The 52,615-nt window shown below is 43.1% G+C and overlaps 1 protein-coding gene across 3 annotated transcripts; it reads right to left on the bottom strand.

Annotated features, from left to right (window-relative positions):
• Window positions 1–9,141: 9,141 nt before the first annotated feature.
• Window positions 9,142–41,662, bottom strand: CHRNA4 (cholinergic receptor nicotinic alpha 4 subunit). Of its 3 annotated transcripts, XM_073309051.1 has the most exons (6): window positions 41,145–41,662; window positions 39,721–39,872; window positions 33,924–33,968; window positions 33,717–33,826; window positions 18,894–20,274; window positions 9,142–9,727 (listed from the first exon to the last, which is right to left on the bottom strand). In XM_073309051.1, the coding sequence occupies exons 1-6, from the start codon at window positions 41,203–41,205 to the stop codon at window positions 9,602–9,604; spliced, it is 1,875 nt and encodes a 624-aa protein (XP_073165152.1). In that variant the 5' UTR covers window positions 41,206–41,662; the 3' UTR covers window positions 9,142–9,601. The 3 variants fall into 3 exon arrangements, with proteins under 3 accessions (XP_073165152.1, XP_073165153.1, XP_073165154.1); XM_073309052.1 differs by lacking the exon at window positions 33,924–33,968; XM_073309053.1 differs by lacking the exons at window positions 33,717–33,826; window positions 33,924–33,968; window positions 41,145–41,662 and having other exon boundaries at window positions 39,721–39,791.
• Window positions 41,663–52,615: the final 10,953 nt, after the last annotated feature.

Below are 52,615 nucleotides of genomic sequence, written 5' to 3'. Positions count from 1 at the left end.
CACTCCCAATTCAATTCGCTGTAATAGCGGCATGATCCCCATGAGACACCAGGATTTCAGCTGTGTGCACTAGGCTAAGTCACACTATCGGCCACTTTCGAAGTGCACTTAACCAAATGATAGTCTAGGAGAGCTGAGAGTTTGGGAATTCCCACCTGGTGAGCAAAGGGACCCCAAAGCTCAGAGGCATTAGTTCCTGAATCTTTGCAGTGATCCTCTTGTCTGTAACTGGACTATTGTTCCGTTTGGGAGGGTCCATGGTCTGGTATGGTACCCTGGCCTCCTAGGCTGAACGGACAGGATTGGAGCTCATGCATGCCAGCAAAGGCCCATGATCCTCCCCGTTGAAATTCAAAAGGTGCCACCTTTATCCTTTTTTAAATCCCTCCTTTAAAGCTACCTCCAATGTGATCCCTACGACTCACTCCAGCCTGGCTTCGGTTGAAAAAGTGACAAGCCGTGCCTTCTATTTTTCTGCTGCGCTCCTTCTGTTACCTGCCCAACCCCATTTGTCTGGTTTGTCCACCTGTTGCATCCTGTCTGACACCTAGTCTGTATGCTGTCTGGGGCAGGGGCCGTCATCTTTGTTGCCTGGCACCTCAGCACCGAGTAGAATGGAGCCTTGATCGGAATCCCTAGTTACTTCTGCAACACAAATACATCATCATTCCTACCAGCAAGCCTGAAGCACACTACTCCTAGGAGAAATGTGAAAGCCCCTTGAAATGGCTGTGAATTTTGGAGTGAGTTAATATTCCTTGGAGGAAATACTCACATAGGGATGATGATGTCAGCTGATAAAACTGCTCCCAGGCCATGCTACCTCTGCTGCCTAGAATAAGCCTGAAGTCTGGGACTCCACGGGCAAAGCTAGGCTTGTGATTGACTGTCAGGCGTTTCCTTCCCTTGCCCTCTGGAAAACTAGAGGAATATACATTTCTGGGGAGAGGGAAATGTACACAGATGTACTTACAACAACCAGTGCTGTTCTTAAACCTTTGCATTATGCTACATTGCCTTGAATGGAGGTGCACCTGTGTGAATGGTCTCGTGGGTAGTTTTCTATGCAGAGTCTGCCTGAAGCAACTCTCTGACTGGCTAATTAGATACGGGGAAATTATTAGCAGAGGTAGCAACATATTGCATCTGTTTTCCTGCAGGGTTTATGGAAGCAGAGTGGGTGGGTGCAGTAGTCTATTACAGGTTTATGATGTGAAACATATGACTTTAAAATCACCACATATCATAGGATTAAAGATTCATTGAACTCAGAGAGGAAAGAGATCGAAGGATTTAAATTCTCAACCACCTTCAGTATGACCTCTGATTTTGTCCATACAGTTTTGGACATGCAACTGACAGTGCCCCTAAAAAAAGTGTCTGGCCCCAACTTGCTCAGTAAAATTTGTGTGCAACGATCAGGGAGCTGCATGGCTAAGGCATTACTTGCCTTTTACTGAAGCTGTAGCCTGTGAATTGTGCAAAACAGATGATGGAGGGGATAAAAAATATGGCTTCTTGGCAAATCTAACCCTTTGTGGGGAAAGCCCTAATACAAAATGCTAATGACCAGCCTAAAAATAATTGAGAATTATATCCCCTCTCTAGGACGATCCAAAAAAACTGAAAGAAAGGATCCCATTCTCCTTCAGATGCTACTTGTTTTTAGAGTAATTACTATGGAACCATATGAAAATTCTGTATGGTCCTCCTGGTTTAATCTCTATTGAATTCCATAAGCATTTTCCTTGATGGAATCCAGCCACCTGCCTGTGGTCCCCTACTGTGTGTTTTCTGAAGCTTTGCCCGTGGTGACGCTTGCCGATGGGCTTGATAGTGGCAGTCTGCAAACAGAAACTGTCTGTGCTGATGCTGGCTGCGAGGTAGGGGCTGCTGGATCAAGTCCGGAAGCTGTCTGGCTGCCAGGCTGATATTTTACTCAGGTAATCTCGCCAGGTCCCGGAAGCCTCCCGTATTTTTAGATTGTCTCCTTCGCTCGCACGCTACGGGAACTGTGTGCAGTGAAGTTCTCTGGTAAAGGCAGAGGGCGAAACCTGGCCTGAGTGATGCGATGCTGTAACCACCTGGCTCCATGTGATCTAGGCCAGAATGGTGAATAAAGGCACTGGGTAGAGATGTGGTGATGCACCCACTCATGAGCGGGGAATTAATTACCGGGCCATGTCCTCTACCCTATGCCGGTGATGCAAAATAGCAGTAACACCAGCTTAACTGGCCAGTAGAGGACGCTCTCAAGGTGACTCTAATGCAGCTGAGGAGGGGGATTCTGCAGAAAAGGGCGGTGTCCAGAGCTTCCTAAACCCCAGCAATGCCCAGCTGCTGAAGCGGGTTTGAGTGCTCTGGCATTAGTCGGGAGTTGGACCGTGTTCAAGGCCGCCTCTCCCCTGATGCATCATCCAGATTCACTAAGGACCCTCACCAGAAGCCTCTCACCAGCAAGGTCTCTGCTGTTTTCAGGTGCCTGACTGAAGCAGCTCCATTTGATGCCACGCTTTCTGCCATGCAGTGAGAGGACGCATGCATCGCAGCTTGGAAATACTTCTCCCAAAGCCCTGGCTGTGTTGGCAGGTACATTAGAAGCATCTACTGGGCACCAGCAGGGCTGAAGAATACTGTCAACATTTACAATTGCTGGATATTCTAACAAAGGAAGGTGATGCATTGGACCATTGTATGGGAATGTGAGAAGAGTACAGAAGGAGAATGAGGCCAGTCCTTAACCCCCACCCTCCATTCTTACCCGATTTCATTCTGAATTAGCTGTCCTGTCAGCAACTGCCTACATCCCTGAGAAGGACATGGCCACTAGTCCCCACATGGGGAAAATAAACCGCTTCTACGGGTAACCCAGGCAAACAGTTTGAGTCTCGTGGCTGGATTACATCTAGAGATTTTTGAGTTTATTACTGCCTCTGAGTTAATGGTCCGAGGTCTTACAACAGTGTAGGCTCACACTTTGACATCGTAACAACAGTGCTTCTAGGTGATTTATCTGTGGGGATTGAACTAGAAAACTGTCACTTTAAGCTTAAGGGGTTTCCTGCACCTGCTTGCAAGCTAAGGGTCTCTGTAGGGAACATGCGACCTGAGTCTTCAGCAGTCAGTCTGCACAGAGCCAGCCTACAGCAAGGTGGCATGAATTGTGCCACACTGCCTTATGGAGCAGCCTGCTTTGACTCTCTCTGGTTTTGTTTTGTTTTTTGTGTGCTAGGGTTCTAGATTTTAAAAAATGAAGCAGTGTTATGTTGTAACCATCCAGTGACTTCTGTCTAACTTCTCTGTGTGTATTTTGTGAACATAACAAGGCCTTTTGGACCTAAAAGAATCAGTCACTACTGCTTGAGTTAAAGGACCAGCTCAGTAAGCTCAGAGGTAGTAGCTGATTCATAAACCTCTGTGCAGATGAACCCCACCTCACAGCAAGGAAAGGAGTGTGTATGGTCTGTCCCCGGGTGCTCTCCTAACTCTGGGTCCAGATTGAGGGATCCAAGGGTTTTCCCTTGAAATTGCAGTGTATGTGAGCCCCTGTGCTAACACACATTCACGTCTCCACCCCCCACTGCCACTCCTCCACCCTCAAAGAGCAGCATCACTTGCTTGACAAACGGAGAGGATGGTAAATCTGACTCCTGGTTTATCCAAAGGGACAACAAACTCCAAGGAGAGGCCAGCAGCAACTCACCAAGGATTCCTGCGTTATGCATTCCCCATAAACTGCAGTCGGCGTAGTGCAGCCAGGGGACAATTTCATTGCCTCACTGGCATTGGCTCAGGCTGACACAAGTTATGGAGAAAATTGTTATTCAAAGTAACTGTCCTGCTAACTAAAGTGAGGCCAAATATACAAGGAGCTGCTGTAGGGATGCTATGAGCATAAAGAACCCAACCCATAACTGGCAGAGTCACAGCACTTGGCACTTACAGAGCTTATTTCATCTTCCAAGCATTGACAAAGGAATGTGGGACTTGCCAAACTGGAACAGCCCCGTGGCCCTGCTAGCTAGTATGTTGTCTCCAACTGGAGCCGGCACCAGCTGATTCAGAGGAAGGTGCAAGTGACCCTACTGACTTAACTAATTTATTCTCACAGGACCCCAGTGAGTTACAAAAGAGCAGATGTGATACCAAAGTAAAGAGTGTTTGACGTCCCTAAGTTGACAGCTTCCCCAAGTCAACAGTAGGCATCAGTGTTAAGGTCGCATTAGGAATGAAGGGCTCCTTGTTCCCAGGCCTCTGCTTGGACCACTACTTCAGATTCACAAGCCCCTGGCACCCATTCTAAAAAGCAAATATAAAAAGTTTTGTGTGTGGTTACAGTGGAGCAGCCCTGTCATTGGTGCAGAGGACAAAGTCACCTACATGGCTTATTCAAGGCTGGTATATTTATTATTTCCCTGAGAAGCCTGAGCAGAACTTAAAAGTCCTGTCTCAGCATTTCTGGTATGAAAACCAGTGGGCGTTCTTCCAAGCCAGATTGTGTAGCAGTAGGTTTCCTTATGAGACTAGCTAAATGATGAAAATACCTAAGAGACCATTGGTCCCTTCCACAATGTCTGCCTGTTCCTTGGTGCTGCAAACAGCAATGCTGGAAGAGCATTCTAAGAACTTCCGTCTCCAAAGCGCAGTGCTTCGCAGAATGGCACATATCAATCAACTCAGTGTTTTGTACACCTGCATTTTACCTACGGCCTAATCTACCACCTCTTGGCGTGCATGAAAGATTCCAAGTGAATACAGTAGGCGCTGGATTGAGCCCTCAAAAAGCCAGGAGGTTTGAAATAAATTATGTTGGGACTGACTCAGAGCTTCGGCCAACATCAGGGAGTCCTAACCAGCTCAATTTTGGGCAGTCTTCTCCACAGCTAAGAATCTGGCCCCTGCTAGCAAGTCTGGCAAGTTACAGAAGACTGGTAAGTAGTCAAAAAGTTTAAATGGTGGTGAAGAGCCTCCACATCAGTGGCTCACTTACTCTATTTTATTTTTAATAACTGTGCCCCAAAGACAAGAAATTGCATTTCAAGACCCAGCAGTAGCCATCACGTAGTTATAACAATTTTTTCCAGTAAATTTTAAGGTCCATCCTACCTTGTTCCCAAAAAGAATAGTGTGATGACATTTTAATGTGTGATTTTCTTACTGAAGTGTTGTCCAAGTTACAGGTCTAAATTAATTACTTCGCAATTAGTCACATCTTACCAGCTAATGTATTGCAGAAGGTCCACCATGCAAAGGTAGATTGGCTGGCTGATGCACAAAATTGTCAGGACTCAGGGCTAAAAACCAATCCTGGTGTAAGACGGTGCAACTCCATTGAAGTCTGTGGAGCAACACTCACTCATACTGGGGTTGAATACGTCTCCGTAAATAGGGAGGAAGCCAGCCATTTTGTCCAGTGCAAGAATGATCCTGAAAATACATTTCCTTTTATTTTTCCAGTCTACTTTGAAGCATTGGTCTCCACCACTGCTTTTAGGAGACTATTCCAGGTTATTCCACTCTTTCCTGATAATCAACCTAAATCGATCTTAATTCCTTCCCAATATAAATAATAATGGGCTACATTCTGAAATTCCAGTGACTTCAGAGCGAGGGGAGATTGGGGAGTAAGGACATCAGGCTCCATAAATAATAAACAGCACAATTTTAAGCATATATTATGGTGTTTTACATATGCAAAGTGCTATGAAAATAAAATTAAGCATCAGGGGTCAGATTCTGCGCTGCAACCCGTAGGATGCTCAGCACAAATTGTGCAGCCCAGAGAGAGGCAAAGGTGACTTTAAGATAAAGTCCTTAAGGTCACTTGGTCCCTGATTTGTGGCTGCAAACAGAGATGTGTACAGCCAAGTGACTCCAATTTGCACCTGCAATATGGTTTGCACTCTCAGAGTTGTAGGAGCAAAACTGGAGGCGCATTTAAATGCAGAGCTGAAAGTTTGGCCCAAAATGTTTCTATTTCAAATACTTACACTGAGGCTTCTGTTGCATAAAGGTCAGATTAGTGTCAATGTGAGGCGACCAGGATTTTCCCACGTCAGTCCATCCCACTGTGACAGTGAAGCAGGGCTGCTAATTCCAAACAGAACATCTGTAGCGGGGCCAGGGAGGCAAAATGACTCCCTATGCACTTTTGTACGGCGAGGGGACACCCTACCCTTCATCTCTCGCTGAATGTCACCACTGCAACCACCATTTCATAGGCTGCCCTACCTTTTAATTTAAGCAGCAACCAGGAGGGAAAACACATTCCAAACGATAACTCTTTGGTCTCATTGAATTACTATTTTGTAATTGTATTAGTTAAGTGTGGTGCAGGTTCGTATGAAGCTGAAATCTGTAGTTGTAGATCTGGAAATCCTTGTCTAAGTTTCAATATATTCCACTTCCGGGTGAAATTCATCCCATTGGAGATGGCCAACATGAGTCCTGTGCACCACTTAAGTCCCACTCAAACCCCATTGAGTCAGTGGGATCTGGGTTTGTGGACTTGGTGTTTCCAAGCCTGTGCTTGAGTGTCCACATTGCATTGTAAACCTGGGTTTACAATTGCCGGACCTTGGTCTCCTCTCCACGCTGCACTGTGCAGACTTTCTGACTCAAGTCTGTGGCTTGACCTGCATCCACACGGCAAAATGCCAGGACTTGGACCTGAGTAACTGCAGCACTCTGGCTCTGAACCACACCCCTCGCAGCATCCTAGGACCCAGGTCCTGAGTTCTTGCTGACCCAAGTCAGACTGATTTATGTGGGATGGAAGCAGAGCTTGGTCTCACACCTGAGTCAGAGCCCAAGCTTAGTATGCAGTGTAAACATACCCTAAATGAAGTATCGGACATGCATTGTGGCTCTGCCCGTTAGTGAATTTCAACCTCTTGGTAGCACTAACTAGGGACTTGCCGAAGCAAAGTGTGATTCTTGGTCAGTTCATTTCTACTGAATGATTCTAAATAATTTTTCAGCTCACAGATCTGAGAACACACTGAATGACTTGCATCTGAGTTGAGTGTGATTTGCTTGTGGAAAAAACATGAAAGGCTGTCTCTGCATTCAGCCTCTGCATCTTTCTTTGAGTACAGTTTTCTCTGAGGTACAAACTGCAAAAAAATAGTCTATCCTTTTATTGAATTGAAAGACTTTAAGGGCTTAGGTTCTAACACTGTCAATGAGGCTTACCCATGGGGCACTTTTTTCCCACCACCTTATATAGAGTGAGAAACCCAAGGGAAAGGAGAGTGAACCTTCTCTCAGCAAAATGTGCTCCTCGTCCCCTGTAGTAGTGAATATTCTAAAAACTTCCTAGCAATGAATTGGAAAACATAGAGGTGACCATTTTTATCTGAGATGTGAATATGTTTGCACCTTTCCAGTTCCATCTCTCTCTGGCCATTCACAGACTTTACTAAGGGATAGAAAGAAAGCAAAGAGAATGTGGAAATATTTTATTTCAGGCCTTTTAGGAAGCTTCATCATTTGTTTTTTTATGAAGGAATATTGGCTAAAAGTCCTAGGGAACATTGGGAACCCTCTGGAGAAGTCACCATTGGAGTGTAGTCTCTCTATGCAACCTCCACTTCATCCTTCCCTCTCCCTCTTTCATACAGAAAGTGTTGGGGTACATTGAAAGCAAGGGGGTTATAGATCTGGCTTGGACCTGGTGAGGTTCAGGCAGGTACTCTGCGGCACCAATCTCTGCCAATGGATACCCATCCTGAATGATAACATCCCCCATCTCGCCACTGCTGAAGTGGAGCTCCCCACAGTGGTGATTAGATCACGGGGACTAGTGTTAGACCACAACATTCATTTCAAATGTGACATGAGCAAGAGTTGGAGCCAGGTCTTCAGTGGTGAAAAGGTAACCACTGTGGCAACTCATCCACCTTATTAACTGGCTTCGCTGTCAAATCACTGATCCATCCAGCCTTCACTGATCCTCCTACCCATTCAAAATATAGAAACGATCAGGCCATTGGCTGAAAAATAAGGCCATTGGCTGTTTACACCAATGAAAGTCAACATGACTCCTCAATAATGTTGCCTTTGAAGGTTGACCTGGGCCTTCTGACAGTTTGATCATAGCACTGACCAGTCTCGGTGCCTGATACTACTGTAAATCGATCCATCTTCAGAAGATGCTGTTGCTGAAATTGACATTCAACAATGGTGGCTTTTGAACCTTATCAAATGTTAATGTCTGTGCCAGAAGCAATCAAATGCATGCTCTATTGCAGCTATTGAAATAAATGTTGTATTTAAGTGCTGATAACCCACTAGGACTTGAAACTGCTGATATTGCCCGCATGCACTATAAAGGTATATTTTTAAACTACCTTCAACTTGAAACTTTGCAGGCATCCTGGTGACACCCTGAACCATCCAAGACACCATCATGTTGGATTTTCTCAAGTCTTGGAGGTTGTTAAAGTGAAGTGCATGTAGAAAGAGAACCTTAATACACAGAGGAACCAGTCACCTTCCTGTATAACACAGACCTTCAATAATATTGACTCTGTCCAGATGGACATTTACTTCTGCACATAGGCCAAACTTGTCAGAGGTGACTAATGTTTATGGGTATCCAATGTCTCAATTGGGGCATCCAGAATGGCTTTTGAGAATTCTCCCATTCCTCTACAAAGGTGATTCCAATCCAAGCCTCCATATGTGGGATCTAGATATCCTATGCAAGTGTCTGTATTTAACAACAGGTCCCTTCTCTCATTTAATACTGAAAGCCTTACTGTATAAGTGCCAAGCATCTCACGCTTTGCTGATAGACACAGAGACAGAGTCCAGCTTATAGGCCTTCTGCAGCAGCCGAAGTCTGTGATCAAGCAGATTTCCATTAAGAAAAGGAAATCAAGACCAAGGCTAATGTGGATGGATCGAAACACACTTTGAGCCAAATCATGCAGTCCTTGCTCAAGCCAAAATCTTACTCTTGCAGTTTTGCATCAGTAAAGACTTCAATGCTTGGCCCGTACACTTTGATAAGGCTGCTGCTGCTGCTGGGACTTTGGTCAGAGTAACTGTTTCCAGAGGCTCAAACCCTTTGTGGTCTGGCCATATGTGACTACAGCTGGACCCCCCGCGACGCACAGACAGTCTCTTGCCCAGGAATCCAAATTTGATACTTTATTTATTAAACAGCTCTCACAGGGACACAGAGTCCTGAACTGTTCCATCCTGACAGCGTGACCCTATTACACAGGACACACTGAAACCCCTCAAGACTAATGGGCCTAATTTGCCAGGGGCCGGTCTGTAAATAATGCTTCGGGTAGTACTGCTTTAAGGACCACGCCTGCACTCTTACATTGTAGCGTATGTGTCAATGAATGCCACCATGCTATGTATGAATTTTAATAACAATTTCCCCCTTAAAATAGATATAGAAGATGAAGATGGCTTGCCAAATAATGTAAACTTGGAAGGAGTCCCCAGCGTGCTCTGAACAATTCATGTGCAGATACATAGTAAATTATTCATAGAGACTGTCTCCAGCTCTCTCCTCTTGTCTCCTTCCAGGTGGACTAAAATCCATAGAATGGGATGCACGTTGTTCTTTCCACAGCTATTCTTAGATCATTCCTGCCAGCCAAGGGGGAAGAAAGAGACCAACGGTGCCCAGTAAGCAGACTATGATGAACATCCAAAGGAAGATTCTGTCGATCACCATTGCAACATACTTCCAGTCTTCCTTCACCTGAGAACACAGAGGCAAGGGATGTTACCAGGGCTCTTATGGTGAAAGGACAATGTCTTTCTTTTACCTAGCCAGAGAGAGCATCTGTTTTACATTCAAGCACCTTGTGCAATGGCAGGAATGAATTCTATTAAATATGAAAAAGGGATGGATTTTCAGACAGTTCTGATACGCCTAATTTGCACATTTAATTACAACAATTGTACACACACAGCATATGCAAATAGCTCATTAGGCTTATTTGCATATGCAATAACCCATTTTCCATGGGCCACAACTGTAGGCTCAAATTAGGCAGAGGTTCAAATTGGGGAGGAAAGGTTTCTTTCTCCCCCGTGCTTAAACATCTTCACTGAGGAGTTAACACACCCTAACCCATTCCAGGAAGCCTTTGCTGAGTCATAAGTGAAAATGAGCCAGCAAGTAAGAGAAATGATCATGCCTGTTCCCGTTTGCCCCACTCTCACATTGCTATGGAAGGATTTACCCAAAATCTTCTCTCTGGCAAGGCCAAATCGATTTCTGTACAGCAGAGGGGGATTTAATGTTCCTCGATGAACATTTCTTGGAATAAAGACCCACAATCTTGTCTACTATACTGCAGCCATGATTTTTCCCCCCAAAAAGAGGTCTGAACAGACCAAAGTCTTGATTTATACGGATGTGCCCATTAACATTTCCTATAAGGTTCTGCCTGGTGTTTGATATTCTCAACACATCGCAGCTGACAGTGCTGGTGACCGGCTCAACCATGAATAAGACATTAACACTGCACTGCTTCTCATCCATAGATCTCAAAGCACTTTGCAAAAGTGGGTAGGTGTAGCTATGCCCTTTCATGGATACAGAAACTGAGGCCTATTGAGGTTAAGTGATCTGCTGAAAGGAATGAAGCAAGTCATTGGCAGAGATAGGAATAGAACCCAATTGTCCTAAGTCCCAGCAGTCACCCCTCTCCACTGTCCTAAATCTTTGAAGAGTTAAAATGATATTGAAGCATTATTTAAAAAAGGGGAACCGAGTTAAGGCAGAGCTGAGTGCTTTGGAAAATTCCTCCCTTGGATTATCAGTGCTTTATCCAGCTAGTCAGGGCCTCATGCCAGGCAAGAGGCATAACAGATATCCTCATGATCCTGTGAAGGGGACAGGAGATCTTGCTTTAACTTCAGTTTTTACTACTTCATGGAACTAAACTGTGGTGAAAATAGCTGTGGTTTTAACCCAAGGTTAATCAGTAACAATCCTATGTACATGACACTGTTTTAAAATAAATGCTTTTGCAAGTTGCTGTGAGCAATTAGTACAATTGAAACAAAAAGTGATTGGTAGGAGACCTTAAACGAGGTTGCTCAATGTTAAGGGACTCCTAAATTTGCTGGAAAACCTCTTAAACAGGTTGAAGGTAAAGGAAGCTATTCAAGTGTCAACGAATCAGTCATTTCAGCTGAGCAAGGATCATGGTTTTACAGTTTTAGTGGCATCATTCTAGTTACCATCTAACACAATGTTATGATCTGACATACAGTCAAACAAAACAGCTCCCATGAATGCAATGGAATCACTCTCTTAAAACATCTCTCTGGTCTTTTCTTTCTACATTAGTCATGGTTTCACAACAGAGTTTGAGCTTGACATAAGTCATGAAGTTTGCAGAGAAATCATGACATGTCAGAGACTGAATGAAAGTTTAAATTCTGTGTGTAATACACTGCAATGTTTGTAGAGCTGGTAGAATTATTCATTTTAAATAAGTTGCCTGCGTTTAGCTCTTTTGTTGGCTCACAAATCCTTTGCAAACTAATCATGAATCTTCAGGTGTGTTTGCCATTAATAAATGTTCACTGAATGGCTTATGCAAACAAATTTCAGCCTATGGCACACTCGTAAACTGTTCACATCTTTGATTATTTGCTATTCCTATTACTTGCTTTTGTTGCTCAAGTCGTCCAATATTGCTTCTGCTATCTGAATGGACAACCAGCTTTTTATATAGGAGAATAACAAATGATGAGAAGTGAATAAGAAATAACACACGTCTCTTACATTGTTCTTTGTACTAAGATTCATGAAACTTCAGGGATTCATAAACAGTCTCACAAACGGTCACTGTAATATTTTCAAACAATGGTTAATTTCATCCCATTGTTAACACCAGATAGACCTCATCACATTTATTCACAAACATGCTCATAAATTACTTTGTATCCTCTTTGCTCAGTTCCAATATTTTGTGACATCAGATGGTACAACTCTGCAGTGTGCTCATGGCATGTAATGCTCCAACTTGAGTCATTTGAGAGGAGCTCTTTTGTTTCCTTGTGATGTACCATCTGCCTCAAACAACTTTGAGTGGCCCTCTTTAAAATTAGCCAAAATACAGGTTCAAAACCAAGTGCTAGAGGTGTACAGTTGAGTGCATGTTACTGATGATCCATCCACTGCAACAAAACACACACAAATAACTTGTATCAGCACTGCCTACACTTCCATAGATCTCAGATCCCTTCAAAGGAGTAAAAACCTGTGCATGGAATCGAACATATATTTCCATGACTATATATATTTTAATTCCCCAGGAGTCCCATTCCATTGATATCAAGCAGACTGTGAATAAACTCCATTGGGCAATTAAAATCCTTGCTCATACTCACTACTGAAATCAGCTCAAAGGGGAGAAAACAAAATATTTACATTTCATGAGGCAGAGCGCTCTGAACCTAGTCCATACGTTATATAGGCCGGTTTTAAGCCCAGCCCAGACTAATGAGAATCTGATTCAGTGGCGTAGCTAGGAGTGGAAATGTGGGTGGGCTCCAACTTTCGGGTAGACGGGCAATGACACTGTGTTAGTTCAGCTTCTCCCCTGAGACCACACCATGTTGCTAGCCCTGGTGCCCCCAGGCACAGGGCTTCACCTGCCGAGCTGGGCACAGGCATGGGCGGCTCAGAAAATGGCAAGGCAGAGCTGCTGGAGTGTAGCTGTCTGAAGGGTGGGCGCAGAGCTCTGTCCTGGATTTCAGGTGCCCGAGTGACACTCCGGGGCACTGTAGCAGCACTAAACCCTTCTCAGGTAAGCGTGGGCCTGGATGATAAGTGGGTGGGCCAAGGCTACGCTCCTGCCCTGACTAGAGGCAGATTACAGAGTGTAACCGCAAGAAGAGATGATTACTGAGAGGAGATGGGGTCTCTAAAGCGATAGAACTCTCCTACTGCTGCTTGTGCCCAGTAGAATCATAGAATCATAGAATATCAGGGTTGGAAGGGACCCCAGAAGGTCATCTAGTCCAACCCCCTGCTCGAAGCAGGACCAATTCCCAGTTAAATCATCCCAGCCAGGGCTTTGTCAAGCCTGACCTTAAAAACCTCTAAGGAAGGAGATTCTACCACCTCCCTAGGTAACACATTCCAGTGTTTCACCACCCTCATAGTGAAAAAGTTTTTCCTAATATCCAATCTAAACCTCCCCCACTGCAACTTGAGACCATTACTCCTCATTCTGTCATCTGCTACCATCAGACAAGTACCTCCGACGCTGTGCTCACAAATGAACGTGATTGGCTGGTATGCTCTACCCACTGCTGTGGTAGGTCTGTTTAAAACAGGGATCGGCAACCTCTGGCATGTGGCCCATCAGGGAAACCCGCTGGCGGGCTGGGATGGTTTGTTTACCTGCCACGTCCGCAGGCTGGGCCTATCGCAGCCAATGGGGACTGGGGGAAGTGGCATGGGCTGAGGGACGTGCTGGTTTAAAGTGACATACCAGTGATACGTAAGGGAGAAGGATGCAGAAGTAAAGGGGCCAAGCACAACTGAATTTGGTCAAATTGTTCATCAGAGGAATGGTTGTAACTAATTATACCCTTCTACTCGTCAATGGGTGTCAACATAGCAATACCTAGTCCCCTGGCTTCATCCCTGCCATTAAACAGGCCCATTTGGGGCTCAGTCCTGCCAGGTATTGAGCGGTCTGGCTCTGATTCAGCAAAACCTCTTAAGTATGGGAGCTGTCCCATTCACATCAATGGCAGTAGTCATATGATTTAAGCTAAACGTGCTTAAATGCTTTGTTGGCCTGGGGCCAAACTGCTCAGCACCTTGCACAATTGATCTCTTAATGGCGGTATGATGGCTGTTTAATGCTCAGAATCACTTTCAAATACAAAATAGAGTGAATAAGTCTTGATCCTGCAACTATTGGAAGCCAGGGCAAAATTCCCACTGAGTTTGGGATCAGGATGATAATTCAGAGCAGGCAATTTAGACTATGAATTTCATTTCCTCCCCACTGTTCATCAGTTGTCCATGAGCAACTAATGAGATTCTCTGATTTATTCATCACTTGATGAGAGCCAGTGCTGGACTTTGAATTGGATTGTGATTCTCATAGTTTGACATTCAACATCTGTACTGCATGGGAGAGCTAGATAAGTTCTGCGGGATTGTTTCTGTTTCACAATTTGATGTCTTAGGTATGTAACCAACAAAGCACAGATTTTGAACTTCACCATCCAATGCACAACTGGAAAATTACTTTTAGCAAATATTCCAGCACCCAAGGTAAAAATGAGCTTGATGTATTTGTGCTAGTAAAGCGTTAGGTGCTTGATTTGGTCCAGGAAAGGAAACATGAGAGGGCTGTAAGCAGTCTAATTGAAATTTGCTTCTAAATTTGATTGTATCTTCACTGAATACTCAGCTCTTCTCGAAGATGGATTTGCATCAAATGTTGATCATTTGGCATTCAAGACCACAGACAGAGCACAGAAGAGAGAAACGAGAAAGGATGAGTGGAAACAAAAAAAGACTAGGAAGAAAGATGTTTTAACTGTGCTATAGTCTTTCCCTCTGACTGAAATTCTCCTTCAGACTGCCCTCCATACTGCAATCTCCATGCAGTGCAATCTATAGAGACATCACCAGCAACTTGCATACAGATGTCAATACCTGGCACACAACCACTGATATGTATTTTACCTAGCTTTAAGAGGCTCACCCAAGATTGTTTGAGGGAAAGGATATGGGGCTATAAAGTAGCCAGATCTCCCCTACTAAGACTCCCTCCAGGTAACAGTGAGTTCGCAGGTGAACCTATCTAGCCACTTCCTATGCCAGAGCCATTCAGCCCCTGGCATATGGGATTGGCGTGGGGAGGCAGGATGGCTGGAATGCTGATGTGCACCAGGGATCCCTATCTGGCAGATGGGCCATTGCCTGTGGTATAAGTTAGAGCAGCCCCAAGAGTGTCTGCTCTATGCTGTTAGAAATAAAGCTGGGGGAAATTCTGCAACCCTCTCCCGCATCAAATAATCATTCAAATTTTATTTTTAAATCACTTCATATCACACCTCCCTTGAATTTGCTTTCCACCATTAAGCTAGAAATGAGATTCCTGGCAATGTTGCCAAAATAGTGACTTTTAAGCAAATATTGCAGAACATATGCAGGAAGCAAATACCCAATTCAGAAGTGTGAGTATTTGTGCAGGAATTCTGATTCTAAGAGTCAGGATCACCCAGTTAGGATGCGGGAACACGAACAATACCATGGGACTTACAAGTCACTCAGAACAGCTCAAACGTAGTGTATTGAATCCTTACAATGAAGAGCTGTGGAAAATCTGTAGATCAAGAACTACTGGAGACTTTAATGGGCAAGTAATTCTACATGATTAATACTTTTTGAGAAAAAGAAGGGTTTCTGCAGACAATGTAGCCCTGATTCAGCTAGGTAATGGATTATAAGCATGTGAGTGTTCCTATTGACTTCAGTGGGAATATTCATGCGTAGAGTTAGTCATGATGAGTTTAACTACCTTGCTGGATCATGGCCTTTATGAACAAAGGAAGGTGCAAAATGTGATGACTACAGTTTTGGTTACAAATTAGTCACTCATTTCCAACTGAAAAGTCACCTCCTTAGCCTTTATATTTCTTTAAAGCAATAGTATACATTTATTTGGATTGGGGGAAAGGTTCTGAATATTTAAATGGACTGGACCATTAACTATTCCATGTTGCCGACAAACCAACTTATCATTTCCAAAGAATAGGAACAGTATTAGAATCTTCAGCCAATGGAAAGATCTGGTGGTTTGAACATGAAGGTTCTTTATCTGACTGTTTTTATTTTACTATAATGCAGAGGATGATTTTCCTGTCACAGTATAATGCTACCTTCCAAGACACTTGGAACATTTGTTCCTGAATCAAGCATCCTAAATAGTAGGCAAAGAGCAAGTAATGCAGGCTACCAGCAGCACACCATTTTGGGGTACTAATTACTGTAAAACCTTCATTTGTTCAGAGGAAATAGTGTATTTCTCAAGCATAAATGGATATCACTGTGATAACATGAGTGTCTGTGTTTCCAGACCATGCTGTTAATGCATAGGTGGTAATGAAAAGGCAACCTGGTTATTCTAGCTCAGGTTTGACATACAGCTTGTCTTGCTCATCACAGTCTGTAAGAAATCTCTGATGGCATTTCTATGATATACTGGAGGTATTCAATTTTTAGTCATTTCCCTAAGCGTGACTATGTGCCTGGATTTGCATGCAGACATGTTTTGTAACAGACTGCTGTTTCCTGATTTCCCATTTTTATTTTGATTGAAAAACTTAATTAAATGAACTATTTACTTTTCATTTAGAAATATGTCCCTTGTGGCGATGATACTAAAAAAAACCCCAACAGTCGGGAGCTTCAAGAGAAACTTTGTCTCCCTTGCAATTCTATGTAGGTCTCTGAAAATACTCCAACAGCAGCATAGGTTCAGTGTCTCTGAAGTTGTAGGTAGGGTTGGGGCAGCTGGTGCAATGTTCTGGAAATGTTCACTCCATGACAAATTTCAATGCTTTTGATTTTTCATCCCAAGTCAGGAGGAAAGTAACCATTGAAATATTGGACGTTCCTATAGAATCCCCATTTTTCCGTCAGCTTACTTACTCCTAAGAATTAATCTTCAGTTCACATTTGTAATATTTCTTTCTGCTATTTCCTTTCTGGATTCAGAACAAGAGCAAACCACAAAATCTATTGGGGAAGGGTAGAAAGTCAGTGGAGAATACCTCAAGTGCTCCGCCCTACAAAAAACACTGGGGTACAGGTCTTCTCCTCTAGTCCTTTCTCTTCTTTTTTCTGAGGGAATTGCAAGAGTCGCTACAGTGCTAAACTCTGGTGAAACAAGCTTATTTATGTAGCAGTGAATAGAGAAAAAAATAAAGCAACTTAACTTACTAGATTTGGCATCTATTCCCAGAGCAATCTAAAGAATCAATGGTCCCTAGGACCATAGTTTTCCAATGTGTTTATGTGTTCTCATGCTGAATATTTTTAAACCACTAACCCATTAGACTGGTGTGGTGGAATGTTCATTTACAGAAGACAAAGCTGTTCTTTTCTCTTGTACATTGACAGTCATGATGGGGGCAGCTCTCCCCTTAAGATATTGGACCATTTCACAAGGGGAAAGTGTCACATGGCATCAGAGGAGAAGGCACGCACTAGTGGTTTTCATCACACATTGTCTATAATGCAAATGAAAAGTATGGATTACAAAGAATCCAATAGTCATTTATTCAATACTATATTTATATTGACACACTTATAAAGAGATTTACATGAACTGGAAGGTACCTTTGTTTTGATTCAGAGGGGGGAAATGATGCTCTTTTATTAAATCATGGGAATATATGGGCCAAATTCTATTGATGTCAGTGGAAATACTTCTGATTCACACTGGAATACATAAAAGCAGGATTTGACTCATATAGTTTTAACTCATTGTGACACAGCTGTGGTCCAGAAGAGAAAAGAGATGGTCCAGAGGCTCATCTGTAAAGTAAAATGTGGTCAAGTTCCCAACAAATGAGCAGCAGAGACTGCCTTTGAATTCTCCTTTTTGCTTTTTATCTAATGCTTGCAGTGGTACAAGCTTTCCCTTCCCAGATCATAGCTTTAGGGGTGGGTTATGTTCTGCAACAGCTGGGTCCTGTTCCTGTGAGGTGCTGAGCACCTTCAGCTCCCACTGAAGTCAATGTAATTTACATCTGAACACATGGCCATAATGGGTCAGAACAATGGTCCATCTAACCCAGTAGCTTGCCTTCTGACAGTGGCCAGTGCCAGATGTTTCAGAGAGGATGAACAGAACAGGGCAATTCCAAGTGATCCATCCTCTGTTGTCCCATCCCAGTTTCTGGCAGTCAGAGGTTTAGGGACACCAGAGCATGGGGTTGTGTTCCTGACCATCTTGGCTAGTCGTCATTGATGGACCTGCCTTCCATGAACTTATCTAATTCTCTTCTCAATCCAGCTATACTTTTGACTCTCTCAACATTCTCTGGCAATGAATTCCATAAGTGACTGTGGTTTGTATGAAGAAGTGCTATCTTATGTTTGTTCTTAACCTGCCACCTATTTATTTCAGCAGGTGACCTCCTAGATCTTGTGTTATGTGAAGGGGTAAATAACACTTCCCTATTCACTTTCTCCGCACTCGTCATGATTTTATAACTCTCCTATCAAACCTTCACTTGTGGTGCTCAGCATCTCATGGGAGGTGTTTAACAACTTGCAGCACCATAGGTCAGGTGTGTAGAGCTCAGCTGAGCTCCGTCTGGTATGATTTGCTTTCACCAAGTGTTCTGGTTCTTTGCTGTATCATTATAAAATGGTGTCCAGATCTCTTATTTATAGGCAAGTGAAGCTACAACTCTGAGCTGCAGTGTGCTAAGCTTAGAACCAATGGTTATTTTAACAAGACCCAGTGCCAGAGGAATAGCACAGGGCATTCCTAAGCAAAGCCAATCTGTTGAAAGCTATGTGGTGGCTGTCAAGGTTAAAAGAGCAATGACAGATGTGGTACTCAACAACAAGGACAATCTTCTCCTGTACGGGTAGATCATGAAATAGGCAGCAGCAACAGAGAAGCACTGCTAACCTGAGCCCCAACCCTGCAAGACACTGAGGGCCCTCAATGCTCATTGACTGGATCCCAGCCAAGGGTATAACTAAAGCTGGTTGAGATGTTTCAAAATTTGAAAACTTTTCCATGAAAATGTGGATGCTACAAAGGGGTGGAAGAGATTGTTTGACCTGCTTTTCATGAGTTACATGAGTTTTGTTTGACAGTCACAATGGGTGGCAGGCAGCCAATTGTACTTACTGAGAAATCTGCATCCTCGGCTCTCAAGTGGTCTGCGATGTAATGGACCCCTTCCACTGCCAGCTTCAAGGCAGGGGACATCAGCAACACGTGTTGCTCTTTGGTGCTGAGAGTTTTGGTTCCTTGCTCTGAAGAGCTGGTTGCCACATTCTTTTTACACTTGCATTTACACTGGGAGGCTTTGCTTTGGGGCTGCTTTTCATTTAGATGATACCGCTGAGATGCCGGAGAGCCACTGGTCTGGCCGTTGGTCTGGGAGGACTCCTCTTGCAGGTAGCAGTACTGGATGCTCCTGGATCTGCAGCGGATGCTCCCATCCTCTACTTTGTTTGGGCTGTACATCTGCTGGATGCTTAATGATCTGCTCTTGGGGATGGACATGGACTGGGTGTCACTCAGCAGATGGCAGGGGGGCTGGAGTGAGGAGCAGCTAGCCTGTGCCGGCTCTTGGTGTAGCACAGAGTATTGGAGAGAAGGTGACTTGCCAACAGTCTGGGGTTTGGCTTGCTCCTCAAGATGGCCACAGAAGGAAGAGGTGGGTGATGGTTCTTTGCTCTGAGGGCTGTTTGAAGAGGAGGTAGTAAACTTAGGCTCCACTTTGGTCTCAGACCGAAGCTGCGGAGAGGAGGCTATTTTGTGCATGGACTCGATCAGCTTCTTGCAATTGTCCTTCACCGCTGCGGGCCGTTGCATGAAAAGGAGGCGTGGGACAACATCGAGAAAGATCCGCTTCACCCAGTCAGGCATGGTGTGGGTGCGGGGGGAGCGGTGGTGCACGTTGAGCACAAAGACAGTGATGATGATGGACAAAGTGACAAATATCATGGTGAAAAGCAGATATTCTCCAATCAAGGGGATGACCAAGGAGGTGGAAGGGATGATCTCCGTAATGAGCAGCAGGAACACAGTCAGTGACAGCAGCACTGAGATACAAAGGGTGATCTTCTCACCACACTCTGAAGGCAGGTAGAAGACTAAGACAGTCAGGAAGGAGATAAGGAGGCAGGGGATGATCAGATTAATTGTGTAGAATAAGGGCAGCCTCCTGATAATAAAGAAGTAGGTGATATCAGGGTAGATCTCTGTGCAGCACTCATATTTCTTGATGTTGTAATTCCCCACGGCATTGATGATGACCCATTCTCCACTCTCCCAGTAGTCCAGTTGGTCCACATGGCTGTGCATGCTCACTAAGTCTATCTTGGCTTTGTCATAGGTCCAGGAGCCAAACTTCATGGTGCAGTTTTGCTGGTCAAAGGGGAAGAAGGTGACATCAATGCTACAGGAGCTTTTGTAGATAGCAGGGGGCATCCACTTGATTCTTCCATCATAAAAAAGGTGGGCTTTGGTCAGGTGGGTGACTGCAAAGTCCCCATCTGCACTAAGGGGAAAATAAGATAAAGAGGAAATTAGAATCCACTGCTTTAAAATTAGTTCACAGACCTTGCACAATATGGCTTATGTTTTCAAAATGTCTGGGATGTTGTTAACCCCCCAACTCTTGCCAAATGTGCAATGGGATATTTAGTGAGTTCCAAGGCACTTGTTTTGCATTGGCACATACGAGAGCTATAATGGTGCATGAAAATTGGGTATGTGAAGTATAGCAAGTGGGTTGTGAAACCTATTTGTATACACAACTGTTTGATTTGCAGGTGCCAGCTTAGGCAGGCAAATGTCAGGCCCCACCTTAAACAAATCAAGCACTTAAATTCAGAACTGACCAGGGCTTTTGCTTTACAGCACATCCTAGAACAGCTGTGGCATTGGTTCAAACCAGACACAGGGAACTGTGCCCACTTTTAAGTCAGTTACAACACCTCCTGCTGTACCTAGATTTTCCTTGATGCTCTTCCATCTAACTACTGACCAGGCCTGAGCTTGTAGGTAGCTTGTAAATCCTACAGTGCTGGTAGCATCATGCCATCAGGTTTCATGGCTGCAGACTATGCAGAATGGGATTAATTGTGAAGGTTGCTATATGGAAACCTAGGGAGAATATCTGATTAATAATAATAGAAATGAAACTCTTGATTCCGCAGACTGTTATCAGGTCCTCTCTGAGCCTTCTTGACTCTTGATGAAACAGGCACAATTCTTTTTACCTTTCCTCATAGGTCATGGTTTCTAAGCCCCTTCTCATTTTTGTTGCTCTCCTCTGGACACTCTCTAATGTAACTATTTCTGTCACAGCTAAACCCAGAGTATCTGTTCTATGCCCATCTCAGACACAGATTTATTGTGGGGGGAGACACTTAACATCTGGGCGTGGCTACGCTTCACTAAACCACGCATTGTCGGCCCATGTCAGCTGACTCGGCCTCAGGGCTATAAAATTGCAGCGCAGACATTCAGACTCAAGCCCAGGTTCTGGGAGCCTCTTCACTTTCAGGGTCCCAGAGCTCAGACTCCAGCCCAAGCCCGAACACTTACATTGCAGTTTTATAGCCCCACAGTCTGAGCCCCGTGAGCCCGAGTCAGCTTCCATGGGTCAGCCACAGGTGTTTTATTGCAGTGTAGACATACCCAAAGGGCTAATCTTTTTTTCCCTCCCACCTTTGTTCTGTCTTGCCTATTTATACTGTCAGGTCTTTAGGCAGTGACTGTCTCTTACTATAAGTTTGTACAGGGCCTAGCACAATGGGGCCTGTAGACTTTAGCACAACACGTAATAAGGATATTTTATTTGGGAAGGTCGTTTTCCAAATAAGCGAGAAAACTACAGAATAAATTGAGTCAAATGCAGATGTTGCTAATCTGTGTAATCAAGCCCTTGGAACAATGCACATACGTCATACTGTACAATGTCCCATGTTCAGCATTGTGCGTGCGACAATGGTTTTTAAAGAAGTTACCTTTTCACCAACCTTTTCTTTCATGCTGCGGCAGAACGTAATGTGCTGTAGCATGGGTTGTCGCTGCTCATCTCAGTGCTGTGACTCCCGCTGAGTTTAGTTTGAGAGCCCTGTTTCCCTGGCTGGGGGGGATGGGCTTACAAAGATGTGGGTCAAACCATTTCTTAAATTGTTCAAGCATTTCAGATTCGCCATCTCTCTCTCTCTAATCTTCCAGCTGCACCCCCAGCAGTCAGAACTAAGCCCCAAAGAGTCATCCCTGTGCCACTTCTTTCTCTCTACTAAAGCTAAACAAAAGAGATCTAATCCTGGCACACTGGCCTATAGAGCCACTGCTGTCACATCTCATCTGAGCACTGAAGCAGGAGAGCAGGACTGAGGGATCCCTATCCTGGATCAGCTCCAGCTGGGGACACGTTGGCTGGAGAAAAAACGGTTTCTCTCTATACCAGGTTTAATGTATTTCCAGTTTTTAGCAGAAGATTTCTCCTCTTGGTTTTTTATTTGTTTGTTTTATTAGCTCTGTTGCTTGCTACTGGTTTGCATCATATGAAGTTTCTTCCTTGGTATCCAGCCACAAGCAGATATACCAATGCCCAAACCTGATCTCTGTCAGAGTGTCACTGTTTCCCTCATTGGTTTCACTGCTGACTTTTTTTTTTTTTTTTTTTACTACTATCTAATAGCAAGATCACATATTCAAACACTTGAGCTTCTGAATTTCCACCTGCTATTTTTAGGGGGCATTAAAAAAAAATCGGCCAGTCTTGTTTAAAAGTTATTCAAAATACTATTTACAATGTTTTCTGAGTGCATTAAACATTTGTTTTACTAAGGGTTTGTCTACACTACAAAATTATGTCGACCTAAGTTATGTTGGCATACAACCAGAGCAGTAATTAAATCACTTCTGCGTGTCTGCACTATACTCCTTCTGTCGGTGGCGTGTGTCCTCACCAGGAGCGCTTGCACTGATTGAACTGTCAGTGTGGGATGGCTTCTGAAAGTCAGCAACTGTCGAAGTAAGCAACACCATTTCCATACTGACACTGCATTGACCTAAGCACTATGCCTCTCGCGGAGGTGGATTTATTAAGTTGGCGTAGCGAGCAAGTTACATTGGCGGGAGTGACATTTTAGTGTAGCTGTTTACAGAGTTAGTGCGATGTAAGCTGCCTCGCGTTGACCTCACTCTGTAGTGTAGACCAGGCCTAAGAAAGTGTGGAGTACTCGCTTTGAAGTTGGGCGGGATCTATTAACACCTACGTATCAGGGTACAAATAAAAGAGACCTGAGATTTAACTGTGTCATGCTTTCTGAAAAGACAGAACTCTGGACTGTGCTGAACCAGAGTTAAGCTGAGGTGCAAAAAGAAGGGGAATGTTAGTTATATATAATATTGCCTCAGCATCCCTCTGTTACACACACACACACACACACTGAGGAACTGAGGGAAATATTTCTTTAAAGTGTAGGTAAATAATTGCAATTTTCAAGTGCAATCATAATTCTGGGATTCGAGTGCACAATCACCCTCTTAGCATGCACACTCATTGTAACTGTACATACAAGTTAGTTGCACAAATCTGTACATGTTTTTCCTCTGTGAAATTCTGGCCCCCTTAGAAGCCGTTATTTGTTCAAACATATGCAGGGTTTTTGAGCCTGTAAATAAGGACACCTGCAACATAACAAGGTCAATTTTAGAGAGTGACTTTGCCAATTTGGCCCTGCACATTTCATTGAATGCTGCTAAAAGTAATCCCAAGCAGTCCACACACACACATACACACAGAGTCAAATAGAATAAGTAAGGAGAGCTTTTGGATGTCAGAGTAATGCATGGCATTAAGTGCCTGCTATGGTAATTGGTGTTATTAATTAGCACATTCCTTTCTGATTAATCATAGTTTTAACTGCACTGCTAAACAATAGAATACCCTTCAAATGTATTAAATATTTTGGATGTTTTTCTATATTTTCATATATATTCTGTCCTGAGTTGTAATTGAAATAAAACTGTATATTTTTATTACAAGTATTTGCACTGTAAAAATGATAAACAAAATTCACCTGCTACAAGTACTGTAATGCAATCTCTTTGTCGTGAAAGTGAAACTTACAAATGTAGATTTTTTTGTTATATAACTGCACTCAAAAACAAAACAATGTAAAACTTCAGAGTCTACAAGTCCACTCAGTCCTACTTCTTGTTCAGACAATCGCTAAGACAAACTTGTTTGTTTACATTTATGGGACATAATGCTGCCCGCTTCTTATTTACATTGTCACCAGAAAGTGAGAACAGGCATTTGCATGGCACTTTTGTAGCCGGCATTGCAAGGTATTTACATGCCAGATATGCTAAACATTCGTATGCCACTTCATGCTTCAGCCACCATTCCAGAGGACATGCTTCCATGCTGACAATGCTCATTAATTAAATTTGTGACTGAACTCCTTGCGGGAGAATTGTATGTCTCCTGCTCTGTTTTACCCACTTTCTGCCATATATTTCATGTTATAGCAGTCTCGGATGCTGACCCAGCACATGTTGTTCATTTTAAGAACACTTTCACTGCAGATTTGACAAAAGGCAATGAAGGTAGCAATGTGAGATTTCTAAAGATAGCTACAGCACTCAACCCAAGGTTTAAGAATCAGAAACGCCTTCCAAAATCTGGGAGGGACGAGGTGTGGAGCATGCTTTCAGAAGTCTGAAAAGAGCAACATTCCGATGCAGAAACTACAGAATCCGAACCACCAAAAAAGAAATCAACTTTCTGCTGGTGGCAGCTGACTCAGAAAATGAAAATGAACATGCGTCGGCCCACACTGCTTTGGATTGTTATCGAGCAGAAACTGTCATCAGCATGGACGCATGTCCCCAGGAATGGTGGTTGAAGCATGAAGGGACATATCAATCTTTAGCACATCTGGCAGGTAAATATCTTGGGACAACGGCTACAACAGTGCCATGAGAACACCTATTCTCACTTTCAGGTGACATTGTAAACAAGAAGCGGGCAGCATTATTTCCTGTAGATGTAAACAAACTTGTTTGTCTGAGCAATTGGCTGAAAAAGAAGCAGGACTGAGTGGACTTGCAGGCTCTAAAATTTTACATTTTTATTTTTGAATGCAGTTTTTTTGTACATAATTCTACATTGGTAAGTTCAACTTCCACAATAAAGAGATTGCATTACAGTACTTGTATTAAGTGGATTGAAAAATACTATTTCTTTTGTTTTTTTACTGTGCAAATATTTGTAATCAAAAATAAAGTGGGGACTGTACCCTTTGTATTCTGTGTTGTAATTGAAATCAATATATCTGAAAATGTAGAAAACACCCAAAAATATTTAAATAAATAGTAGTCTATTATTGTTTAATAGTGTAATTAATCACACAATTAATTTTTTTAATCTCTTGACAGCCATTGAAAATATAAATATCCGACCACTGAATTTTTGGGCCAAAGCCCTAAAATGTTCAGTATTTGGCCAAAAACTAAGTTTTTGGGAGTGTTGTTTGAAAATTTTCAGGGTTTGTTTTTTCCATGCCAGTCTATCTTCAATAGCTCCCAAAAAATTAATGAAATCAGGCAAAGCCACTACTGCATTTTAGTCTCCTATGATTGAAAAATGCAATGCTGATGTTCAATGACATGAATGCCGCTCTTTGCCTGGGCATTTTCTTTCCAGTTTCCTGGCTAGAACAAATCTTTCTGCCTGATTTTACCTTCCTGTAAAACCAGGCTGAGCAATGAAACATTCACTGTGTGTGACACTTCCATACATACTACTGTTGTTGTTGTCCTTTAAAGTTTGATAAGAAACTGGAATCTCATTCAGCATTTAATGAGATCTTTGAGGCATGAGTAAGTCATTCATTAATGGAACAGCATGTTTATAATTGGACTCACGTCACAGGAGAGTGATTATGATGATAATGGTCCCCTCCCATGTACAGCATCATTCAATTGGCTAGGTGCACTATTGCAGTATCAGGTATTCGTTAATACCAGAGCCAGGTTACCAGGCTAGATGGCCTGCCCTGGAAAGGCAAACCTTATGCTCCATTAGGATCCAAAGCCTCGGGCAGCTCACAGTTGTAACATTCTTCATTGCACAAACACACCTCACTGCATTTTAGGGAGGGTTGAGTGGAAATTTAGACCCTGAAAATGTTGGAGAGAAGAGCACGCAAATCCTTTCACCCTAACAAAGATTAAGGGTTCCAGGGGAAGGAGGGAGGCATCCTGAATATCTCTGCTGATTGCACACTGGGGCACAGTTCAAAGGAAGCCCAAGAGCAGCGCTGCATTTAAGAGACAGTGGCGATGGAGCAGAGGCGGTGGCTAGAGCCCTAATGCCAAGACTGCTGCCTCTACCAGGAGGTTCCCCAGCCTACCTCTCTTTCCTCTGAGTGGGAGGAGCTTCACAGCCCACAGATATGCCTGTGATGGAGGAGACATGCTCCTCTGGAGTCCTTGCTGCTGGCAAAGGGAAGGAGAGAGCAGCTTGGCTTCTCTGGACATCTTATGGCTACCAAAGAAGATATAGCAGGTCCCAAGACTCTAACATGCTTCTCCTAACTGACCCAAGCCTCCAAATCTTCTGGGATTCACCCATTGCTAGGTTTATATGAATTTACAAGCCAGAAGCTGGGGAGAAAAGACAGAGAGGGGAAGAGACAAGAGGACATTGCTTTATCTCTCTGTTCCCCGATCCCTGCCTTAATTTCTTCATAACAGAGTAAAAGCACCAAACTCTCTCACTGGATATTGGGCTGAGCATTATGCTGGTGAATGCAGAGGGGAGACAACTGAACAGAAAAAATTGGCCAGATACTTTGCCAGGAGAAATGGAACAATGGTGATTTTCCCCAGCTGAAGTTCCAGCCCATAGTCTTTATTAAACATACATCTGAGAATAATATTTGCTCATCTACATTTCCCTCCTAGGAGTTATGTAAAGCCATGGAGTTTCATTCAGACACCAACTCTTAGTGGCAGTTTACCAGTCTACATATTATAGACTAATTATTTTCAGACCTTTTTGTTACTAGAGTTCGATTCCATCTTGAGAAGTGACTCGAGAAGTAGTTTGTAATGTTGTGGCCGCCATGTTGGTCCCAGGATATTAGAGAAACAAGGTGGGCGAGATATCTTTTATTGGACCAATTTCTGTTGACGAGAGAGACAAGCTTTTGAGCCTGGACAGGGCTCTTCTTCTGATCTTGAAGAAGAGCTCTGTGGAAGTTCAATAGTCCCCCACCTTGTCTCTGTAACAGTAGCACTGTTTGGTTCTATAGATATCGTCTCTCAATGATTTCTACACTGTTTCTGTTTTCTTCGACAATGAGAAAGAAGGATCTTTTTAAACTGCCTAGCTTGCAAACTCAGCCTTGGATCCAAAAGTCGGGCAGGGTCTGTTCTGGCTCACTCATTATCACCAGGAACCAAAGGGCTGCGAGGCCTAATTCTGCTCTCGGTGGGATTTCTTGTGTGCAAGGAAGAGTGGAGTGAGTTCTGCAGTTGGAATTTAGTTAACAATTCGGCTGAGGAGTCGCTAACTGGAACTGAATCCAGCCCCTTTTCCCTAGAGCTGTCTTCGCTGTGTGAGGCTAATTGGGGTCTGAAGCTATTGCATTGGCTTCAGTGGATTTTAAATTAGACTCAGTCGGTCAAGTTAGCAGGTCTGACTCTGACTACATAATTGGGGACAATGTGTTCAGTAAGAAGGTGCCATTTTTATATAGTCATTTCTCAGATTAGAACCATATTATCGTCTCGTTCAATGAAGACAATTAAGCTGCAATATAGTTTTATAGCCGGAAAGGTGAAAATCATCCAGAAATACTAGTTAGTATCAAAACAAGAGCATTTTCAAGACAAACAATGAAGTCAAGATCTCTTACTTGTTCAGGCCAGAAAGGCCTAAATATCTGTCAGTAATAACTCCCCGAAGTCTTATTTCTTCTATCAAAAACTATATCAATATTGGCAGAAGAGAATTGTGGCTTGTTACAGCAATTGTCCTCTGTCCTCTGTAAACACCTGACAAATGACCAGATCTCTTCTATTTGGAAGAGTTATTTTACACACACACACACACACACACACACACACACACACACACACCTCAAAACAAGGAAGTCCAACCAAGTGGCAGTGATAGCTGTACATTGTATAGCAGTACAGGTAAAAAACCATTCAGCTAAACGTATAATAAATTATAATTTATTATACATAGAATCACAGAATCGTAGGACTGGAAGGGACCTCGAGAGGTCATCTAGTCCAGTCCCCTGCACTCATGGCAGGACTAAGTATTCTCTAGACCATCCCTGAGAAATGTTTGTCAAACCTGCTCTTAAAAATTTCCAGTGAGGGAGATTCCACAACTTCCTTAAGCAATTTATTCCAGTGCTTAACCACCTGGACAGTTAGGAAGCTTTTCTTAATGTCCAACTGCCCTTCTTGCAATTTAAGCCCATTGCTTCTTGCCCTATCCTCAGAGGTTAAGGAGAACAATTTTTCTCCCTCCTCCTTGTAACAACCTTTTATGTACTTGAAAACTGTTATCATGTCCCCTCTCAGTCTTCTCTTTTCCAGACTAAACAAACCCAAAATTTTCAATCTTCCCTCATAGGTCATGTTTTCTAGACTTTTAATCATTTTTGTTGCTCTTTTCTGGACTTCCTCCAATTTGTCCACATCTTTCCTGAAATGTCGCACACAGAACTGGACACAATACTCCAGTTGAAGCCTAATCAGCATGCAGAGCAGAAGAATTACTTCTTGTGTCTTGCTTACAACACTTCTGTTAATACATCCCAGAATGATGTTCGCTTTTTCTGCAACAGTGTTAAATTGTTGATTCATATTCAGCTTGTGATCCAGTCTGACCCCCAGATCCCTTTCCGCCGTACTCCTTCCGAGGCAGTTGTTTCCCATTTTGTATGTGTGCCACTGATTGTTCCTTCCTAAGTGGAGTACTTGCATTTGTCCTTATTGCATTTCATCCTGTTTACTTCAGACCATTTCTCCAGTTTGTCCAGATCATTTTGAATTTTAATCCTATCCTCCAAAGCATTTGCAACCCCTCCCAGTTTGGTATCACCCACAAACTTTATACGTGTATTCTCTATGCCATTATATAAATCACTGATGATACATATATATGTATGTATTTGCATGTCTAATTTGTGTGAAGATTTTGTCTTTTTTTATTCTTTATTCTACATGTTATCTCAATTTCAGCAATTTGAGGACCAATAAATAATGAACTGGTTGCATCTTCTACCCCCTTCTTTAACAGACTGGTAAACATAGTCTATATCATTCGGAGATATTCAACTGCCAATGATATGGGAAAAAATACCTTATTGCTCCAGTAGTCAAGAGTGTTTCCAATAATTTTAGGGACAATAATTTCTGTTCCAAATGCCCTTCAGGTGAGTCAGGATCTCAGTCTTATAGCATGAGCCTCATCAATAAAAAAGTTTTCAAAAGAAACTATCAACTTTCTCTTGATTTCTATTAAGCCATCTACCAGATCATCTTATAACTATGTACAGAAGTCCTTTGTGTCTATATTACAACTGGGTGAATTCTTCAAAACATTTCCTGCTAATATTCATTTTAATAAATATTTGAACTCTTTCACATGTGATCATTTCCTTTGTGTTCATTTTCTCCAACTATTTTACCAAGTGCTTTTAACTGATAGGAATTTTTATAGAAATAACTAACTTTAGGTGAATATTAGTATTCAGAGAGTGAATTTTGAACTCCTAAATGCAAATATTCATGCCAGCAACTTCCTTTCCAAGTGTTATACTCATCCAATTAAAGAACAGAATGCTATCATGTGTCCAATTAAAACCATCGCAAAAAGCTTGAATTTCAAATATTCTCAATGAACTGCTCAATCTGCTGATCCAAGGGCACAGTCCTCCATTGATCTGACAAATCTATGTAAGGCTAGTGTTCAGAATTCTCCACTCACAGTCACAGATGATAGCATGTTGCATGCCTTACACACAGGTCAAATGGCTACACATGGTGGCAAAGCAGTAGAAAATCAGAACCCATGAATTATTCTCTGAAACTGTTTGAGAAATAATTTGAATAGCAAATAAATTCAGGGAAATTGCAAAATGCTCATGGACAATAAACATGTCAAATTTATTCACTACAAATGATTTGCTCATCTTTATGGAGCCTTGGGGAAGCTACCTTGACAACCATTAAAACTTCAATTATGGAACATCTAGCCTTCTTTGGAAAGAAAATAAAGGAAATGAGGTTTTGTCTTTTCACTATGAAATCATATTCCTCTGTTTTACATATGCTTTGTCATGTCCAATAGAGACAATTTACAGTATTAGAGCTTATTTTATCAAGCTTGCAAAATCCAACAGCATATTAATTTCCCCCTGGGATATTAGTTTGGTTTTAGATTCCTTATGAATGTTGACAACTCTATAGGCCAAACTGGCCAAATTTACTGACTTAATTTGGGGCCCTAGAGTGCATAAATGGAAGCTTTAGAGAATAATGAGCTCAGATAAGAGAATCACTGACAACATGGGGTATGATTTCCTTGAAGATTCAAATCTCAAATTAATTGCAGTTGCATCATTTCTATCTATTCCCAGAGGTTAAAAACCAGGAAGACTTCTGTGTAGAGTCATAGACAGAAGCTTTCCCCCCCAAGCATCTCATCCAAAAGAAGAATATCAGAACTCTTTTTGTAAGCACAGTGGGGCCTTCCAAAATGAGTCACATTGAAATGGTTAAACACTGAAATAAGACCATTGGGCCTTTTCCGCAAAAAGTTCCACCAAACCCCCCCTGGCAGTATAAAGGGGCCTTATAGTAACCATAAAGTATTTGCACCTACTTTAAGGTCCCTTTATACTGCCAGAAAGATATAACGCATGGGAGGAGATCCCTATAATCATCCTCCAGGCAAGCTCACGGTCCTGCAAATCCCTTCTTAAAACTTCTCTGCCAAGGTGCCTTAAAAAACCCAGCATGGTCAGGCAGCTGGTGTGCAGTGATCACTGCCATTACAACGCAGTTGCATCTTTTTGTATCCCTCCTGTTAGTTTGTTGTATCCTTCTGTAGTCTCTTGCCTTACATGTCGATTGTGAACTCTTTGGGGCAGAGTCTGTCTATTTGCTCTGTGTCTCTACAGTGCCTACCACAATGCCATGACTGGTGTGACTGCAATTCCAATGATTAATTCTTATTAATCATAAATTGGTCTTTAGCATAAAGGAGAAGCAGGGTCATTATTTCTTATTCCATTGCTAACATTTTCAGGCTCTAATCCCATTCCATTGGTAGCTGGGTTTGCTGCTTTTTCAGGGGCTACCTGAAAAAGATTTGAACGTGGCTATTGTATTTTTCTGTGTCTGGTTGGTGCAGAAACAGGGACTCCCACGTGCATGTTAAGGTTGCAGAAAATTATGCGCACATTTCCTGGGCTGCAGTCTAAGCCACTGATCATATATTAGTGTTCAGCTTGTGACTGCTTTTAGGATAAGAAGGTCTGAGTGCCCATGAATTAATAATTACATAGGGCTTATCTTCAGAGGTGCTGAGCACACACCACCCCTGATGATTTCAGCCAGAGCTGCAAGCTCAGCACTGGTCAGGATCAGGCTCCTGGAGAATGGAAAAGATCGTTTCAATAGTCTCTAAAGCTGCAAACCCTCTAGATATATATTTACCTCAATCATTTCTTAGAGACGTACTGAATTGGAACCATGCAACTGTTAATTAAAAACGAAGACCGTTCCATTGTCCAAACTCAGTCACAAAGTGTTACCTGTTTAAAAAGCCATTTCTGTTTGCTGTTCCAGGGGCACTTAACACACATTCTGCCAGGGTTGCCAAGCACGGCGGTGTGTGCACCAACGACCAGAGCCTGGATATTGAAGTACAATAAGTGAAGCCGCTCAGAGCCCTTGCTAAGCCTTTAAGACCTCAGCCAATGACAAGTGGCTTCGTTACAATGAAAGCAGCCAAGACAAAAAGGGAAGAACTCAGGGAGAAGCAGTCCTGTTTAAACCAGCTTGGGAAGAATAGAAGATTCTGTGCTTCAGATAAAGCTTTTTTTTTTTTTGCAGCTTGTAACACAGCTGCTTCTTCTGCGCTTTCATTAGCACTAACGTGTACAGGTTGTCTAAGAAGTTAGATGTGCGATTACATGCCTAATCTGTGTATCCAATCAATGCTATTATCTCATAGGGACTGTTCCACCGGCAAAGAACTGGACAGAGCACTGCACAGGTCACTCTGCCTCATTCCACCCCGATGTGTCCCTGCCTCAAATATATAGGGGGCATGCCAAGGATGTGAGAAGGTAGGGCCAGGTGCTCCAGCTGGTATAATTTTCAGTAGGGTATAAAGTTATGCCAAGGGCTGTTTCTGGTCAGCTACGGAATAGGGGGAGCAAAAAGGCTGCTAAGAGTTACTTTTACCATGGCTCCCTCCTGCCCCAGATATGCTACAGGTCAATTATGGTTCATTTGAGGATGTAGCCCATTGACTATTCATATCCCTGCTGTTTGTTTGTTCCCTCCCCGCCCCCAGTCACATGGCATTGTTTCTAATCCCTCATTGGGCAACGGAAACTTTTAGAAGAAGAGAATGATTTAATAGTGAATATCCAACCATGCATGACACACTTTCCTGTGGGAATTTTTTGGAGAAATAATAATTCATGTTAAAACTTGTGATGCTTTTAGGAATCATGAGGATTGTCATCAGTACTAGGCAGCAATCTGAATCGGCACCAACAATGCATAACAGGATCGCACAGTTCACGGCCAAACAAACTCAATGTTTTTATTCACAAAAATATTTGTAAATTACTTTGGTAGATTTGACCAACATTCCCTTGCAATCAGGAATGTGTGAAAGTCAAATGCTGATATTTCCATCACCCAGGTAGCATACTTTTGAACGGTGCTGATATCTCATCTCTCAACTAAAATGCCCTTGCTACTCCTCCTTTGGATTCTGGCTTTGCAAAGCCTGACACTGAGCTTGCATAGGGCTCACTGAGAACCAAATTTGGCCACTACTGTCCAAAGGTATCAAGTAAAGAAAGCAACCACCTTCTCCTGCCATATGTGTCCATGTGACACCCAGATCTCACACACGCAGATCCAGCTACAACAGTTTATTTACAAACAACACTAGCGGTTCCTTGGACCAATCCCAGAACCTGCATAATGATCCCTAAACAGTATCCAGCCCAAGAAGCTGCAGGTAAGTTTGCAAACAATTTTGCAGAAACACTCCTCCCTTCCTCCTATCACTTTCTACAGAGAACCGCTCAGGTATAAGGTAGTGGATATTACACTGTTGCCCAGGTAGGAAAGGTTCTCAAGTGAAACCGAGACCATAACCCATTAGCACTTAGAACCAGACAACGGTAGGGTCCTTTTTCAGCCTACATTGGACAGAGGGTGCTCATGACTTTCTCCCAGTTTATCCCCATTTTGACGCCCTCTTCAGACATTCGTTGTTAGAACTGATGGTGGGGGAGCAAAGAGAGCTTTGGTGGACGGTTATTAGAATGGGACTCAATAGAGCTGGAAGGTTCCAGTAGCTTTGTCACCGTAGGGATGGTGCCTTTAAAACAAAACCAAAACCCTTCCCAAACAAAACATTCCACTGCGTGCACAGTTCTTCCCCTAGGGAGAGGAAGAGCAAGAAGAGAGGGAGAACAAACCAAATGTGACAGAGGTTAGTCATGTTGCTTAGCGTATGCCTTGAAGGTGCTCAGATCCTACGGCCATGAGGGTGGCATAAGAAGCTCGATATTCTAGAATAGTATCAAATAGAATAGGGAGAGAAAATTACGATAATCTCCCCAGTGCAGAGAGCGGAGCAGCTTTTTAAAGGAATAGTCGCCTTCCAGCGATGGAGCTCAGACTCACTTGTTGTAGAGAACAATATCCGGCCTCCAGATGAGTTCTGAAGGGATGCGGATGGATGTAACGTTCTCATATTCCAGAGGATCCCAGCGTAACTTGTAGTCATACCACTCCTGGGAAAAACACATCCATTACCAGGGACTGGGAGGAGTTAGAATTGAAATATACACGGAAAACCAATACAAGAAAACACCTTTTGGGCTCACCCACCTGCTTCACCCACATGTTTGTGGTCATCATTTGATTCTTCTCATCCTGAAAAGGAAAAGCCACAAGCTCAGAAAGCAGAGGCATGTTTAGTGTAGTCCATTTTTGTAATCAGAAATAATCTCAGCAATAAATATATTTTTTTCAGCTAAAAAAGCTGATGTTCCTGGAGTTTAGCATGGGACAGAACGCACCTGTCTGATACCACCAAACACCAGAGGCTAAGACTAGGCAGTCTCAGCAGATGATCAACTTGGATTTGTTTGACAGATTTTCTGAGAAATGTGTGTACTAAGAAGACTTTTTCGTTCTGAAGGATATTATAAGGCCCAGCCAAGATGAGCTCAGCACAGTACCATGGGGAGGGGGAAGGAGGAGGAGAAGAATCCACAGCTCTAATACACCCCCACCACAATGGGGGTAGGATTGTTACATTAGTCCATCACTCCTCCCCCAGTTGCCCGCTGAACACAGCTTCACAGGGATTTCCAGGGAAGCTGTCCTATTGAGAACTAACCACATACCCCTTGCAACTTCTCCCTTGGCAGGGCAGAATACCAGTCTGGCTACAGACGTGGGCTGGGTGGGGGTATCTGGATATGGCCCCTGCACGATTTACCTTCGAACATGTCCACAGACAGTTCCCCAGTACTTCCTTTCCTGAATTGTTCTGACTGCTTGGAAGTGATGCTTTATGCCTGATCTGCACTTACCCTTCTTGAGTTTAAGGCCATTATCGATGGCTCTCTGCCTTTAGCTCCAACATGCATCTCTTCTCTCCAAAGTGTGTTCTACAGAGAACACACTATAGTACTGTGCTAGGAAGGAAGCTCAGGTGGTTAAGGTTAAAACCAAGGCCCCCCTGGCCCTTAGCCCTTGCCTCATTCCTCCAGAGCACACTGGTTTTCACACATCACAGAATATAAGGAAATTCCTGTTGCAAATTGGCAGCTTTCAGATAGACTTGTAGTGAGAACTGGTGGGTTGGTTTACCTGTATTCATATCTTGACACTTTGCTCTGAAAGTGTAGAGTCTAAAGCTTTTCTACTAGCTATTTGTTTACTTCTAAACTATATGCTTTCCCTGAGTTAGGGGATATCTCTCAGCTGCAATGATTGCTCACACAAGCATTGCCATTTAATTTAAAGTGTTCTTTAGAAAACAATTCTTATTTTCCTAACTCCTGCTTTTCTCTCTCTCTCTCATTTATAAAAAATGAATTTAGCACTGATAAAAAGTACCAGCTAAATTGGCAGACTGTTGGAGACTGAAACCCTCTTTATATCCACAAGAGAGACAATGACAGTGAAATCTTCCCCTCAGTGTCCTGCCCGATCTAACCTGCAGGGACCATCTAAAGAGATGATGGCTCAGTCTCTTAGCTTTTCTTATGGAACTGCCAATAAAGGTGCCACCAGTGAGAACAGCATTTGCAAATTGGACATCTGTCCATGGGGACCTTTCATATAGGTCACTGAAAAGCCATCAGGAGGTGACAACTTTTGATTGTTACCAACTTGGGCTGGATTTGAACTGGTCAAGAAGAAATTAAAGGCTTTATATCCTCCAGTCTCTTGAGTAATTCACTCCTCCAAGACCTGTTTCTGAGTGCAACACGGTTTCATTCTTTTTTTAAAAAAAAATCTGTCTTGCATTTCTTTATACCTAGAGTGAATTAAGGCTCAAATTCTCAGAAAAACCCATGCATTTTGTGCATCTACTTTGGGCATGTAAGTACCAGGTTGGTCATTGGTTAGATTCCAGTATAATAGGGACTATAGGTAAAAATTTCAAAAGTGCCTGAGGGATTCAGGAGCAGAGCTGGCCAAAACTTTTCAACCAAAACATTTTTTTGGCAGAAAAAGTAGATTCCGTGATTCCAAAATGTTTCACAAATTCATGTCCATTTCGCTGAATTGTTCATTCCAAAAAAACAAACCCCAAATTCTGAAAATATCTGCATTTCATTTTGACATTTTTTAATGAAATGGTTTGATTTTTCAATTCAAAATGGATTTTCATTTAGATATTTTCTTTAGTTTTTTTTTTAAAAAAAAGATAAATGTTTTAAAATGCTCTAAGCCACAATGAAACATTTCATTTGACCCAAAACAATTTTTTTTCAACTTTTCAATTTGCCAAAAGGGTATAAACATTTCCTTTTTGGTTTGACCTGAAATTATTATTTTAATTTTTCAGAACTGCCAGTGAACTGAAAAACCAACTATTCACCCAGCTCTATTTAAGAGCGTAAGTCCCACCGAAAGGAACTTACACTCCTAAATCACCGGGGTTGAGATTTTCAAAAGTGCCTCAGAAATGTCAAGGGGAGTTAGGCGCTTAACTGTCATTTGTGCCTTTGAGAATCACCACCTTAGGCACTTTGGGAAATATTTCCTTGTATAAACATGACAGATACTCGGTTGCAGTAAACACATAAGTACATAGCTGGTTAGATGTATATTTGATCATTTCTGTGTGCATTTACCACGGTTGCACACACAAATGCAGTAAGCTTGTGTACGTGGCCAGCTGCATGTGCAGTGAGTCCTTTGTCTGCACAGTTACCAGGTCTTAGTGTGCAGTCAAGCAGCTTTAATGTGCATTTTGTCTGTGCAGTTCTGAAAACTTGGGCATCTGTAGTATTTACGTTTCTACAAAATATGTTAACTTAAAACACTACAAATTTGCTTTAGTGACCAAAAATATGCGAGTCACTCTGCAAACACACAATCTGATGATAGCTCCGATCATCTACACAGCTCTTTGTGTGTTTTGGGGTAATAGGCTCTTTCCTGTGCTAAACATGAATGGAGTGTTAAGCTACAAAATATAAATATGTACAAATAAATGAAATCCAATGCGTGGCAGGCAAATTGCTCAGCTATTACTAATACAATTTAATTGAACTGTTTAATGTTTACTAGTTTGCTTGCATGCTAATTACAGCTTCTGTGTAAATAACCAAAGAAAAGTGCTTTGGACTCCGTTCAGTTCTCCCAGGTTAAGGTGCTGCAGCAAAACTAATGATGTTTGTTCCGTCTCCTTATTGGCCTGGCTTCAAAAGAGCTCAGATGGCAGTGTTTTTCTGAGCTCGCTATTAACAGAGGAACAGAAGGGTTGTGGTAGCCCTGGATGGAATTTAACTGCATCGTCTCTTTTCCCAAGGTGAATACACTGCACTCCATGCTACCCAGCGGAGAGGGGCATAGGAGGTAAACGGGGTCTATCTAGTCTGTTCTTGAACCCATGTCTTAGTCTCATAGCCAGTTAGTCCAGCACCAAACTGAGGTCAGCATAACAGGGTGAAGTAAGGACACAGCAGGACAGTGGATTTGATATTGAGTTTTCTGGCTTTTTTCGGTCCGAGTCAGAATTTGAATATTGATCCTGTTTTTGCTTTTTTTGACTTTCTGCCACTGACACGTGTCCTGAGGAGACGCAAACTCCATTGAAAAGGGAAGGCTGTGCTTTTAACACCATGTCTGACAATCATGCTAAGTTTTCTTAAGAAATGCTGCAGTGGTAAGAAGGGGGATCGTTAAACAGACACTCAGCTGGACTGGGAACATGATACAGGAATTGTATCAGGGAAAGGGTTATACAGGAACAGAGAGAACCTTACTGAAGGAGATGGGGAATAATAAACTAAACCTCAGCTGCTTTACAGCCCTGCCTATTGACTGCAGTTTTAAACACCGGATTATGACTTTTACAGAGTTTATTCTTCCTAGGTAAGACAAGAAAAGCACTTCAAAGAACAAGTATCGATCTCACCATCCATGACTGGGCAGTTGCATAATAGAAAGTATCTCTTATGCCACCACAATCGTTGATGTACCATCTTTAATCTTATCAATTATTCAGATGAAATGCATACAACCTAAATACCATCAGTGACAGATGTGGGCTCCTCAGCCTTTTTGTTCTGTGTGTGTACAGTGCCTTGCACAATGGGGTCCCGGTCCATGACTAGGGCTCCTAGCTGCTATCACAATGATAATAATAAAATAATCAACTCTGTTTTTTGAAGTTGTTTGAGCAAAGGCTTATTTTTAAAAAGATACACAACCCCTCATGCACATATGCCATTCATTTCTCAACTACCTATATTAAATTGTATATTGCACAGATATCTTTATGCTGCATATAACGTGGTTATAAATGTGATAAATTGCGGAACCATGTGCATCTATCACTAATCTACAGTCCTCTCTCCTGTACTCTGACCACCAATCTAGTCTACCTGTGACTACCTCTAACATCCCAAACATGAATGCAGCTTCAAAAAAACACCCTTCTTTTAAACCTCCCACCACAGAGCCATTTTCTAATTTCTACCCAAAAGTAGAATTTACCCCTCAAAATTACAATGGCATGAGGCCCAATATGGACAATATTCAACCAGGGACAAGTTTAAAGCCTGAGATCTCATGACTTATGAAGGCTGGAAATTGGACCTTCCTACCACTGGAAAAGGGACTGTCTATTCTTCCCAACAGAACTCAGCACTCTCTGAGTGGAAGAACCATAGGGATCATGGTAACATTATGGGTGGAAAAATTATTACAGGTCTTTTAAGAGGTCTGTAAATTATAATAGCTGGAATATTTATCTGAGTCACATAGTTGTAGCCTAGCTTCTCAGAAGGAGGAATATGAAATTTGGCACTAATATTTCTTTCTCTCTAATCCATTTCAAAAATAGTGATTCTGTTACATAGGTGACATATAGAGAGTACATGATGGTGTGGTATGCTATAAAGGGTTAATAAGCACTCATCTGGAATGACCTGTAAAGTTCATTTATAGCTTTACTGTTTGCGTATAAGCACTAACTCATGCCAATCATTCTTGTGTACTATACCATCCTGTATTATCTTTCTTCTCTCTCTGTCACATACATAAGAACATAGTGTACATATAGGTTTCTATTTAAGAAATAATTCACACAGCTTCCAAAAATTCAGTGTTCAAAACAGGTATGCATGGGCACAGACACACACGCTGGCATGCAAAATTAGTATCTGAGTTCCATGTGCAAATTGGTACTTGTGCATACACTCATGCTAGAACAGTAAAATGCTGATTTGTGTGGGTGTGGAATCATGCACCTGTTTTCTTCTTTGAAAATTGAGCTCCAAGTGCCATAAAATCATGTCCTTTAAATACCATGCCAATGCATACGCCTGACTCATAATAAAAATCAATCCATTTTGTATGTCATCTATATGTTGTATACATGTAGATTCCCTTTGAGAAAACATGCAGGAACATTTTGTCTCGGCCACTATGCCTCAAAGCAGCCAAAGGACTTTCCATGTGAAGAAAGAACTTTGGGATCCTTGGATAAGATAAATAATAGAGGTGTAAACTATTATTTGTGAGAATTATGTATTATGAATACTAATTATAGATCAAATTCTAAACACATTACTTGTTTGTTACTCAGCCAAAATTCATTCCCTCAAAACTCCCCTTGAGCTTAATAGATATATCTTTGGATTTTATACCCTGGGCTTTCCTTTGGTTTCAGAAACAGCATCCCATTTTTTACTATAATTCATAAATAAACAATACAAGACCACCACACTGCACACCTTGATGAGCAGTTATTCGCATGAGTTCTCCCATTACTTTTAATAGAACAGTTCATATGGATAACTGTTCTTCAGCGTCAGTAAGATATTCATATTCTGATCATGAAATAAGTCAGCAAAAACTGCACAGGCTGGCTTGTATCTGGAATCGCTCCTCCCCCATGACCCCTAAAATCTCCACTGCTTATAGTTTCACTTACCACGTCAATGAGTTGCGCGATGGACAATCCGAAATGGACGAGGACCACGTCCGAAATGTTGGCTACAGGTCGGGACCACTTGTTATAGCCCGAGAAGAGTTTCTTCAGGAGTCTCTCCTCTGCATGGGCTCGGGTTTCCACATGGCTGCACACTGCAGGGAAAGTGTGAGACATGAAAGTGTGAAATGTCTGTAAGTTAGGAAGACCAGAGCAGAGATATTTGGGGAGGAGAGAGAGGGGGGGAAGTGCTTCATCTTCTTCTCTCCTTGAATAGGCCCTAGCCCTTCTGTTCTTTGGCAGACAGACTATGATGCAAGTCTTACTTATATATGTACAGCACCTAGATACCATGGTGATGGACACATTAAAAATGCAGACAGGTAGAGGAGGAAAGGAATATAGGTGGGCATGACATGGCAATGACATACCAGTGACAGGACACCACCTTTCAGCATGTACAATGGCATGGTTAGTTCATAATGTAGCATGGAACAGCATCTAGGAACTGTCTTGTGGGAGGTGGAGATTGTTAAAAAGCATTTGAAATAGACTGCCTGTCCTGTCCTCCTGTTAAATTGTTTCTGCCTCTTTGAGGATGCCAAGCAGCCCCCTGCTTGAACAGCTGGGAGAATATTAGCAAGCTTCAGGCTTTGAACCATGGAGTGAAAGGGCCACTTGCTCTGGACAGGACAAGAAGAGGTTTTCAGGGGGGAAATAGGACCAGGACATCAGATCGGGTGTGTGTGTGTGAAAGAGAGAGAGAGTCTGTGATTATGGAGATTAAACATCAAAAATGACCACCATCAGACCAAATGTCAACCCCCTGAGCAAAGCAAGAATTTCCTGGTCCAGTAACTCCGGGGTCACTCTTGGCGACAACAGCTGTGCAGAAACAAAAGGCGAACAGGGTCTGGGGCGGGGAATTAGCTCAAGAGCACAGTCCCCCTCACGCATGACGGGAAAGGCTGGAGGCTGCAGAGAGTAGTTCCCCGTTCACTCGGGAGTCGCTGTTGGTTATTAAAAATTAAAGCCCAGCATCGCGGGGGGCAGCTGCCAGGAAACGTCTCTGCTCCCTGCTGAATGCGCACAAAGGCGCGGGACGCAGGGGGAGGATCTGGGGAGAATGGGGTGTGGGGGAGAGCAGGACTCGGGCGTTTAAATCCCTAGTGGGGGTTAACCCTTTCCCACCCAAGAAGCAGAAAATCAACACAAAGCAAGACAGGATCATGCAAGTGTGTGTGTGTGTGTGTGTGAGGGCCGGGGGTGGGTCCTCGAGGGATCTAATGGAAAGGAGCAGGTGGTTTTTTTTTGGGGGGGGGGTGTATTCCTTGCTTGCAATAGGACAATCTCCAGCCAGAGCTGGGGATGCTGGCTGGGGTGAGGAAATTGACCAAGGTCGCAGGGAAACCTGCTCTGAAACTTACCAGGGAAGACGTTCGCCCAAAGGAAGAGGAGAAGGTTTTCTTTAGAAACTAGGAAGCCCATCGCGGAGCGGAGCTCAGTTTCTAGACTGCAAAGTCTCCCTTGGCATCAACTTTTCTTCTCTGAGTCTCTGGATCTTCCAGCGTCATTCCCTCAGACTCCTTCCCCCCCCCCCCCCCACACCAGTTTCTTGGAGGGGATGGTCGGTTTATTTGCCTCCTTTTGCTCACAGCAATTTCCAGCACTTTCTTTTGTGAGTCTGTCTCTTTCCTAGGACGCAAATCCGCGCAGATACTTGAAGGGGTTCACAGGTGCTGCTGCGAGCTCTATTTTTAACGAGACAGCCGCCTTTGGTTTTCTCCTCCTCCCTTTCTCTGGAGGACAGGGGTTGGTTTGCTTGCTTCGTTTGTTTGCTGCCCGATTTTCATAGCAGAGCTCCTGCAGTTTCCCCCCTTTGTTTTTTCTTTGCTCAGATTGGTCGCTGCTGATGGTCCATGCAAGCCAGTGAAAGCCCTTGGCAGAACAGAGGGAGATAGTACAGTATGTTTGCATATTTAATCCACTTGGACCTGCCCACCTCCTGTCTAAAGAAGGGGGAGGAGAGAATCCGTGTACTTCAGCAAACAGGCTGCAGGAAAGGAAGACTTTTAGAATGGGGGGTGAGTCTCAAAGGCCAGGGCTCCAGACTGGAAGGGAATTTGGTTCAACTGCAGTCTTTATGGTGCCTGAACACCAATATAGATCTGAATGGAGCAGGCCCCAGATCTCCAGTTAATTATTATTCATTATCCCATTAAAATTAAATTTTCATCAGAAGTTCTTTACACTCTATTTATTTTGAAAGCAATAGGGAAAGTAAAGTGACTGTGGACATTTTTGGCCTGGACTTTTATTCCTTGCATAGTTATATTATTATCATTGTTCAGCAAGAGACCCATTGTGCTAGATGCTGCACAAACATTCAGTTAAAAAAGACAGTCCCTATCCCAGACAACATCCTAATCAAGACTGTGTGTAAGGGGCTCACTTGAATACAACTTTATGCTGCAAACTGTCCTGCTGAAGTCAATGGTGCTACTTATGGAGTAATGGATTATCTGCTGTGAGTAAAGGAGTTGCAATCTTGCCCTAAACCAACTCACGACTTCTAATGATTTCAGTGGTGTACACCAGAATGCAGAACTGCGTCCTTTCTGTTTCACTTTAAAGCTTGCCCCTGCTATGATGTTATGATTACTTCCACAAGGATAGGAAATGGATTGTACTTGCAAGTGTAGTAATTACTTCCATGCTGTAAAGTTAATCAAAGTCTGTTCTAATCATAAATCCATAGTTTATATATATATATCTATAATAGAGTTTCCTTTCTCCCAAAGCATCTCAGGTGCTTTTTAATGAAATACATAACAAAAATAATATCTAGGTCTTTTATAGCATTGGATTATGTGACTGACAACAGGTAGGTTTAAAGCAACCCAAGACATTAAATCTACTCTAAAAGCATGAGTAAAATCAATGTGCAGTGCCAAACTTCTCTTCTCTTCTCTTTTATACTTCGCCCATCACACTGGGGCATCCGAACACTATGTGTTTCTTCAGACGGGGGCTAATTCCATGTGCCTCCTCTGGCAATAATATATGCAAAGAAAGAAGTGAGAGAAAATTACAGAATGGAATGTTCCAACACTGCATTGTACATTACTTATTATTACTTCTCCAGGATCAGGTTAATACTCAAAGAACCTGGCCAAAGATTCTGGCTTGCTACGCATGATACTTCCTGAATGTCCAGTGTTTTGGAGCACTAAGCACCAGTCTTCCCCATTGGCAGCCACAGAAATGAATGACCACACCCTCACAGGATCAGACCTTGAGAAAGCCAAGAAAACTCTGTGACATGCGCCCTTAGCCAGCCGGTGCCCTCCTTAATGGAAATGTAGTCATTAGTCTATGAAGCAGCCGTAATTCCCCAACATCTCCTTCTGGACTAAGTTGCCCACATTAGAGAAAGTCAACAAGTGTCTATAATATTGACACCTGATTCTGAGCACTCCACTGTTTCCTTGTAAATTCCTCCAGACAATCAGACACAGTCATTTATCCCTTTGGAGAAATTCAAAACTCCTTTATTTTACCCGGAAATCGCATCATGCTTTCCTCTAGTGTCTAGGGGAAAGGGTGGGTAGATCTTAATCCCATACCTAGGTAAAAGTTTATTTTCTTTCTATCACCTAGATACCTATCTGGGCCCCATACCCATATTATCTGAGCAGCTTAGAAACATTATTGAATTTATCTCCACAACACATTTGTGAGACAAGGAAATATTATCTCCATTTCATAGATGGGGAGTGGAGGCACAAAGAAATGTCAGTGATTTGTCCAGGGTCACGTAGAAGTTTGTGGTAGAGGCAAGCACTGATCTCAGGTCTCCTGAGTCCCAGTTCTGTGCATTAACCAGGAGACCAGACTTCCTTGTATCACATGAGTCTTTTGAATCTGAAGAGATCTGTGCAGGTTTCACTGCAATTTCCTTTCACATGTGGCTTTAAATTGAAATTCTTGTTGCGTCTGGGTGTGCAAGGTTCATACACACAAGTAAACAGGGAAGTCATTGATTTCAATAGGTTTAGAGCTTCAACCAGCAGATACCAAATACTACAGGTCTCTTCAAATTCCCATGTGAGGGAAAAATGGGACACTAGAGGTGTAGGCCAAGATTTTTAAAAGAGGCCAGATTTTTAGAAGTTGGGTACTTACCACTATCAGAAAATCATGCTGTTTAAGTTGTTGGTGGTATTATTAATATGAATATTTATTATGTATTTATTTGTATTACTGCAGTGCGGGTGAGCCCAAATCATTGACCAAGTCCCCATTGTGCTAGCTGCTATATAAGAGCAGAACGAAAAGATGGTCCCTGCCCCAAGGAGCTTACAATCTAAGTATGAGACAAGAGACCACAGATGAAGACAGAGAGAAGGTACAAGGAAGCAATGAGATTATATTGGTGAGAGGCAGGAGTTGGACACTGAGAACTCGAGGCATCTAATTCACAAGTCACTTCTGAAAATCTTGTCCATAAGTGATAGTCTCCTTGGCGACAGGACTTTGAAGCTGATTCAAACTACTGTAGAAATACTCCATCCATCTCCAACATGTCACAGTCCACGCTGCTTAGCTATGGAGCAAGCTAGCAAGTACAGCCTTTGGGTTAACCCTATAAATAATTTTGATTAAAAATGGATTTCCGTCTTGCAGAGATCAATCACACCTCATCATTTCCTATAAGTGAAGGGTTTATTCCCCTTCTCTCCCGCCCTGTTTTTATATGATGTGGGGGAGGGAGTATATTTTACAAATATTTCTGCACTTTGAAGTGACCTTATTTAATCTCACCGCCAATTCCTTTCTGCCTCATTGGGCCATAACAAAATTTCCATAAGCTCCGGTATGTATTTGAAAGACAAAGTTTTCTGCTGGAACATGTACAAGAAACTCAGCATACCTGGGACAAACTATGCACCTTTAAAATAATGGTTTTAAATGAATTTCAATTGAAAAATGGTAAAGATCCCACCTACGGCCTGATTCTAGTCTAATCCAAGGATGTGAGACTGAGACTGATGTTATTAATATCTTTATTTGTTTGAAAAGAATTTAGACCATCATGCAGATCATCTGGGCCTCCCACATGTACGGCCAGCTGGACTGACACTGAAGCTATTTGGGGTTAGGAGCCTTGCCAAAGGTAATTGAAACAGCATTTTCCCCCTAGATTTTAATAATCTCAGACTTGAGCTGTGAGCTGGGTGGCACAAGTGATATACAAGCAGCCAAACCGTAATGTCTTTGTTGATTTACTAGAATGTATTGAATAACAAGGATGTATTTAATCTTTAGGACTCATTAATTTCAAAAACGGAATGTATCTACTCTGAACATGCCTGTTCTTTGCGTGGGCAGATCCTATTATAAGAACATGGGATGTGCCATACTTCATTAGACCACTGATCTGGTCGAAATTAGTCTGGTACCTTGCCCCACTCAATAGTGGCCAAACATTAGCACTTAGCAAATTGTATAACGCTACGTGGGGAGAAAAAACATATTTCCTGCTCTCTGCAGCTGATCATTTCACTCTGAAGCATGAGATTTGATTTACTCTCATCGCTTGGCCTTCAAAAAAGTATCTATGATGCAGGGGGACGGGGGGAGAAATCTTAGCAAGTACAAGCATCCTGGCTACCCAGATTTCTCAGGGAGTTAGAAGAACATTGACACTTGGCCTTGTAAAAAGAAAAGGAGCACTTGTGGCACCTTAGGGACTAACAAATTTATTTGAGCATAAACTTTCGTGAGCTACAGCTCACTTCATCTGAAGCTCAGGCATGTGGGTACCTACTGCTGCTGGATTCCTGGCTGTGAGTGATTGCTCATTCATCTTCAGCTTCTCCCTCCCTCTTTCTCCTTCTCCTTCCATGTCCAGGGTCTCATCTTGCCCAGTTTTTCCTATACAATGTTTCTGAAACGTGTCCCTTCTTCAGCAGCCAGCTGCCACAATACTAGGTGTTACCCTGGTTATTTCCTACCTCTTTTACTGAAAACTCGCCCTTCCTGCCCTCCTGTTCTTCACTCCACCCAAAATGCAACTGCCAATGTAATTTTCTTCTCCCATCAGTTTGACTAGGATCCCTTTTCCTGAACTATTACTCTTCCAAATCAATATTACACATTTGAACAGAGCTGGCTGGAAAAAGTGAATTACTTTTCATGGGACATTTTGAAAAAAAAATAGTATTTTTCTTGAAATTCCCCATAAAAATATAATATCAGGTTGTCATCAAATATCAGAGACCAAAAGTGAAAAATGTCCAGTTTCTCTAAAATGCTTTCTTATTTAAACACTGGTTGTCTGTAAAAATGTTCCATTTTCAGAAAATAAAAACCCTCAGGTTTCAGAGTAGCAGCCGTGTTAGTCTGTATTCGCAAAAAGAACAGGAGGACTTGTGGCACCTTAGAGACTAACAAATTATTTGCGCATAAGCTTTCGTGAGCTACGGCTCAATGCATCCGATGAAGTGAGCTGCAGCTCACGAAAGCTTATGCTCAAATAAATTTGTTAGTCTGTGAGGTGCCACAGGTCCTCCTGTTCTTTTTTAAAAACCCTCAGAAATTTACTGAAAATGAAACTGGAAAATGAAAATTTCCTCAGAAAAAAGAATTTCACAGAAAAAGAAAAAAAAATTCCCCTAATTTTCTGGGGTTTGTTTTCTGGCTTTTCATTGAAACACTAGAAAATAGCAATCAAAATAGAAAATGTTTACGAAAATTTTCATTTGGGTCAAAAATGCCATTTTTTTAAAAAACAGTTTTGATGGCAATTTTTGACCTGGTCTACATTCACGTCTTCAGCCCCCCACTGTCATTGATACAGTCTGTATGAATCTATATGGAGAACAAATATTTACTCTTCAACCTAGCAGAGAAAGGAATAACACGATCCAATGGCTAGAAGTTGAAGCTAGACAAATTCTAGCTGGAAATAAGGTATTAATTTTAATCGTGAGAGTAATTAACCATTGGAACAATTTACCAAGGGTCATGGTGGATTCTCCATCACTGACAATTTTTAAATGAAGATTGGATGTTTTTTCTAAAAGATCTGCTCTCAGAATTATTTTGGGGCAGTTCTGTGGTCTGTTATATGGGAGGTCAGACTAGAGGATCATAACTGACCTGGCCTTGGAATCTATGGATCTCTGCCCTCTGTCTCCACTAAACACCCTCTCATTGAGGGAGCCCCTGTGTCTCTCTTGCTCTCTCTTGCCTTTGTGCCATGCTCCATGCCCTTCATCATGCCTGGAGCAATGTTAGCATGGGCAAGGCTCCCTCACACTTCTCCTTCAGAAAGCCCCTTTCAGCCCACCCTGTTCTATGATGAAGATTAAGTCTAGTTATAAAGACCACTTGTCACTCCATTTCTGCACTGTGTTGCCCTGCAATCGTTGTTCTCCTTCAGTACAGCTTTCCTCTTGGAAAGCACCATGTGAGCGCTCTACAAAGAACACCTACAAGAACAATGAGCACTGTAGCTGTGGCTACTTAGGGAGAGATCCTACAGGCCTGGAGGGGCAGAAGACACCAAACAAAAAGGAAGAGCTGCAGTTCTGTTTCAGAGAGTTGGCGGGGGAATTCTCCCAGGCCAAGCTGCTAGCTGCTCCCCATTTCTCTCAGAGGCATATCCCCATGCCACACAACCACTTGCGCTTAGAACCCAGAATACTCCTGCTCAGGTTCCTTCTTCTAATCCCTTCTCCAAGCCTCCTTTTTGAAGGCAGTTTCTCAGCTATGGGGTGGATTTTCAAAGCCACCAAGGGCAGAGGCTCCCCACTCCCACTGAAAGTCTAGGAGGGTCGGGTGCTTAACCCCCTGCCCCAATAATCTCATGTAGTAACAAAACACATGCACACAGGCTTCCGATGTAACCCTCAAGGGACTGCACAATTTGATTGTGTCTGCTTTTCTGTTCCCTGCTTTGCTGTTGTTTCCTGCTCTCATCTCAGCCTGCATTGTGAGCTCTCCAGGGCAAGGCCTCCATCTGTATCTATTTAGTAAAGCATTGTGCATATCTTTGGTGTTACACAAGTAATAATATTCCCTCTATGCAAAGTCTGTTTACTTGGACTTCGCACAAGGGAAGTTTGGAAAACATTCTCCTGGAGTTCAAAGCCTTTTTCCCTAAAGAGCCGGTTTTCTTTCTTTTGCTCCCTTCATTCTTTCCTGACAAAGATTTATCTTCCACAGCAACTGACTGCTTTGTCACCAGCAAAGGATTCTGATTTCAGGTGAGGAATAAGCAGCAGGAAACAAAACCAACACTTAAGGGATGGAGATCCTCGTTCAATGCAAATGTGCGGAGACATAAGTGATGAGGGGAGTGGACTGTGGGTGCAGAATGGTTTCTAAGCAGAGTGGGTGCCACTCCTCATCTGGGTGACAATCAGAAGCGTACTGTTGACCTCACTAGAGTGCCGTTGATTTACACCAGCTGAGAATCTGGCTCAGTATTTCTCTGTGTGGCCACAAGGTATTGGTGGATCTTGAAGGATATTCCCAATAGAATCAAACATCGTCCCAGGGTGATGGGCTCCCAGCAGAAGAGGCTTTTGTATAGAAGTAAAAATAGCTGTGTTGAAATGACTTGGCTTTATTTCTATTACTCCAGAACAGCTGGGTATTTGTCCCCAGTGGAAGGTGAAACACCAGTGTGGAGCCCAGAGCCTAACTGTCTTCCTCAGTTTTCACTCCGCCCTTACCCAGAAGAACTGCCATTGACTTCAGAGAGGGCTCCCTGACCCAGAACTGAGAACAATCAAAGAGCCAGATCACCTTGGCCTGTGGAAATACCCAGGGGAGGGGATCTGGGAGGAGCAGAAGACCTCTGGGAGGAGTCCCTTGTGGAGCATCCCCCACATCATTCTGTAAGGGATGGAGGAGTGGGGCTGGGGGTTAGCCCTGAACCCTGTGAGTCCCAGGAGGTAGGAGCCTTAGGGCTCCCTGACAGTGCCGTGCCAATGGCATCACACTACCAGTGCCTTCCCTGGCTGTGCTGGTCCATAGATGGGGGTGTTTTCCTGCAGCAAAGGTCACGGAGCACGTTCATGGCAGTCCCTGGTGTGCAGGGGTGGGTGAGGAAGAAAGGGATCATGTGGGTCCTTCCAGCTCCACCCCCAACCTACCCTGACCTGACTCAGCCTGAGGCCCATGACTACCCATGCAGCACAACCCCGAAGAGAGTTGGTCCACGGGTTCCCAGGAAGGGGGCAGATGTAGCTAACCCCCAGTGGGAACTGACCTCATGTGGGAGGGATGAGGAGATTATGGCTGTGCCCTAAGCAAATATTAACAATTGGGGGAGGATGCTGTGGGTTTGAGCAAGTGTCTTCTTATCATGTAGCCTTGCATCAGTAATGCGTTGTCTGTAGTTCTGGCTTAGAACAGTGGTTTTCAACCTTTGGTCCACGGAGCCCTAGGGTTCACAGACGACGTCTAAGATTTCCAAGGGGTCTGCACCGCCATTCAAACTTGTTAGAGGTCTGCAAATGAAAAAAAGTTTGAAAACCACTGGCTTAGAAAACTCACATGACATGTGATTAAGCCACTCAGAATGCATAATATTCACGAGGAATGGTGATTTTTCAAGGAATGGTGATTTTTTTTTCCCTGAGTGGCTGGAATTTCATCCATTTCATTTTTATCCCTTATTATATACTGAAACATTTTCATTACAAGGATCAGTGTCTAAGGCCAATGACAGCAACACAGCTGTAAAACAACAGATTTCAGTGTCTGCTTTGAGAAACCAAGTTTTCATTGGTGAATAATAGTCAGCGATCCAGCAATAGGACGGCCTGGCACCAATTCCATCTGATATCATTCATAGGATGCCACTGTATATGCACTGAAGCTTTTTATATATATCGTCGTCATATTCTCATCATGCCCATAGAGCTCCATCGTATTATTTCCCTTTAATAATTGCTGTAATTATGCCCATCTCATTCTTGGCTTCCAGAAGAAGCTGCCAGTGCCCTTTGAGATCACAAAGAGTGTGAACTGAATTTCTTCCAAAGCTGCGTTCGCTCCAGCATCATGCCAGCTATGAAAGATGCAGGGAGAATTTTCAGCTGATCCAGCAGCAGCAGTCAAGATAAAGATCATTTATCCTCCGGCTAAAGGTCTAGTTTTCACTGCCCTTTCCCGCTTGTTAAAGTACGATTGAAATATTTTGTACCTTGCTCTCTTTTTAGGGACAAACACCAGGGAGGATGTTTGCAGCTAAGTGACTGGGGTAGCGGGACAGCACTCAGCCGTCAAGCAAGAGATTGACACCTGTTGCAGCAAGAAAGGGAAGGGCTGATAGTTCGGGGAAAGGAACAAAAGGATTGACATGGGTCTTAAAATGTAGAGGAGTTAATCTCTGTGCTTGTGTTTGTGTGAGTGCTTGTGACAAGGTTATAGCCACACTAAATGATTTGCCCCTCTCTTTATTTCTTATCAGTACAGTTTTCATTGCAATGATCATGTGATTAACATAATGCTTTCAGCGCTTGTGAAACTGACCATCTCTTAGTGAAGGCTCTCAGCCATGCCCAGTGCAAGCGGGTGTCCTCGCCGGCTTCTTCCAGGCAGCTCTGCCACTGCGCCACAGTCCTGACCTACAGCAGCCCGTGCAGTCCCAGTCCTGGGAGCATGTGAACGATTATGAAATATGTGACAGATGTGTGGAGAGAATAAATATACAGGCCACACTAGGGCAAGATCACTAACTCTCCCTCTGTCCGTGAGCTGATTAGGATTCGAATCTAAGTGTGGGGGCCCTAGTGCATTCGCCTATTGTTCTGCCTTACAATCTGGTAAATTATTAAGGGTGCTCAGCACCTTGCAGGATTAGGCCCTGTAATAAAGTTCTGAGATCGGCACATTGTATTTACAGCTCTCCAGGGGTCAAGTGCCACCAGGAAGTGGGAGGAGACGGAATGCCTCCCGGCACGGCAGCCACTTTACACAACACGGCACAAACCATCTTTAAGGCTACGAGAAGCTTAATATAACAAATGAGACAAACCTCAAAGTCTTATTTGTAAATGCCAGATATTATTATAAAGGGGGGGGGGAGAGAACAAGGGAGGCAGCTTTATCTTCCCCTGGGATCTAAGCTGACGGATTTTAAATTAGAGAACAGAAACTCTCTAGACAAGTTTGTTCTCCAAGGATATCTTTGGTTTCATTGCTCGGCTTTGTAGATCTAAATTGCGTGTCCTTCCCAACCGAAGGGCAAATGCTGCCCAATTTATTCACTGATGAAATCTGGAGTTGATGGATTGACACAGTCCATCATCTTCACTCCCTGGTAATCAGTACTTAGCCACAGGCTCCATCTACACTACAAATACAATCTTGCCAGGGAGCCTGACGGCAAATTGTAGTGTAGGCAGTTCTTTAACGATATTGCATAACTAAGTTAAAGCCCAAGTCTTAAGCACGTATATGAAACATTATTTGTATTCCAGTAGGCCCAAAGGGCCCAGCCACCATCGTGCTGGGTGCTATTAGGGTGACAAGATAGCAAGGGTGAAAAATCAGGATGGGGGTAAGGAATAATAGGGCCCCATAGAAGATAAACCCCCTAATATTGGACATCTGGTCACGCTCGGTTCTATACTTTCTAGAGCTGGTCTGAACATTTTGTTGTTGTTGAAATCTGCCAATTAGTTGAAATTGCAGCGTTCCACAAAGACACGTCAATTGCAGTGAAATTCCACTGGAAACAAGGCAGGGCGTGAGTCCGGGCCTGCAGCGCCTCAACAGCTGGAGCTCCCAGGGTTCCCAGCTCCTGGGTCCATTTTGCCGAGGCTATCACAATGGTCATTTTCATTCCAAATCAGAACAAAAAAACAAATTTCCAAATCTTCCATGGGATGCACTGAGCGTTCCCTGCCCAGCTCGTCTATTTACACATAGTGAGAGGGAATCCCTGATCTGATGAGCTCACCGTCTCAACGGGGGGGGGGGGGGGAACTGGGAGGGGAACAGCAGCAAGAGGAGGAAGAGTGGCCTGCCCATGGGCAGGTCAATGGCCGAACCAGGAGTAGAACAGAGGACCCCTGACTCCCATTTCAAATGCCCTAACCACTAGTCTTCACTATCGCCCATCAACGTGGTTAAGTTATGATTATGCTACAATGTAGTCTTTTATAACCAGGATAGGGGACAAGTATGATGCAAACCAGCTCTCTGATATGGTTTTACTGCCTTATCAAACCCGGTCAAAAAGAATCACGGCCAGTGGGAGCTGCAATCGGCCGAAGCTGTGGACGCTGCAGGTAAACAAACCATCCCGGCCCACCAGCGGCTTTCCCTGATGGGCCACATGCCAAAGGTTGCGGATCCCTGGTCTACACCGTCCGTGGTAGCAAACCTCCCAGCCCAGCTTGACTCCCCTCCCTAAGCTTCAGAGCCGGAGCTCCAGCCCGAGCCGCAACATCAAAGCAGTGTCTACACAGCTATTTTGAGAGCACTGATGTGAGCCCTGCAAGCCCGAGTCTGTTGACCAGAGCAGGGAGGCTTGCTGCTGCGGGCTGTGTTGATGTACCCTAAACACCTCCATTTCACATGGGCTTTAGAGGGTGCAATCAGTGCAAACATCAACTAAAAAAGAATTAGAGGCCAGGGCTCAAAATATGACCAGAAGTACTTTGCTTGGCTAAACAGCTAGAAACTTCTGAGTGTCAAACCTTTACTGCAGTAGGGTGGCAAGTGGCTGGCCGTCTTTGACACTGGGTTCCTATATTACTTGAGCAACAAACAATGATACTTTTTAGCAGCTCATTTGCCTCTGGCAGTCAATTCCAAAATGCAGGATTCAGAGGCTTGGTCTAAATAAACCCCTGAAAGTCTGATTTTCCCA

Source organism: Lepidochelys kempii, chromosome 13, assembly GCF_965140265.1.
Source record: "Lepidochelys kempii isolate rLepKem1 chromosome 13, rLepKem1.hap2, whole genome shotgun sequence".
Classification (NCBI taxonomy): Eukaryota; Metazoa; Chordata; order Testudines; family Cheloniidae; genus Lepidochelys; species Lepidochelys kempii.
The sequence above is the reverse complement of the archived record's forward strand: the minus strand, read 5'-3'. Positions and strand labels throughout refer to the sequence as shown.

Excerpts from the sequence above, each read along its gene's own strand:
- CHRNA4 (XM_073309051.1), bottom strand. The coding sequence starts at position 41,205 with ATGGGCTTCCTAGTTTCTAAAGAAAACCTTCTCCTCTTCCTTTGGGCG. Across the intron at positions 33,969-39,720 it reads TCGCGCAACTCATTGACGTG|GATGAGAAGAATCAAATGAT; the intron begins GTAAGTGAAACT and ends TTTCCTTTTCAG. Across the intron at positions 33,827-33,923 it reads CAAACATGTGGGTGAAGCAG|GAGTGGTATGACTACAAGTT; the intron begins GTGGGTGAGCCC and ends TGTTTTTCCCAG.